Source organism: Lathyrus oleraceus, chromosome 6 (genome assembly GCF_024323335.1).
Source record: "Lathyrus oleraceus cultivar Zhongwan6 chromosome 6, CAAS_Psat_ZW6_1.0, whole genome shotgun sequence".
Lineage (NCBI taxonomy): Eukaryota > Viridiplantae > Streptophyta > Magnoliopsida > Fabales > Fabaceae > Lathyrus > Lathyrus oleraceus.
The window spans coordinates 289,097,039-289,169,127 of NC_066584.1; positions in this window are offsets into that span (position 1 = coordinate 289,097,039).

Below are 72,089 nucleotides of genomic sequence, written 5' to 3' on the forward strand. Positions count from 1 at the left end.
TTGATTATCGTTTCTTAAGGGTGTTTACTCCTAAGTCCTTAGTGTGCAAACCTTTAAACATTCAAATGAACTCATATGTCCATAGTGAATTACATATGAATTTAAGCATTGATTTATCAAGAATAATCCGGTTTCCATAGGGTATCCCTAGTCCTATGTGATATCTACTACAAAATACTTTCAATTAAGCGTTCGTAAATCAAACTCAGTTTTTTCTGAAAGAGAAAGCATTACACACAAATTAAAAGTAAAACAAATATAATAGAAATTGTTGTTATCACAAGGTTCAAACAGAAATCATCAACAAATCCACATCAGGGACACCCCCTATCATTGGGGGGTTTAGCTACTCATAATAAAAAAGAAAAACATCATAACAAGTGTAGACATTATAGATAATGAGATGAAAATAGGTCTTCAATCACTTAGGGTTCATGAAAATCTTGATCCACTATGAAAATCTGAGTTCTCCAACCTTCAAAACGTGTTTCTGCAGTAAAAAATCGTCCAACCTTTGGAAATTTGTGTTACATCCTTCAACACGTGTTTCTGTAGTAAAAAATCGTCCAACCTTTGGAAATTTGTGCTCTCTGGCTAAATAGGTCAATTTGGGCTTTATTTAGATCTGGGTCATGCCATACGCGTATTGCCTTCTCTCATACATGTATGGCCATTTTTTATTCTTCATCATACACATATGGCCCAGGGTATAACATATAGCCTGCCAAGACCCATACATGTAAGGGATTCGCTTGGTCCTAGTGGCGTGAGCTGGGGGGCCTATACGTGTACAGACTACCACATATGCGTATGGGCAGTGAGCTTATTCCCCCCTTTTGTTTTTATGCGTATGGAGTAGGGTGAGGTTAAGTGTCCATACACGTATGAGCTACCTCATACATGTATGGGCAGTAGGTGTGCATTTTTCTCCTTTTTCCTTCTGCTCATGCATTTTGGCCTGGATTTTGCTTTGATCAATTTTTCTAACACAAATAATGACTAATCAATATGTAAAGAAATTATTTTGAAATCCTACATCATAAATATGAAATAACCATAAATTCCAAAGTTTATAATAGTTGTTATTAAGAAATTATAACGGGAAAAGTGATGTGTTGAATCAAGAACATATAGCCCTCTGTGCAGACTAGCTATACCAACCATTTCCTTGTAATGGTTCTACATAATTTTACATAAGGTGGCATCAAAATGTAGGTGATTGTCATTGTTATTGGTCTATTTTGTAAAAGAGATTAAAGTTACATGGAAACTAAGAATATAGAAGATATTTTGTAAGGTCAAAGATGGGGAGATAACAATGCTTCTAGACATTGAGACATAAATTTTTGACCATCAAGAAAATAGAAAGAGATAAAGATTATATTTCTATGGCTTATAAAATATAAAAAATGGAATGAAATATGGTATGTAGTGTTGGGTGAGAATATGGAAGTAGAAAAACGGTCGGGGGTGGGGGTGAATAGACCCTTCTTAAAAATTCAATCGCTTTTTCAAAAACAAAATATCAGAGATTTTCAAAAGTGTGCGTGGAAGGTTTGAAGAAAAAAAATATGAAAATTATACTTTTCGAAACTTGATAACGTTAACACTAAATCAATTCATAAACACCAAATATGGTTTTATGATGATACACATAGGTATTCAATTGATTTAGTTGTATATTCCATGAGATATGTTTATAAAACTATTCAATATCAATAAATTCTAACTTTAATTGTTTATAAGAAAATCGCTACCAATTGAATACACGATAAATTATAATAAAACCTAATGTTACGTGATAAATCGCTACCAATTGAATACATGATAAACTATACTAGAATTGAAATGCCCAAGCATGGAAATCCTATGAAAATTAAATGCAAGATTAAGGGAGAGAGATGACATCGAGACTTATAGTGCTTAGGCGTCCTCCCTCGCTTTTCCTACGTTCACTCTTCAATAGTTTCACATTGGAACCTACATTGCTCCTTTTTATTTTGACAAATATTGCAAGAGTTCATACAATCACCAATCCACAATAATTTTGAGAAAAATAAAATCTCATATCTAGATCTTGACTTGTATACAACATAATTCTAAACTCTTCTTCATAATCTTTACTCGACTAATGCTTCTTAAATCTTCCAATATCACCAATCTTCTCCAAGCCTTTGAGTTTAGAAATCACCCCTTGATTATACAGATTCATTGACCGATGAATTGTATGAAGATTTGAGAAGAACTCCACCTTGTCTATAGCCTTCCACACAGTTACTACCTAGGCAATATGGAGAGAAGAACTTCCTTCTTTTCACTAGAATTTGTCAGCACCATTGGCAACAACCTCAATCTTGCAAGCTACCTGAAAATATTTAACCAATTTTCCAGAACGGTTAGTTTTAAGACGACGTCTCCTTCAATCATTTACACATCTCTCATTATGAAGATCTAAAATCAAACTAAAGTTGAAGATGAAAGAAATTTGTTGCAAGAGTTTTTGAGCTTTCAAAAGTGAGAGTGTGTTGGTTTCACAGAAAATCACAATGTTGATTATGAGATTCACGCAATTGTTGTTGGAAATGATATGACAAAATGAAATTATATGTGCTTGAGATTAAGCATAAAAATTGATGGAAAAATTTAGTTAGATTTAAGTCAAGTTCATTTCATGATTTGAGTCAAGTGAGCAAGTAATGTGAAACAAGATCTCACAATGAAAAAAACCCATTTTCTTGTGATTTGACTGTGATTTGAGTCACACATATTGGTCCTTCTGGGAAATGTTGCATTATGAAAAACAACATAGAGTTTGTTCAAGCTGGTTCTGGTGTAGAAGGGACATATGTTGGACACGATGTTCCAACATGTGGGTTGCAACATCTAGTCTTTGGCAACAGATACATGGTATTATAGTTTGATTTAATTTTTCTATAACCAAGATTCTATCAACCATAAAATATCTACAAGTTATTGAGAGGATTTAAATTGGATAGACTGGTGCAACATGTGGAACACAGTGTTCCAGTATGTGCAGTGCAATATATGGCCTTGTCAGCAGGCCATAATGGATGTTGTTTTGTGTGATTTTTCAGATTGGTTTTCAATTAGATTTGATGCATATTTATTAGCAATGTATGGTTGATTTGTTTGACAACTGGTGTTAAATCACATTTAAATGGAGATTTGAATATGAATTTGAAAATAAATCAAATCTTTATAAGAGTTTTATGGAGCAATCAATGCCGACAAGATTCTTTATTATTCTAGATGAATTTAAATCAGAGATCCATGAAGAAAAATCTCATAATACATTACTATATAAGGAGACTCTATTCTCATGTTTTACTTAAGATTTTTGATCACAAGATTAAGTTCTTTGTGTCTAGGATTTCTGAGTCTTTTCTTATATTCCACGCTAATGCCCTCATAAGGATTAGTGTTGAATCTATTGTTTTACACCACTCCATGTTTTGGTCACTTGGCATAGTTATTGGTTTGTCTTAGTTGAGTTATAAATTCAATAATCAATAGATTTTTTATTAAGATTGCTCATTATGGGTTAGTGATTGAAGAAAGTGAGTGGGTTCTTGTAGTGGTAAATTCATGATCATCAAGCTATGGATAAGCAAGACATCATTAAAACCAGAGTCGCCACCGTGCTTTTATTGTTTCCAAGGGAAAAGCGAAAAGTACGACCAAAACCCAAGAGTAAGAAGTTTTCAAATCAAAACTAATAAAATGTCAGAGATTACAGGTAAGGGGGTTGGTTACTGATAACGCGAAAATACATCAGATATTTGCCTTGATTTACACTCAAAGATCATACCATTTTAATTAATATTCCGATTATTCCGCAAGTATTCGAGTTGTTTTTGCAGGTATTTAAATCTCCAAGCATTAATGAGCAAAATGAAGAAAAGGAATAAAAAGAAGAAGAAACAGATGAGAAAGCACAAGAAAAAGCAGAAAACCAGAATGCAGAAATTATTGATGTGACGACCATCACAAGCTTCATGACGACCGTCACGACCCAGCCTGTGACGACCGTCACAGGCCCATGACGAGCGTCACGCGGCCAGAATTTACGCTTTGAAACAGTCAGTCAGAGGCACCCAAACGTGCCTAAATTCTCTCCAACAGCAAGACTCCCCCGTGGATTCCTCATTCAACCAGTATTCCTTAAATTTCTCAACCGCCAAGACCTACCAAGGCAATATATAAAGGACCAAAGTTGGAAAAATTGGGGACGCCGACATCTACACTTAAGCTCTGCAATTATTTTTTACAGCTTTCTAGCTTTTTAGTTATTTTTCTTTTCAACAACTTTGTTTTTGTTGCCTTAGTTCATTTTCCATTCTTTTTAGAATTTCCTTTTCTCCTTTTCCTTTCCGTTTTCCAGTTAGCAATAGTAGTAGTTTCCTACACTGGGGAACTACTACACTTTATTTGATTTTGTAAGCAATTTGTATTGAAGAAGCAGAATCCTACCGACGTGTGAAGGACTGCTCAAGTACTCCAAGATTCGCCATACTCTATTACTTCAATTGCCAGGTTTTTATTAAATTATTATTATTATTGCCCAGTTATTATTATAATTATGTTTGCCGTTTTGTTAATCTGTTTATGCTCTGTGTTTGCTTTATTTAACATGTCCGGCTAAATTACCGCTATCGGTATGTAGCAATTTAATTAGATGGGATTTAATAATAATCGGTGAAAACTCTTTTTCTCAAACAATCTTTTAAGCTGAAGTTTTTAATTTAAATTTAATTAACTTTATCACAAAAGCGTGAGAAGCTATTTAATATGATTTTGCCACGAGAGTGGGAAATTAACTAAGGTGAGAAGCAACAATCGCGAGAGCGTGAGGCTCGAGCTGGATAGTAAAAATTAGGCATTGAGTTTAAAAACAGCGAGAGCACTTTAAAAATAATTAGAACTTATTCATTTTCAAAAAGTAATTTTAACTTCAAATGGGACAGCGAGAGCGTACATTCTGACTTAAAGCTATAGGCCGAATCAACAATCACAAGAGTGTGAGATAAAGCTTTTTAAATAAATATTTTCTACTGAAAGATATTTGGCATTTAAACTATTCACCGGTGACTTATCGAATCCTTGACAATTAATGTGTTGCATACTGATTCCTTCCATCAATTCTTTCTTAAAACTAAATTTCCCTTAGATTTAATATTCTGCACCCGAACTTCTACTAATCATTCCCTTAGCTAAACATAGTGACGTTAGTAACACTAGTTTGACCATAGGTCCCTGTGGGATCGATATCTTTAAAAACTAAAGCGACTGGACTATGCACTTGCAGTCAAGTACCCGATAAACTATATTTTATATATAGTCACGACAAGCATCAGTTACACAGAGGGAAGGTGTTAGCACCCAAAGTGTCCTAGGTACTCATAGGGAGCCCTTTTTTGTACAAAATGATATTTGCAAACAAATAGAATGGGAGGATGAGAAAAGAATTCATTGATTATATTTTGTGTTTGACAAGACCTTCAGACTTGTGTCTACGTACCAACATAAAAATGAGGGATCAAAACCTCGTAGTTCGTGATATAAATTTCAAAGTGGGTGCATTGCTTTTAATCAAAAATTAAGTTTGAAAGGCACAAGAGCCTAGAAAATGGTTTGAATGGGTTAGTTCTTTTTGGCTTTTGAAAATTTTAAGTCAAGTATAGTTAAGTTTATTTACATGTTTGATTAAGAAAAGAAGTTGAAAAATTCATTGGTATAAGGCCAAAGTTTCTAGTTTGCAAAGGGTCTAAGTTTAGAAAATAACAAGTTCAAACAAAGATTTTTTTTAAAAGGAGGGAGAGATTTTGAAATTAAAGAGATGGGGAGGAGATGAAGAGACTAATCCTAAGCACAAATTTAAAAGTTAAGAGTTGAAAAGATTTGACCGATGGGTAGCAATCCAATAGGCAAGAATTCCATATAGAAACCCCAAATTCCCTTGGATATTAGAACCAAGCAACAAACAATGCATACAATATTAACTTGAAGAGAAAGGCATCAAATAAAGATAGCGCCATCCAAGCTCTAGCCACTCCATGATCCCCTTCAAATTTGTCATGTAACAGATGAATTCCACAAGTCACAGGTTCAAAATAACAGTTTCGCAATGATCATGTTGCAGATGAACTTAGAGGAATCTTCAATGATGTATCAGATGAAGTTCAAATTGCAAGCACTTGGTTACATGATAGTTGGCATTGACGAAGTCCTTTTTGCATAGGGATGTTGCCTAGATTCTAAGTCCAATTGGCCAAGATCAAATCAATAGTCCACATAATAGTTTTTTAGGGTTTTGTTTCTTATAATGTACATTGATGGTCAAAGACCACACAAACAAACAAAATCCACACAAACAAGATATATCCCACAATATGGTCCAAGTGGACAAAGTAAAAAGACATTAATATAAACAATTAGAATGGTATGAATAATGGAAAATGAATAGAGCTTAAAAATTAAAGTGCATTAAAATAAAAGACTTAAAATTAAATGTTAGTTGTTAATGAGTTAGAAGTTAGAATTGTTTTGCTTTTGCTTCTTTTTTTTAAGTCATTCTTTGGAGAACACTCAACCCACTTATCACAAGCATGGATCCTTGAGCCAAGACATCTTCCAAAGGAAGGAAAAAAGGCCAAGTTTCCACACAATACCATGAAAGAGGGGAGACTTACAATCTCACTAACTAGAATGCTATTCCTTTTGTGTCAAAAATTTAGCGCTATGTTAAGCAATCGTAATTGAACTTATGTAGAAGTCACAACTATTTGAGGTCGGGCAATAGAATTTTGGTGTTAATGCATGTTAGAGACATAGTATAATGGACTATGCTCATGAAACATACCACACACAAAAAGAATATGCAAGAGAGGTGGCCTAATCTCATCCATACTCATGTTAATTTTTCAATCAACTAGCTTTAAGACTCTGAGATGTCATAGGTCAAATGAAATGTATGCATAAAGAAGGGGAATTAGATGAAGAGGGAGGGGAATGGATCATAACTCAAATTGGTCAAAGGATGACTTTTACCAAGTTAATATCATTCATTCATTTTGGGAGATGGAATGTACATTCCATCAATCCCCTAAATTCAATGATACTAACCTAGCAAAGTCAAATCATCCTTGACCAAGGCCCAACAACACAAGTCAAACTTACACAAACCATCGCAAGAGGTCAACACAATTATTTGGCATTTATTCAATTTAACAATACTAAAATAATGCATTTTAACTAAATATGGTTTATCAAATTCCTAAAACCTCATCAAAACACCAAATAAATGGCCATGAGATTTATCATAGGTCAAATAAGGTCAAAAGACCTTGGAGAAAAAAATTCAGAATTTTTAGAGACTTAAAAGTATTTTTAAAAAATTAAAAATATTCACAAAATCAATTAAATCATGAAAAATATTAATAATGATCCAAAAAAATAATTTTAATTCAAAATATGAAAGATGAATTTATTTAAATTTTTTTGGTGAAACTCTCATATTTTTGGGATCAATATTAAAATTAATATGAATTAATGAAAATCAAATGAATTAAAACAAAAATCAAAAAATCAAAAAAACGTGAGCCACTTGATCTACCTCATTAAATGAGGTGGCAAATCAAGTTGATGGAAACACGCGTTCCATGGTGGAACTTAGTCAGCGCGCCACACACATGGTAATCAAAACCAACGCCTAAGATTAAAACATTTCAAATCGATCCTGTGGTCTGGAGACGTGCCAACACATCGCCGGAGCCAGAGCTCCGGTCTTCTTCTCCGGTGGACCTCACCGGACTGGTCCACCCTCAACCATCACCAAAAAAAAAAAAAAGAGGACATGATCTGAAAGAAAAAATGGAGTAGAGCATGAATCTGACCCCAATTTCAACTAACTCCAAATATATAAAAAGATATGAGAAGTTGAATTTTGAGGTGTGACAACTGAGTTGCTTCGATTTGACCTAAAAGCAACTCAATCTTCTTGCCTACATTGGTAGGACTTCAGACAACCAAAGAACCATGAGAATTAAGTGAGAATCAAAGAGATGAAGTGTTCTGAAATTTACCTTCAATGCTGTGCAGAAGTGGATCTTGCTTGGTTTAACCTTGATTTGATCACACTTGAGAAGCTTGCAGGAGAGGTTTGGCAATGGTACAAAGCTTTGGATCCTGGAGTTTTTGAATCTCCAAACAGTGAGATTCAAACTCAATTTTAAAGTTGAAAATTCTCAGGTTTTCCTTTGAATGGTGAGGGTTTCAATTGGGGGCAAAGTTGACGCGTAATGTGTGTTTGAATTGAGCTCCAAGGGCCTCTATTTATAGCAATTGGGACTAATATTTACACACTTGAAAAATTGCTAAATTTGGACATTTCATGCACAAGCTTGCATGGGCGTGTACAGGCCCATGAAGCAATCCAATTTGATCCATGTACAATCATTCTGAAGTTCAAATGAGGCTTGGATGTCAAGGCAATGTGAAATGTGATTTTTCGCATTTGATTTCTTCCAATCATGCAGACCTTTTAAAGCCATGCACATCCCTAGCAAACTTTATCCAAAAAGAATGAACTTGGGTTCTTTGGAAAGCTTATATCAAGGGGAAAAACTTTGATGTTGCACACTTTTTCATTTGGAACTTGTATCATGGTGAATTTTGAGGTGGATGTTTGGAAATTTCAACATGTTGAAATTTTTTCTAAGTGTCAAGCCATATATCTCAATATTCCACCTTGCTTAACTTTTTATGTGAGCTTCAAATGAGAAAAGTGTCTTTATAAATGTTGTACCTCTTTCAAATACCTTCACAATGGTCACTAATTTCATGCAATTTGGATTTAGAATGATAGAGTTATGCATTTTTGAAGTTGAGGAAAATCATTTGTTCAAAGGTATAGGTCAAAAATGACCTATAATGTATCCTTATATCACATGCTCATAAAAGTTTAATTAGCTGTCACTCCAAACATCAAAGTTGAAATAGACATCTGTAATTTTATTGTTCAACTTGTAAATTTTTCATCTCATAAAAATTGAGCAAGTTATGGCCTTGGGAAGTTGACTTTCAAATTAGGGTTTAGACAAAATGATCTATAACGTTTCAACATAGAAAATGATTTTCCATGCAAAACTAGCTCTAGGTATCAACATGAAAGTTGTTTGGAATGTCATTTAGAGTAACTTTTATCTTGGAATAATTTTCATATGGTGAAAATTGTAGGAGATAGGGTCTAGGGAGACCCAGTTTTGATCAGATGAATTCATCTGGCCAACCACCACCAACCAACTTGCTAACCTTCAATTATCTTGGATTTCTAGGCTCATGGTAGATCATATATGCATAAGATGATGAATTTTGAAGTGACCCTTAAGAAATTTGATCAATTGGTGAGATAGCTTGTTGGAGAAATTACTCAAGATACCCAGTCAAACTAGGGTTTCCAAGGAGAATCACCTCTAAACTCTTGAAGAAAACTTGATCAATATAACATGTAGATATCATTGGGACTCATATATGATGCTTATAAACATTTGTGGATAAATCCTTGGTTGTGATTTTAGTCATGAGGGTCTCAAACCCTTGATATGGACTTGATAGATCAATAAGGATCATGCCCTTCCTACAAAAAGTTAGGCAGAGGAAAAGACATTTTTTGGTATTTTGGTTAATAAAATGATAATATACAAGTATGATACAATCACATGGTACTTGGTGATCTCTTCCAAAACAAACCCAATGAGAGAGGGGTAAGGAGGATGCCAAGGTATGATCCCAATGCTAATGCATATGATAAAATTGCATGAGGGATCTTAGGATCCAAATTGGGGTCTTACAGCTGCCCCTATTTATGGACATTATAACTGAGGAGGTGAAGGTTAAAGTCTTCGTGTCGACTAAGTAGAATGGGCTTAAATAATAACATATAGAAACAAATTTTTGTCCCTAAGAGACCTCATGATACATATGATATGAATGCTAAAATAAACTCTTTGTGGGGGGAATATTGCCACAAAGGGAAAGAAATCAAAGAGACCGAACATCCGTAGGAGCATAATGCATTCCATAAGGAAAAATCATTGGGGAGGCAGAGACTCTGAGGGAGAAAGAGGTTATGTGTAGGCCAGGCTACGACTTGAAAACTGCTGGGGGACTAAAGGAATTCCATAAAATGGAAAGAATCAGCCGGGGAAATAAAACATCTGCGAGGGATTACAAGTAGATCAGGATCAACTGAAATTTTTGAATCAATGCAGGGAAAAACGGTTTCACTAAGGAAAAGCGCACTCAACTCAACTGGGGAAGAAATAAACTTCAACACAGGAGGAGCATAAATTTATTATCCACTACCTGCTACTGGGTAAGGAGATAATAAAAGTCTGACAGAGAGGACACCCGTCATCGGTTAGGATGAACATATTAAGGATGAATCGCTGGGAACCACTAGGAGGGAATATTCATTACCGGTTACTGGTTAAGAATAACCTTGCTGGGGAAAACTGCAGAAATAGGATTTACAACTACCAGTTACTAGGCAGAAGACCGAAGATGAGAATACCTGTCACCGGTTAAGGTGAACATATCAAGGATAGACTCGAAGGAAAGAAAATCCGTCATCGGTTAAGATGAACATATCAAGGATAGTCTTGCCTGGGAATTGTTAAGGAGGATACCCGTCATCGGTTAAGATGAACATATCAAGGATAAACCAACTGAACAAAAAGTAGGAATTACCTCTATCGAATACTGGATAGAAGACCATCAAAGAGAAAATCTGTCACCGGTTAGGATGAACATATCAAAAATAGACTATGTTGAGGGGAAGAGCAGGATTTACAACTACCGGTTACTGGGTTGAAGACCGCAAAGAGGAGGAAACCCGTCATCGGTTAGGATGAACATATCAAGGATTAACCCTCTAGGGAACAAAATAGGGATTACAACTACCTTTTTATTGGGTAGAATACCAAGGATGAGAAGACTCGTCATCGGTTAGGATGAACATATCAAGGATAAACCCAAGTAAGGGAAGAAAATATCTGTCATCGGTTAGGATGAACATATCAAGGATAGTCTTCCTGGGGAAACGTGAAAACGAATCCGCTGGGGAAAAAAGTTGCTCTTGCCGGGTATCGGGCAAAAGTGAAAAACATGAGAAGAATATTACCAGTTACTGGATAATAGGCTCTCAGGGGACCAAAAGCATCTATCTAGGTAAGATCTAGAAAGAAAAGGTCAATCAAGACTCAACCCAATGAGAATATAGCTCAAGGGGAGTAATTCCATCCAAGTAATCAACTAGGGAGGAAACTAAAATAATGATCATCGACGAGGAAATAACTCAGTGGGGAAGGGAGAAAGGTTAAAATCTTTCTGCTAAAGGGGCTGACACTTATATCATTGAGAGGACAGACACCGAACTTGTATGGGGATGAAGTACCACCATAACAAAGAATAAAAATCTCAGACAATGAATCAACAAATATGATTATACAAAAATATGTAATCATGAAATTATATGAGTGTATATGTATATGTATATGTATATGTATATGTATATGTATATTTAAATGTATATGTATGATGATTATGCTGACAAAACGATCGCAAAGGATACAAAGGTGTCGCAAAAATTTGAATCATCGGTACAATCCTCGGTCAATCCACAACAAAGGGATACAATTGCCGGAGAACAGGGAAATCAACATCCCAAAGGCTCAACATTATCTGGGGAAGGAGCAGAACTGTTGAGGAAAGGAAATATTATCGAATATGCAAGGAATTTTAGGTCAACACCATATCAAATGGGAGACAACCATATAGAGGATAAACACAAGTAGCTACTCAGAAACCAAGAGGAAACTCTGACTGGGAGTGAGTCGGATGGCTACTGGCGTAGAAACCAACGAGAACTACCGGGGAAATCGATCTTACTCTGCTGAAGATCAAAACAGAAAATCAACCCTGCTGAGGAATACACAAACTCTATCGGGGAATGAATCAACCAACTCAGTTGGGAAAAGTTCAGAAGCTCCGCTGGGGATCAAACACTCCGCAGGGGGACTGGATCAACAAACTCGGCTAAGGATACCCGAAGGGTTATCTGCTTGGGGAACCCATAAAGCTCCACACTTAAGACTTGTTGTTTTTCGAAATGCTGTTGATATTGCTTTAAAACTGCCTTTGAAAATTCTTGCTTTTATATGTCTAAGAAAAATGATTTTGATAAAAAAAATTAATTTCAAAAATGATCATAATAAAATTTAAAACTATTGGCTGAAATAAATAAGAGTAGAAACATTTGGATAAAGGCTCAACTTTATTTAATAAAATGGTAGTCTGTAAATGACAAGACTCCATAGATCTTTACATAGTTGAAAATGGTAATTTACGTGGAAAAGGGTTACATTGAATACAATTGACCGTTAATCCTTCTACCATCACTTGATGTCCGCTGTGCTTTTGACCGCTATTGGGGACGATGAATTGATGTTAACCCTTGTGCTCAATAAAGTTTCTCCAAACTGGAAGATCAGCAGAATGCAGTTACTTGCCATAATCCCTAATTTTTACATAAATTTCCCCAAGGCGGGGTACTCAATTTATCGGGATAAATTTTTCTATTTTATGTCTCTAATTTTTGCCTGGATCTCCCTTTCAAGTTTTCAATCCACCAAGACGCTCCTTTTTTTTCCTAAGCCTCCCTTTCGGGTTTTCAACTTAACGAGTTGTTCTTTTCTTTTTTAGGCGAAGTATTTCTTGAATGCATATGCGTTCACAGGATGAGTGAACTCTTCACCATCCATAGTTGTAAGAATCAAAGCACCGCCTGAAAAGACTCTCTTAACAACATATGGGCCTTCGTAATTAGGAGTCCATTTTCCCCTAGAATCTGGTTTGAAAGATAAAATCTTCTTGAGCACAAGGTGACCTTCTCTGAATACACGAGGTCTGACCTTCTTATCAAAAGCTTTCTTCATCCTCTATTGATATAACTGACCGTGACACATGGCCGTCAATCTCTTCTCTTCGATTAAATTCAACTGATCATACATGGTTTGACACCATTCAGCCTCAGTCAACTTGGCTTCCATGAGCACACGCAACGAAGGAATCTCAACATCTACGGGGAGCACTGCTTCCATACTGTATACAAGAGAGAAAGGGGTTACCCTTGTTGAAGTACGGATGGATGTATGATACCCGTGCAAAGAAAATGGGAGCATCTCATGCCAATCTTTATATGTCACAACCATCTTCTGAATAATCTTGATGTTTTTGTTCGCAGCTTCAACAACCCCATTCATCTTGGGTCTGTAGGGAGAAGAATTATGGTGTGAAATCTTGAAGTCTTTGCAAAGAGCTTCCACCATATTATTGTTCAAGTTCGATCCCTAATTAGTAATGATCTTACTTAGCACACCATAATGACTTATAATTTGATTCTTGATAAACCTCACAATAACTTGCTTGGTTACATTCGCATATGATGCCGCTTCAACCCATTTTATGAAGTAGTCAATAGCCACCAAAATGAAACAATGTCCATTCGAAGCTTTGGGCTCAATCATCCCAATCATATCAATTCCCCACATGGAGAAGGGTCATGAGGAGGAAATGACGTTCAATAGTGTCGGAGGAACATGAATCTTATCTGCATATATTTAACACTTGTGGCATTTCATCACAAACTTGAAATAGTCAGATTCCATTGTCAGCCAATAGTAACCTGCTCGCAACATCTTCTTCGCCATTGTGTGTCCATTGGAATGAGTACTAAAGGAACCTTCATGGACTTCTTTCATCAATAGGTTTGCTTCGTGTCTATCCACGCATCTGAGCAAAACCATATCGAAATTTATCTTGTACAATACATCACCATTTAGGTAGAAATTGCCGACTAATCTTCTCAAAGTCTTCTTATCTTTCAAAGATGCCCCAAACGGGTAAATCTTACTTTGGAGGAAACACTTGATGTCGTAATACCACGACTTCTCGTCTTTGACTCCTTCAACAGCAAACACATGAGCTGGTCTATCAAGACGCATCACAGTCAAATTGGGAACCTCATTCCAACGTTGCAAGAGCATCTGCCATCCGGTTTTTATCTCGAGGGATATGATGAAATTCAACCTTGGTAAAGAAAGTTGAAATCCTCCATGCATAATCTCTATACGGTATTAAACCGGGTTGATTTGTCTCCCATTCACCTTTGATCTAATTTACAACCAAAGCGGAATCTCCAAAGACATCTAAGTGCTTGATTCTGAGATCAATGGCCTCTTCAAGCCCCATAATGCGGGCTTCATATTCTGCCATATTATTTGTACATTTGAAAGTCAATCTAGCTGTAAACGAAAAATGCGTGCCTTGAGGAGTAATAATCACTGCCCCAATACCATTACCATATTGATTAACAACTCCATCAAATACCATTCCCCAACAGGAACCAGGTTCTGGTCCTTCTTCAAGCAATGGTTCATCACAATCTTTCATTTTCAAGTACAAGATCTCTTCATCAGGAAAATCATACTGCACTGACTGATAATCTTCAATTGGTTGGTGAGCCAAATGGTCAACCAAGATACTACCTTTGATCACTTTCTGAGATCGATATTCAATATCATACTCTGATAACAACATCTGCCAACGGGCAATCCTCCCAATTAAAGCAGGCTTCTCAAATATATACTTGATTGGATCCATTTTGGATATCAACCAAGTGGTATGATTAAACATATACTGACGCAGACGCTTAGCAGCCCAAGCCAATGCGCAACAAGTCTTCTCTAGAATAGAATACTGAGTCTCACAGTCGGTGAACTTCTTACCGAGGTAGTAAATTATAAATTCTTTCTTTCCAGTCTCATCTTGCTGACCTAGAACACAACCCATACTATCTTCGAGGACAGTCAAATACATGATTAATGGTCTTCCTTCCACAGCCGGAGACAAAATCGGAAGCTCAAGCAGATATTCCTTGATACTGTCAAAAGCTTTCTGGCAGACTTCGGTCCAATCACAAGACTGATCTTTCCGAAGAAGCTTGAATATAGGCGTACATGTGGCAGTCATGTGAGAAATGAATCTGGAAATATAATTCAAGCGGCAGAGAAAACCTCTGACTTGCTTCTCAGTTTTGGGCGCAGGCATCTCTTGTATTGCTTTGACCTTGGCAGGATTAACCTCAATACCCTTCTCACTGATAATAAAGCCCAACAACTTACCAGAACGAACACCAAAATTACACTTATTGGGACTCAAGCGGAGTTTATACTTCCTCAAACGCTGGAATAACTTCAACAAATGTTCAACATGTTCCTCTTCATCAATAGATTTAGCAATCATGTCATCGACATAAACTTCAATCTCCTTATGCATCATATCTTGAAAAAGAGTAGCCATTGCTCTTTGGTAAGTTGCACCAGCATTCTTCAAACCGAAAGGCATCACTCAATAATAGAATATTCCCTAAGGTGTAATGAATATGGTCTTCTCCATATCTTCGGGTGCCATCTTGATTTGATTTTATCTGGAAAATCCATCCATAAGCGAAAAGACTTTGAATTTAGCAGTATTGTCTACCAACATATCAATGTGTGGCAGAGGGAAATCATCTTAAGGACTGACTTTATTCAAATCTCTGTAGTCAAGACACATGCAGACTTTTCCATATTTCTTCGGCACATGCACAATATTAGCCACCTATTACGGATACTCAGCGGTCATAAGGAAACCGACATCAATCTACTTCTACACTTCTTCTTTGATCTTCACTTCCATACCAGGATGCATTCTTCTCAACTTCTGTTTGACTGGCGGGCATTCTGGCTTCAATGGAAATTTATGCTCCACAATCTCAGAATCCAAACCAGGCATGTCATGATAGTGTAAGACCCTAATTTTGACCCTAAGATCCCTCATGGCATCATAACATTGCATTTGCATAGCCTCAAGGATCATAAGCATCTTGGTTCCCTTTGCCTTTGGATGAGACCTCTTGTGAGTGGTTTGAGATCACCAAGCATGCTTGAATTGTATTATTGCTTTTCTCATCTTATTCACTAACCAAAAGCACAAAAATATGCCACTAACATCTTTTGTTTGTAGCTTGAGCAGTCACATGGTCTAAAAGCTTCTAGGAGACCCTATGTGCATTGATATGGCCAAGAGAAGATGAAAGAAAGCATGGATATGGTTCTCAAAGCTCTCATCCATCAAATATGCCTCCCAAGTATCTCAATTCATCATTTTGATCAAAGCAAATCAAAGGGCTTGAGGCTTGTTTCCCAAGGAAACCCTAATTCATCTGTTCATCAACTGTGCCTTGCTCTTGAAGCAACCTCAACCCATGGTAAAAAAAATCAAGGGAAGTTCTCTAATTCATCATTTCTTGCATATTTGAACTTATTTGAGTAACCTCAATCATCAATTCATCAAGATATGAGTTTTGGACTTGAGAAGTTGATCAGTCAATTCATTTGACTATTTTGAAATACACTGAGACCTAACTTTTTATGTGTTTGTCAAATGGAGATGACCCCAAGATAAAAAATGTTATTGAGTACAATATGAGCAACTTTCATATTCATCAAAAATTGATTTGAAGCTTGGAAGGTCATCATCCATTCTAAGACATTATAGGTCATTTTGACTGAAACCCTAATTTTGGGTCAACTTCCCAAGAACATAACTCATTCATTTTTCATGTTTTGGAGGTGGGATCAACTGAATTGGATAGCTTATTGTATCTACTTCAAATGTTATGTTGAGCAAAATTGCAAAATCGTAAAAGAAATACATGTGATAATGCAAAACATTATAGGTCACTTTGGACCAAATGCATTGAAATGTGAAAAAGTCCAACTTCAAGTGCCCATAACTTCTTCATAAAAAATCCAAATGATTCAAAATTTAAGTCCAAATTGATTTCTGTGAAAAGACCTACAACTTTCATTTTAAAGCTTTTGTCATTGGAGCTTGCATCATTGAAACAGAAGGGCTTGAACATTGGCCAATTTTGGAAATTTCACATATGCATATTTTGCACCCTACACTTCAAGCTCAATTTTCATTAATTTCCAAGGTGCAATTGGAGTTTTGATCAACATAGCATTTGTTCCTTATGCAACAAGCTTTCCAACCATTACTCATAAGGTTACATTTCAAGTTTGGACATGGTATTTTCGAAGGCTTGAACATTATGGCACATTTTGGAAAATCATTTAAATTTGCATTGCATGATCCATTAATACACAATCTGCACGTCCAATTTGTACATGATGATGATCAGCTGCCAAAACCAAGTGGAATTGGGCCCTCCATGCGCCTGTACAGGCCCATGCATGGAGGCCCTTTCCATTCATGCAAATTTGAAATCATGCATTCAGCATTGCCTTGCCTATAAATACATTGCATATGAGCTTCATTTCAGCAACCTGAAGGCGCCCTAAATGTTGTGCAATTGAATCCTCACACCCACACCAAAGGTACTCTCTCTTTTATCTTTCAATTTTCAGATCTAGAATTCAGTTTCCTCGACTGTTTTCTTAGATCTAAAGTTCCTTAACCTTCTTCTCCTTCATCCATAGAGTGAACTGCAAGCTTTAGCACCAAGGAATTATGAATCCAAGCTCTGCAAATCAGAGGTTTACTTCTGATTTTAATTTCTTCGAATCAGCTCATATATTGCTTGTTTCTTGCTGTTGTTCTGTGATCTGAAGTCCTCTGCATAGAGGCAACATTCTTGAACATGTAATTTTCAAAATCCAACAAGTTTCAGTTGAACTCCATGAAATTCAACCTCTGATTTCTCTCTCAATAGGAATCTAGAGGGAATTTGGTTGGTACAGGAGTGATGTACATCACTCCACCTTTCGTTTGGTACCTGGATTGCACATTTTGGTTCACATTTATTTCTCTGTAAATTTGGACCTTCGCCGGAGCTAGCCGGAGAAGACGGTGGCGCTGGCCACCGTCCGTTTGCCAGTTTTGATCCAGGCCGTTGATGATGATTCCCAGATTGAATCAGGGCTCTTGGATCTTATGACTTTTTTTTAATGTTTATGTTGCTCAGTTGACCTAGGTCCATGATACGCGCGCATGCCACAACCCTCTAATGCGCCAACTCAATTAATGAGCTTGGATCCAACGCGTGTGGATTTTCCTGATTTTTGTTTCTGATTTTTAATTTCCATTTTATTTCTTTTATTCTATTTCATTTCAAAAATTCATATCTCTCTCATTATTGGTCCAAAAAATGTGAGACCAATTGCATTATTTCTCTTTTAATTTCTACTTTCTAAAAATGATTTTTAATATTTTTTATTTTATCATTTGATATTTTTCATGATTTTTCTCTTTTCTGGTTATTTTTAATTCATTTTAAATAGTTTTTGATATCCAAAAAATACAAAAATATTTTCTCAACCTCTTTGAATGATGATAGATCTATGAAAAATATTCTCATCAATTTATTAATTGATTTGAGATTTATTTGAGATTTTAGTTCAATTAGGTTATTTTTATGCATTTTTAATTGATTTAAAATAGTTTCTGACTTTTAAAAATGTTGAAATTTTTTGTCAAACTTTGTTTGACCTTGTTGAACTTGGGATAATTCACTTGGACTTTTCAAAGTTGATTTGAAGTGAATTTGATGTTTGACCTTTCTTTATTATTTTTATTCAAGTTTATTTTTGAATATTAAAAATGCCAAAAATATTTTATTTGTTTCTTGACTTTTAATCTTCATTTTGCTTCTGTTTTCTATTATTTGACCTTGATCTTCTCTATCTTTGGTCATAGCTTGTTGATTATCTCCTTCCATTTCATTTAATGCATTTTAATTCTTCATCTCTTTCTTCTTCTTCTTCTTTTTTCTTTTTTGATCAATAAGTTAAAGATTGGTGGTTAGAATTGATTAGGGAGGTTTAATCTTCCTTGATTCAAATCTAATTCATCTTGATCATGGATCAAGTGAATGGCTTTGCATTAAGGATAGATTGCTTCCTAAATCATGCAAAGGACCTAAATCAATACAAGATCATTTCTCATCTTCTTTTTGGCATGGCAAGTTGTTGGAGTTTGGTTCACTAATCAAGACCTCTAACTTGTGTTGTTGCCTACATTATTATTGACCGGCCTCAGATAGTTGTGACTTCTACATAAGTCAAATTACGATTGCTTAACATAGCGCTAAATTTGCCTTATGGCACACTAACTACTAACATTAACCATTAACCATTAACATTTAATTCTTGCTCTTTATATTTATGCAATTTACTATTCTTGTACATATTATTCATTTGTTTTTCCCCCTTTGCTCATTTGAGCACATGTTTATGTTAATGCAATTTGCCTTTTGGTCACTTGAGCACATAATTGTGTATACATTATTGTGCTTGTGTTTTGTTTTGATTGTTGTGGACCAAATGCAAAGAAATGGACAAATGGACTTAGTTTCTAGGACTTTCCCTATGCAAATTGGAGTAAAAAGACCTTAATGTTGAAGATGGATTAGAAGGACCAAACCTCTAAACTCACTCTTGTCCATTCTTGATTTGCGTCATAAAACTTTTTGATGTGTGTGCTTTTGTGCTAGGGAATCCTATGTGAGCTCAAATTGAAGAACCATTGCCATGTTCATCCAAAATGAAAGATACAAGAGACATTGGGGATCTTCTAAGGAGCTTGTTTGACTATGTTGATTGCTTGAGCTTATTACTTATTTTGCTTGCATATTCCAAAGGATGGGAGCTACTTGGATCATCAATATGATCTCAAGAGAGGAACTCCATTTGTGGTCTTGTTTCTTATCCCTTACTTTTGTATGATTAGGACTTTAACCATTCTTCTTCTTCCCTCCACTCTAACCCAAGCCAAAACTTTTGTGCAAACATTTAACACTTGTTTTCAAATATTAGAAACCTAAGCCTTATGCTTTTGATTTTCAAACATTCTTTTCATAACACTCATTTTGAATTGAATCTTTAAATCAACTTTTATAAAGACAAAGAGTCAGACAACATACGATCGCAAGTTTCGATGATGACAAAAGACCATCATGCACGTCTACAAACAAATGAAACACATTATCCACCATATCCTTTTCTACGTTTGTCTAAACCTATTATAATGATCAAAAACATATGTGGACAAAGTGTAATCATGACGAAATGCATGAAAATCACAAAACACAGTTTTATGCAGATTTGAAGGCCTTGAGTCGACCATAGGGGTCAGCTCAAAGCTCACGGGTCAGCGCAAAGCTCAGCAGAACTGAGATTGGTCAGCGCATGCTCCTTTGCGTCGACCATAAGGGTCGGCATATAACTCACGGGTCAGCGCAAAAACTCCTTGCGTCGACCAGAAGTCAGCGCATGGCTTAATGAAGTAATCCTGGGTCAGTGCATAGAACCATGGGTCGACCATAGGGGTCGGCGCATCACTCACGGCTCAGCGCACGCCGACCTATGGTCGACCGCTCGTGCGTAAACTCAGTTTTCTGAGTTATTTCCAATGTTTGAAATTCTGTTATTTTTAATTGGTTTTGTCTGTTACTATATATAGAAGTTAAAACACTTTTATTAACCAACATTTGCTAATTGAGTTCAAGTGTTCAAGGAAACAAGAAAGTGTGAAAAAGGTGTCCAAGACTCATCATCTTCATCTTCAACATTTCACAACTCATCATCTGCAAACAATTACTTTTGATGTGGTTCGTGATCGAGCAAAGGTGATAAGGTTCGAAGCTGTGATCGAAGAATCCAGTTCGGGTTGAATCTTGTGGCAGGTTCTTTCTTGAATAAAACCGTTAGGGTTTTGTCCTCCAATACGGGTTTATGTTTGGGGGTTTTTGGACGAATCGTTCTTCAATATTCAGCCGAGCGAAGGTGATTGAGAAGAGGAAAGTCTTCATCAGTCTAGTAGCGGATTCGGTGGCATTGAAGTGAAGGATTCGGGTTCGACTCGTTGTGTTTGAGATCAGCCGGGCCGAGGGTTTGAAGAACGGAAGATTCTTCAACAAAGGGGCTGGAATCGGAGGTCTAGCATCAACGATCGAAGGTCTTGATTCATCTTGAATCAAGGAGCAAGGATAGGAAGCATCGTTCAACACATTGGAAGTTCTGTTGTTTACATGCTTTGCAATCCTTGTATAAACGATTAAATTTCACAGGTGATATCTAATTAATCATCTCAATTCTAGTTTTAGAATTGAGGGCAGACGTACCCCGAAGCGAGGACGGCGGGGGAACTGCCTCATCAAATCTCTGTCTTCTTTAATTTTCTGCATAATCTGTTTTTCAGCTTAAAAAATTAAGTGATTTTAGTTTAAGCAATTTTACCAAACGTTGATATAAGTTGAGTAAGAGATTGAAACTGTTGTTTGAATACAAAGTACAATAGTGTATTGTACTAGATAAATTTAAATTACTTACTCAACTCAAATATCTCTTGGAGTGTATGCACACCAAGTGTTTGTGAATTTGCATAAGCCAAAGTTGTCTTAAGTTTACATCCCGTTTAATTTGGTATTTTGGATCATTGGAACTAGGCTTGCTAGTTAGTGAAATATATCAATTGAGTGTGCCCACGTGTAGTAATTAGTATTTCATTTTATCTCTACTCCATTAGCTTAACGCATATCCGGTTTTCCAATAACGGTTCGTTTTAGACTAAAATTTTCCTCGGCTGCTTCCGCACTTAAAACAATTTTTAAAACCAATTTTCTTTTAAATTGGTAGCGCCGACTCAAGTTTTTAATTGGGATCTATTCAACCCCCCCTTCTAGATCCGTGCCATAGTCTAACAAGTGGTATCAGGAGCTCCGGTTCACTCCGTGCTTCAAAATACAACGTTGATAGAAAATGGCTAACGAACCTAAAGGGGCTTACAATAGAGCTCCCGTTTTCAATGGTGAAAATTATAGTTATTGGAAAGACTGTATGCGGGTGCCCATAAATTCCATAGATAGAAAAATATGGAATGTTATTCTCAATGGTCCAATTCAAATAACCATGACCAATGAGAACAACGAAGTTGTGCCTAAGCCCGAAGCACAATGGACCGATGATGATGAAAAGAAATACAATTATGATTGGAAAGCCAAAAATATTCTAATCTCCTCATTAGGCGTAGATGAATACTATCGTGTATCCCATTGTCCTACTGCTAAGGCTATGTGGGATTCACTACAAATTGCCCATGAGGGGACAAATGATGTTAAATTGGGTAGAATCAATACACTAACACAAGAGTTTGATCTCTTTTTCATGGAGCAAGGGGAAACCATTGCCAACATGCAAAAGAGATTCACTCATCTCATCAATCGATTACATTCACTTGGTAGGCCTGTTTCCAATGATATTGCTACTAATAAGATCTTAAGATGTCTTAACAGGGAATGGCAGCCGAAAGTGACCGCCATAAAAGAGACAAATGATCTTACCACATTGGACTTGACAACATTGTTCGGTAAACTACAAGAGCACGAACAAGTTCTCTTAAGCCTGGAACAACACGAAAAGAAAGACAAGAAAGACAAAGCAAAGGTGAGTGAAAAGAATTCAATAGCTCTAAAGACTTCCTCCTCAAAGTCTCAAGCAAAAGAGCAAAGTGATTATTCATCAAGTGACGAAGAAGAAGAGGACAAGAGTGAAGATATGGGGCTGTTCGTCAAACGCTACAGCCGTTACGTGAGAAAGAACGGCATCCAACATTCCGAGAAGAACTTAGTAAACTTCCGGAAGCAATCTAGGTTCTCCAAAAATGACGACTCAAAAGGAAAAACAACTAGAGGGTCGTGCTATAAGTGTGGAAAGCCGGGTCACTACAAACCGGACTGTCCGATGAACAAAAAGACAAAAGAAAAAGACTCATACAAATCACACAAGAAACCATCAAAGCCAAGGAGAGCATACATTGCTTGGGAAAGCGATAGCGACTCCTCTGATGATGAAAGCTCTAGTGATGAAGATGAAAATGCAAATCTATGTCTTTCTGCTCATCAAAAGAACAAAAAGAAACAGGTACGACATGCTAAATATGAAAAATCCTCTAGTATGTCTCATAATGAATTGCAAACTGCTTTTGATACTTTACACTATGAAGCAAAAGAAGCCTTTAAAAGGCTTGCCTCAAATAAGAAATTTTTTTCTCATTTGGAACATAAAATTCAAGAATCCGAACGGAAACTTGAGGCTCTTAAAGCTTCTATAGTGGAAAGCACAAAAACAAGTTATGAGGACCTTAAAAGTAGAATGATGAACTTTGGGTGTGATACTTGTTACATTTGGCAAGGTGAAGTAAGAAACCTAAAAGCCAAACTTGACAAGGCTCTTGAGCCCAAGATTACTTTTGCTATCAACAAATCTAATTTTCGAGAAAGTATGGTTAATCCATATCAAAAATATAAATATGTTATAAAAGATGAAGATAGCAAAAGCAATCCAAATATAACTTTCTCTTGTCTCTATTGTTGCAAGAAAGGCCATTCCATTGCTAAATGTAGATTTAGGAGGTTTTTAGTTCCTAAAGGCATTTATCAATGGATGCCCAAATGCAACCATTTCGTTCCTCACCACTCAGGACCCAATAAGCAATTGGGTACCTTCTCTTGTTAATTATCTTGTCACAGGTACAATGCCTCGAGACTACCGAGAGAAGATGGTTTCTCGACAGTGGATGCTCAAGGCACATGTCAGGTGATATATCTCTCTTCATTGACTTTGTGGCTAAGAAGAAGGGATATGTAACTTATGGTGATAACAACCGTGGAGCAATACTTGGTAAAGGTAGTGTAGGTAATCCCTCCTCTACTACTATTTCTGATGTGTTACTTGTCGAAGGTCTTAAACACAATCTACTTAGCATCAGTCAATTATGTGACAAAGGATACAATGTATCGTTTTCAAAAGATTGTTGCAAAATTGTACATAATGATGATAAGAAGAGTATGTTTAATGGTCTTCGTGTGAACAATGTCTATATGCTTGACTTAAATGAAGTATCGTTAACAAGTGACAAATGCCTCGTAACAATGAGTGAAGATTCATGGTTATGGCATAGGCGTTTAGCACATGTTAACTTTGACTTACTCAACAAAGTAGTCTCAAAAGATCTAGTCCTAGGTCTCCCCAAAATTAAGTTCACCAAGGATCACCTTTGTGATGCTTGTCAAAAGGGGAAGCAAACGAGGATCTCATTTAAATCCAAAAATATCGTTTCAACAACGAGACCTCTCGAGCTTTTCCATATGGATTTATTTGGGCCATCTAGGATTAAAAGTCTAGGAGGAAACTATTACGGTTTCGTAATAGTGGACGACTTTTCTCGATTTTGTTGGACTATTTTCTTAGTAAGTAAGAGTGACACATTCGCCGCCTTTGAACGATTTGCCAAGCTTTCCCAAAATAAACTAAATACAAACATTGTTGCAATTAGAAGCGATCATGGAGGTGAATTTGAAAATCACTTATTTGAAGAATATTGCGGTAACCATGGTATTGATCATAACTTCTCCGCTCCACGTACTCCTCAACAAAATGGGGTTGTGGAGCGTAAAAATCGAATTTTGGAAGAATTGGGAAGAACAATGATCAATGAAAGTGGCTTACCGAAATATTTTTGGGTTGACGCCATTAGTACGGCTTGTTAAGTTTTGAATAGGGTGCTCATTCGCCCCATTCTAAACAAAACACCGTATGAACTTTTAAAAGGGCGAAAGCCAAATGTTTCTCACTTACATGTCTTTGGTTGCAAATGTTTTGTATTGAACAATGGAAAGGAAAACTTAGGGAAATTCGATTCCAAGGCCGACGAAGGTATCTTCCTCGGATACTCTCAATCTAGCAAAGCATATAGAATATACATGAAGCGATTACTTACTGTAGAAGAGTCTGTACATGTCACTTTTGATGAATCCAATCCGAGAAATGTCGGAAAGGGTAGTGTTTTACATGGTGCAGGTACATCTACTGAAGACATACTCAAAGGTGGCGAGCCGGGGATTGATCAACCCGACATAGTCAAAATTGAGGAGGACAAAGATGTACACCATGAGGAAACCGAGGTAGTTCATCCGCCTTCAAACGATGATCTTCCTCAAGCTTGGAAGTCTTCCAAAGACCATCCAATAGACAACATTCTCGGGGACATATCAAAGGGCGTAACAACTCGATCTAAGCTAAGTAACTTCTGTTATCACTTCGCTTTCGTTTCGCAGATGGAACCTAAAAACCCTAAAGAAGCCCTACTCGATGAACACTGGTTTTTATCAATGCAGGAGGAACTTAATCAGTTCACCAGAAATGAGGTTTGGGACCTTCTCCCTCCTCCGCGAGATCATCGAGTAATCGGCACCCGATGGGTGTTTAGGAACAAGCTGGACGAAAATGGGGTAATAACCCGTAATAAGGCGCGTTTAGTCGCGCAAGGGTATAACCAAGAGGAAGGCATCGACTATGAGGAAACTTATGCGCCGGTTGCCCGACTCGAGGCTATACGCCTCCTCCTTGCTTTCGCTTGTGCGAAAGACTTTAAGTTATTCCAAATGGATGTCAAGAGTGCATTCCTTAACGGTCACATAAATGAAGAGGTTTATGTCGCACAACCTCCGGGTTTCGAATCCCATGAGTATCCTGATCATGTCTATAAACTAAAAAGAGCTTTGTATGGCCTCAAACAAGCTTCTAGAGCTTGGTATGAGAGACTAAGCAAATTCTTACTCGATCAAAAATACTCAAGAGGAAAGGTTGACACAACCCTCTTCATTAAACGTCAAGGAAAGCACTTGATATTAGTGCAAATTTATGTAGATGATATCATATTTGGATCTACTAACATGAGTCTTGTGAGAGAGTTTTCTGACCTTATGCAGGGTGAATTCGAGATGAGTATGATGGGGGAGCTCACATACTTTCTCGGTCTGCAAATCAAACAGCTCAAAGAAGGAACTTTCGTGAGCCAGACAAAGTACTGTTTGGACCTTATCAAGAGATTTGACATGGCAAAAGCAAAGGCCATAGACACCCCCATGCCTACGTGTACAAACTTGAACAAAGATGAAGACGGTAAGGAAGTAGATGTAAAACGGTAAAGAGGTATGATTGGTTCACTCATCTATCTTACTGCTTCTCGTCCCGATATTATGTTTAGCGTATGCATGTGCGCAAGATATCAATCATGTCCCAAGGAATCCCATTTAAAAGCCGTCAAACGAATACTTCGATACCTATCCAGTACTCCGAAGTATGGACTATGGTATTCCAAAGGTAATGATTGTTCATTGGTAGGTTTTTCCGATTCCGACTTTGCCGGTTGCAAATCGGATAGGAAGAGCACCAGTGGCACTTGTCACTTATTTTCAAACTCTTTGGTCAGTTGGCATAGCAAGAAACAGGTTTCTGTTGCTTTGTCAACCGCCGAAGCGGAATACGTTGCCGCCGGTGGTTGCTGTGCCCAAATCCTATGGATTAAGCAACAACTATTGGATTTTAACCTCAAACTTGAACGTATTCCCATTTTTTGTGACAATACAAGTGCCATTAACCTAACCAAGAATCCTGTGCTACATTCTCGCACCAAACATATCGAAATACGACACCACTTTCTTCGTGATCATGTAGAGAAAGGTGACATTGTGTTTGAACATGTCAATACTGAAAATCAACTAGCGGACATTTTCACAAAGCCGCTAGCCACTGAACCTTTCTTTCATATCCGCCGAGAACTTGGCATTCTCGATATTTCGGAACGGGGAATATAATCTGTTGTTTTACCTTATTCCATATAAGACTTTAATCTTGTACCTCTAACCAATCTATGTTGTTGTAAGCACAAGTCTACCGTTCACTAAGTCACTCCGACATTGAGGTGATACTGTTCCTCTCCTTCTCTCTCTGCAAAATCTCATGACTACAATAGTTATATCTCATAATGATGTTGTTTATATATATATATATATATATATATATATATATATATATATATATGATCTCTCTCTTTGGGTGTTTATTGCTGTATGGTGTGTTAATTATGCATCAAACCTGTCATCGCATGTGGAAAATAGTGAAAAATTGGAATTTGGACTGTATGAGTCGACCGCAGCAGGGCTATGGTTGACGCAAGCAAATTAATTTCTGCATTTTCTCAAAAACCAAACAGTATGCGTCGACGCATACAGAGCTATGGTCGACGCATCGCTCGAAAATTTCGTTTTTCTGCAGAAAAATTTAAATCGTTTTTCATGCATTCCCATCCAAAAATCATCATTAATTGTGCATTTACATTCCATCAACTTTCAAACTACCCACTACTTTGTAACTTGCATCTACCTAGTGGCTATTGTTCTTTGATCTTCCATCTTCCCAAAACCCTAACCTTTCCACTATAAATTGTGAGAAACCTTTATCTAGCAGAATCACTCTCAAAACCCTTCTTAAACCTTCTCTCTATACCCAAACACTCCGCTTCAAACTTGCTCAAATGGCTACCACATCACGCAGACCCTCCAGCAAGAGATCCCGAGAATCATCCGCAGCATCTCTACCCATATCTGCTGTATCACTCGTTCCACCCGCTCGCGTCGAAGTCTTCAACAGAGACATAAGCAAAAGAGGCGTTGTGCAACAACATGCGTTCTACAAACTTACCGCTGAACACATGCACCTTCCTGAAGTCCTGGCTCTGCTGCAGCATCAGGGCTTTATCAACTTCTTGGAATGTAATACCAAATACAGTGAAGACCTTGTTCGCGTGTTCTATGCCGGCCTTCATGACAACTTTCGCGGGCACAAGTTCCACTCTAGAATTGGTCCGACAAAGGTACCGCTTAAATCAAATATCTGGTACCAATATTTTGATATGTCTGTTGATGATGATGGAAACCCTCTACCTGAGGTCACTGACTCTCACCACGTAGCTGGCTATGAGTTTAAGAATGCATTGAATAACATGCTGAGACGACCCTATACTGATCAGTTTGTGAACAGTGACGCGTTCCCACGAACTGTCACTGCCGGCAAGCTGAAAGCCGGAGAAAGGATCCTTCAATGGGTTGTCTCACGAATCCTGCGCCCAAAGAAGGGAGGCCTCTCCAGACTCGAACCGGCCGAGGTTCATCTGATTTACATTCTGAAAAATAAGATAAAAATCAACTGGCCATACTACATTGCCAGCAGAATGTTTGGGCTACATGACTCCGGACGAGGAACGGCGCTTGCCTACGGATCCTTCATTCAAGAGGTCCTGACTGCAGCTAACGTTCATCATCCGTCTTTCAAGTACACTTCCATCTCATCTAACAAAGAGTTCAGTACAAAAACCATGTCTATGATGGGATATCTTTGGTGCAATGAGCGGAGGATGTATAAGTTTATTCGGAGAGCAAATATTCCTGCAGATGATGATAGTGATGAAAGCGAAGACCAAGAAGATGAAGAAGAAAATGAAGAAGAAGAAGTCAGGCACGATGTGGATCACAATGGTGGAGATGATGATCCTCCACCCGTTGACACTCAAGACTACTCGGACTCCGCTTGGGCTCAGCAGTCGCATTCAAATGACGAAGATGCTCCACGCTGGGGTGGCTGGGGTGAATGGCAACACAAGGGCTGGTCAACTCAGCGTCAATTTTACCAGCCATATTACCAAGATGAGGAAGAATCTCCTCCGTCCCCTCCACAACAAGCAGACTCTTCAGAACTATTGGATATGATGCATAATATGCAAATAGCTCAACAGTCCTTCATGCAAGCTCAAGATGAGCGCTATGCTCATATCAACGAGCAAATTCAAGCCCAAAATGAGCGTCTCGACGCCTTCTCTACAAGCATGAATGACCGGTTTGCAACCTTTTCGGCTTCATTTGATTTTCAGGAAAAGTCAATCGACGAAAGTCTCAAGCATCTGAACGGTGTCACCGAATACCTTTCATCTCTGGCTGACCCTTACAAAAACCCGGGAATTTGTTATCATCCAGGACACCGCCACTAGGACATAGACATTCACATGCATTATGTAGTTTGATTGTTATTTTGAATGTATTTCTATGTTTTCCTTGTTTTTCTTTATAAATGACTATTGCTCAGAAATGACATTGGTGTGTTATTATTATCTGTTTATGTTATTTCCTGTGAAATTTCCTTGATATCTTGAAAAATCACTCTGTCTCTCTTTTTGATGTTGTCAAAGGGGGAGAAAGGTGCACAAAGCAGGCAGACAAAAATGCCCACAACTAACAGTAGCCTTCTGCAGATAGCCTTAGATTACAAAAGAAAGGGGGAGTGTGGAAAATGTGTCAATATCGCATGCTGTTCGTCATGCTGAATTATACAGGTTGTCATCATCAAAAAGGGGGAGTATGTAAAGACAAAGAGTCAGACAACATACGATCGCAAGTTTCGATGATGACAAAAGACCATCATGCACGTCTACAAACAAATGAAACACATTATCCACCATATCCTTTTCTACGTTTGTCTAAACCTATTATAATGATCAAAAACATATGTGGACAAAGTGTAATCATGACGAAATGCATGAAAATCACAAAACACAATTTTATGCAGATTTGAAGGCCTTGAGTCGACCATAGGGGTCAGCTCAAAGCTCACGGGTCAGCGCAAAGCTCAGCAGAACTGAGATTGGTCAGCGCATGCTCCTTTGCGTCGACCATAAGGGTCGGCATATAACTCACGGGTCAGCGCAAAAACTCCTTGCGTCGACCAGAAGTCAGCGCATGGCTTAATGAAGTAATCCTGGGTCAGCGCATAGAACCATGGGTCGACCATAGGGGTCGGCGCATCACTCACGGCTCAGCGCACGCCGACCTATGGTCGACCGCTCGTGCGTAAACTCAGTTTTCTGAGTTATTTCCAATGTTTGAAATTCTGTTATTTTTAATTGGTTTTGTCTGTTACTATATATAGAAGTTAAAACACTTTTACTAACCAACATTTGCTAATTGAGTTCAAGTGTTCAAGGAAACAAGAAAGTGTGAAAAAGGTGTCCAAGACTCATCATCTTCATCTTCAACATTTCACAACTCATCATCTGCAAACAATTACTTTTGATGTGGTTCGTGATCGAGCAAAGGTGATAAGGTTCGAAGCTGTGATCGAAGAATCCAGTTCGGGTTGAATCTTGTGGCAGGTTCTTTCTTGAATAAAACCGTTAGGGTTTTGTCCTCCAATACGGGTTTGTGTTTGGGGGTTTTTGGACGAATCGTTCTTCAATATTCAGCCGAGCGAAGGTGATTGAGAAGAGGAAAGTCTTCATCAGTCTAGTAGCGGATTCGGTGGCATTGAAGTGAAGGATTCGGGTTCGACTCGTTGTGTTTGAGATCAGCCGGGCCGAGGGTTTGAAGAACGGAAGATTCTTCAACAAAGGGGCTGGAATCGGAGGTCTAGCATCAACGATCGAAGGTCTTGATTCATCTTGAATCAAGGAGCAAGGATAGGAAGCATCGTTCAACACATTGGAAGTTCTGTTGTTTACATGCTTTGCAATCCTTGTATAAACGATTAAATTTCACAGGTGATATCTAATTAATCATCTCAATTCTAGTTTTAGAATTGAGGGCAGACGTACCCCGAAGCGAGGACGGTGGGGGAACTGCCTCATCAAATCTCTGTCTTCTTTAATTTTCTACATAATCTGTTTTTCAGCTTAAAAAATTAAGTGATTTTAGTTTAAGCAATTTTACCAAACGTTGATATAAGTTGAGTAAGAGATTGAAACTGTTGTTTGAATACAAAGTACAATAGTGTATTGTACTAGATAAATTTAAATTACTTACTCAACTCAAATATCTCTTGGAGTGTATGCACACCAAGTGTTTGTGAATTTGCATAAGCCAAAGTTGTCTTAAGTTTACATCCCGTTTAATTTGGTATTTTGGATCATTGGAACTAGGCTTGCTAGTTAGTGAAATATATCAATTGAGTGTGCAAACGTGTAGTAATTAGTATTTCATTTTATCTCTACTCCATTAGCTTAACGCATATCCGGTTTTCCAATAACGGTTCGTTTTAGACTAAAATTTTCCTCGGCTGCTTCCGCACTTAAAACAATTTTTAAAACCAATTTTCTTTTAAATTGGTAGCGCCGACTCAAGTTTTTAATTGGGATCTATTCAACCCCCCCTTCTAGATCCGTGCCATAGTCTAACAACTTTGACCATATTTTGTAAATACTTTTCATTGGTAAATATAACTCATTCAAATGCTTTTGTGGTTTCAATGGCCACTTTCTTAATCAAAACTTTTCATAACCTTTAGCTATTAGGTTTGAGTTGTCCCTGAGGTAGATGTAATACTCACCTATATCCTTAGTGATGGACAATGAGTCTTCCATGCTTATTATAGGGTTAACCCCTCACTAGCATGTTGAAGCTATCCTCACATGGTGGATTTGTGGTTTTAGATTGAGTTTTGTCCCTTGGATAACAAAAGACTATAAGGCTTTTGGACCAATAAATTCCCCAACTCATTTTGAGATTTTTACCCCGAACTACGAGGTTTTGATCCTAATCTTTTTTAAGATGGTACGTAGGCAATGGGTTTATCCATCCAAACACAAAATGTAAATAACTTGTATATTCTTTTCTCATCTCTTCAATCATGTTTGCACAAACAAATTTTCACAAAATACCGACCTTACAACAAATGTGAAAAGGGCTCCCTAGGAGTACCTAGGATGTTTTGGGTGCTTAAAACCTTCCCATTGCATAACCAACCCCCTTACCCCGATCTCTGACATTTTTACTAGTTTTTGATTCGATAAAACTTTTAGGTTTTTCTTCGCTTTCTAACCATTCCTTTGGATAAATAGAAGTGCAGTGGCGACTCGACTTGTATGGCTTACCTTAGATTTAATCAATATCTCTAATGGTAACGAATACTCCGCTACAGAAAAATGGCGACTCTGCTGGGGAAAAAGATTTGCCTAGTGGGTTTTGCCTACTTTTCATATTTGTTGTATTGTTGTATATTTTGTTTTGTGACATTTTTTTGTGCAATTTGGGATTACTGTATTGTATGTAATAATTGAATTGCTTGAATATTAATTCCTTGTATGCTTGGTGATCTTTGTGAGATGAGTTCTATACCCGAACTCGAGTGCACTTAGGATAGGAGAATGGCATAGTCTTGTTGACTTGTGTGGAGTTATTCCTTAGCAAGTTGACTTGCAAGCCCATTCACTTGGTGGAGGTCATGTTGGGATCAATAATGTCACACAAGTAGTTGTGGTTAGACATTACTCTTTCCAATATATACCTTAGAAGCCAAGGACCTTAGTTTACCAAGCCCATCTTGGCCTATTCTTAGGATGTAATGCGAAAGTCATTCAAGTGTAAGATTTGATACGATTGTTACGCGATACTACACTCATAAGAGTCTCTCTTGAGAATATTTTTGGAATACGAGTAGTCGTTTCTCCGATAATATCCGAAAGATGGGATGATGACTATGGGAACCTCTTATAGAACATGCTTGGCAGGTTTAAACCCTAGTACACTCCCTTTGGGTGGGTCTTAACCGAGACTCCATGCTCGTGACTTGCAACAAACCCTTGATTCATGGTTGATCCGTTCTTGTGTATCCTTAATATCAATGGAACTTGGGTGTTGATAAGGTGTACACCATAATCCACCAAAATGGATGATTGATATTAAGGATGACATGATCCATCCCATGACCGTTGTTTGGTGTGCTTTGCTTGATCCTTGAGTGTGATTGTTGCATTCATGCATTCATGCACCCATTTGCATCCATATCATCAATGATGAGAAAATTTTCAAGGAACTTAAGAGGTCTATTTGCAAAATTTTCAGACATGGAAAGACAAAGAAGTACAGTTTTAGACAACCCGACTTGAAAGAGCTAAGGAATTTGACATCCTATGTATTAGATCCCTTGGGTTTCAAGGCTCGTTTTGGGAAGCTTCTATCTATTCTGACTACTCAAGTGGGCGAAGGATTGATGATTGTATTGGTGCAGTTCTATGGTCCCTTGTACCGTTGCTTCACATTTCCGGATTTTCAGCTTTTGGCCACGCTTGAGGAGTATGCCTACCTTGTGGGTATACCTATTCTAGACCAGCTGCCGTTCAGTGGCTTAGAGAGTGTTCCTACTTCTCAAGAGATAGCTGATATGTTGCATATAGATGAATCTCTAGTTGGTGCTCATATGACTACCAAAGGTGGAATTCAAGGTCTCCCTTCTGAGTTCCTCATTGATCAAGCTACTATGTATGGAAAGGCCATGAGTGAGGACACCTTTGAGGCCATATTTGTACTTCTCATCTATGGGCTAGTGTTATTCCCCAACATCGACAAGTTTGTGGATGTGAACGCTATTAGGATTTTCTCTACTCTTAATCCCGTTCCGACTCTGTTGGGTGACACTTACTTTTCTTTACATATGAGGAATGCAAAGGGTGGTGGTACCATTGTGTGTTGTTTGCCTCTGTTGTACAAGTGGTCTATTTCGCACTTGCCACAGACGGTCGCCTTCAAGGAGAACAAAGGATGTCTACGGTGGTCCACGAGACTCATGTCTCTCACCAATGATGATATCTCTTGGTACAACCGTGTATATGATGGTGTGCAGATTATTGACTCTTGTGGTGAATTCTCCAATGTGCCTCTTCTTGGTACATGTGGTGGGATTAACTACAACCCTATTTTGGCACGTCGTCAGCTTGGGTTCCCCCTAAAGGATAAACCTAATAACATTCTATTAGAGGGTGTGTTCTTTCAGGAGGGTAAAGATCCCCAAGGCTTGAAGGGCAGGATGGTTCGCGCTTGGCGCAAGATCCATAGGAAAGGAAGGAAGGAGTTAGGTCCAAAGAATTGTATCGCATTGGAGCCTTATACTTCTTGGGTAAGGAGGAGAGCTTCCAAGTACCTCATTCCTTATGAGTATCCAAGACCTACACCTCTGGTTGTGGCTGGGCCTTCAACCCTCCCTGACCAAGGAGTAGAGGAGTCGAGAGACGAAGACCGTTCGCGTGCTTGGATCCGTGAACGAGAGGAGTTGCTTCAGCAGATCAAGGAGAAGGATGCTTTGATAGAGTTCCTCGAGCACCAGGTTATAGATGATCCTGATGATGCATGGACTTCTCTACTTCCTCAGTCTTCCAAGTTTTGGAAGAGGAAGTACGATCAACTCGCCAAAGAGAAGGCAAACATGGAGGCAGCCTACGAGACGGAGGTGAAGAGGCTTCGTGCATCTTATCTTCCAGTCTCCAGAGCTTTAGATGATTGTTTCTAGGGTTCCATAGGATGTTCATTTTCCTTATCTCTTGTATTGTATTTGGTTACCAAGACTATACTTCTTTGGTGTAAAAATATTTCCAAATGTTATTGATGTGATATTTCCATATGTGATAAATGTTTAACATTTCCAATATTTTGCAAATAGGACTCTAAAGTTCCTCTGATATAAAAATTAAATCATATGCATTGCATGCATCATGTGCATAAGCAGGTTTTGCTCCAGGCTTCTTGTTCTATGGTCTAACTCTGTGTTCTTCATTTATTTTGAAGACAAGCTGACTCACCGATACTACACCCGAGCCAACGCATCAAGACTAATGGATCATTTGGAACAAGAGAACCGTGAGCTTAAGGAGGAAGTAGCCAGATTGACTTCCCTGATGGAGTCATTCATGGATGCCAAGTGTCGCAACCTGAAAAATACAGTGCGCGAAAAAACAACCGGCGAAAGAAAAAGACAGAAGAGTCGCCACCGTGCGTTATTTATCCCAAAGGAGGGAAAGGAAACGCTCGAAGTAAACCTGAAAAAGGAAAGGACAAGACGGGGTCTCGCAACCAAATCTTGGGTTCGGGAGTCGGTTATGCGAAGGGAAGGTATTAGCACCCCTACGCATCCATAGTACTCTACGGGATCCACTTTTGTGGTTTTTGTCTAAAGGGTATGGGTTTACCTAATGTGTTTATTTACTAAAAAGGTTAAGAGAAATGACTCGCGCGGATGTCGCATCCACTGCATACGTATCTCATCTGAATATGAGAATCAGAGTCTTCGTAGCTCGGCTGACCTATGGTTTGGGGGGATGTGTGCTCGCTAAGACATCGCGTCTTATGCCTACGTATCTCATCTGGAATGAGAATCAGAGCAAGCTGTAGTTCGGCTAACTACGGGGTTGTGGATTGGGTTTTGGACGAACGACGTCACTACGCAATCTACCGGATGCTCGACCTTTGGAGACTTACTCGCGTGTAGTAGAAGGAGTAAACGTGTTGCTTTGGGTTTTAGGGTTTGGGATGCTCGAGGGCAAACAGGCAGTCCTTGACGAAGGAACCGTGCTACATGTGGGGATATGAATACAAAACACAAAACATGTATCTCAAAGTAAAATGCCACCAAGGGGCTCAAACATTGCCTCCTATCGAGGTCTTCCAGCTAAGAAAGCGATAAAGTACGAGAAAAGGAAAAAATTACCACACGGATAAAGATCCGAAGTTACAGCAATTAAAGGAATGGGAAACCTAGGGATCCTTCCAAGCTAAACACCATCAAAGAAAGTGAGTCAGTACAGGTAATCGGAATGAAACCTCCAGGAGGTATCCCACAAATAAAGTGGAAAACCATGCAAGTTATCCCTGATGAGAGAGATTGATTAAGATTGAATGGTACGGCCGGATCTGCAAAGTAATACTAGGGTTTGTGTGAGGCGGAGTGAACTTCTCAATTGAGTTCCCTTCAGGGTTTGGAGGCTGCTCTGAGTTCTCTGTCAGGTTTCTCTCCAGGTTTTGTCCAGGGTTTTGTTTCAAGGAAACCCCAGAGTATTTTGCTTCTCTTCCTTTTTCTCTCCAGTGAATCTCCCAGTGTAACTCCTAGTGTGTTTTCCTCTACTGAAACTTTAGTATTTATAGACTGATTTTCGTGGGTAGTGGGCTCAAATGAGGGAGACCCAAGTCCAAAAAAATTTGTTATATTTTATTTATTTATTTAATTAATTATATTTATTTTTAACTTTTTTTTTTCATTTTTTTTTCGTTTTTTTTTTCTTCGTTTTTTTTTTCGTTTTTTCTCGTTTTTTTTTTCAGGAAAAATGAAGGGTAAATTTTGGGGTATTACAGCTGCCCCTATTCAATCAACTGGAGACCCGGAAAGAAGATGGCAGCTGCTTTCGTACTTTCGAGGTATCAAGGGATTGAATACGATAAAAGCCCAAAAATTTGCACTGAAGTGAAGTGAAGTAACAATGTCTGTCAGAATCGGCAAAGTGGTGGTCTTGAAAGAAGAATCCGTCTGGTACGGTGAGAGTCAGTCTGAATACCGAAAAAGAATGTTAACTTGGATACCAAAATAAATGGTAACACAGAAATAACCTTGGCCTGAATGCCACAAGTTGCATCGACCTGAACGTCGGAAACTTCTTCGATCTGAACATCAGAAAACTGGCCTGAATGCCACAAGTTGCATCGACCTGAACGTCGGAAACTTCTTCGATCTGAACATCGGAAAATTGACCTGAATGCCACAAGTTGCATCGACCTAAACGTCAGAAACTTCTTCGATCTGAACATCGGAACACTGGCCTGAATGCCACTTCGGTCTGGATACCGGAAAACTGGCTTGAACGCCACTTCGATCTGAATACCAGAAACTGGCCTGAACGCCACTTCGATCTGAATATCGGAAATTGGCCTGAACGCCACTTCGATCTGAATATCGGAAATTGACATGAACGCCACTTCGGTCTGGATACCGGAAAACTTCATGCCTGTCAACATTGACAGAAATAGGGAATGATAATCAAGGCGACGCATGGGCCAATGACACTTGCTGGGGATAACCAAGGTGGGTCTTGAACAATCTTCAGTCTGAGTACTGGAAACAACTTCTAGCTTATCACTTGGGATACCGAGAATGTTTTATGCTTACATGCGTATGTTTGAATCTTTCAATGGCGTAATGCTCCATGAAAATGGAAATGCTACGCGATTTTGGGAGGATGCAATGCAATATGATTCTACATGCAGGGATGCAAAATGCTGGGTAGAATGCCAAGCTGAGGCAATGGGATTTGTTGGGGAAATGATCACCATCTTCTGGACCCTGGCAAGGCTGTTGGAGATGCACAGCGCAAAGAATTCTGTGGGGAAATGACCCGCCACACGGTGTTCTAGCAATGACGAAATGCCGAGATTCTGACACTGAAAACCTGATGTTGGGGAAAGCGATAGTGGTTCTGGCAACCATGATCTGCGAGAGATGACTCAACAGGGGAAGCAAACACTGATACGGTACCGAGGTTCTGCTTCAAGGAAAGAAACCATGGATCTGGCATTGGGATTATCGATCTGGCCTCGAACTCTAAGGAGCAGCCACTTCTGCTGGGAAGATACAGTCTGGCACTATCAACTCCGCTGGGGATATATAGTCTGGCACTGTCAACTCTACTGGGGAGTGTATGTCCTGAAACAAACGCTTGGGGAAGTACAATGGTGAGAACCTGCTGGGGATTGAAGAATCCAACACTCTGATCAGCTCTGCAGGGATAAGACACCGGATTCGTCTGTTGGTGACTTCACTGGGGAAGATATTCACGATCATCTGCAGGGGATTTTAAGGAAATGCCCCGAGGGTATCTGTTCTGAATAGACGATCCAAAACACTTAAAATTTACAGCAATTTTAAATGTTTATTAAGCATGTACCTGTAAAGCCCTTATGTGTCATGATGCAATGTTTATCAAAAATTCGGACGTCATTTTTGCAAACAAAACAGTAAAATGAAAATGAAAACAGAGATATACTGAATAACATGATTTTATTGATTGAATGGCCTCTGAATAGGCATTTACATCAGGAAGCAATCCCTGGAAAGAGGTAATCGCACAAAAGATAAAAACAGAAATTAATCTAATGGCAATGTGAAATGGATTTCTATTGGGTTCCAATTCTGCTATGACTTGCTCGTCTTCAAGATCCTCCAGATGATCAGCCTTATGAAAAGGTGATTGGACTGTTTCCTACCTTTCGAAAATTTCCAGTCATCGACATGAGATGAGATTCAGAACTAACTCAGAACGCAGTCATTCGCTTAATCCCTAACTTTTGCCTGGATCGCCCTTTTCGGGTTTTCAATCCACCGGGATACCCATTTTTGCCTAAGTTGCCTTTTCAGGTTTTCAACTTACCGGGTGTACGATCTTTTCATTTTAATCCCTAATTTTTGCCCGAACCTTTTCATTTTCTTGGTTCGTCGGGATGCCCATTTTTGCCTGGACTATTCTTTTTACTGTCCAGCGGGTCTATTTTATGCGAAGTATTTTTTAACTGCGTCTGAGTTCATAGGGGAAGTGAAGTTTTCACCATCCATAGTTGCAAGCATTAAGGCCCCACCATCAAAAACCTTGGTGACAATATACGGTCCATCATAGTTAGGAGTCCACTTGCCCCTGTGATCTGTCTGAGGAGGAAGCATCCTTTTCAACACTAAATCTCCGACTTGGAAACAACGAGGACACACTTTCTGATCAAAGGCTCTCTTCATCCGACTCTGATACAACTGCCCATGACAAATGGCTGCCATTCGCTTCTCTTCGATAAGACTCAACTCATTGAACCTTGTCCGAATCCATTCGACTTCGTCTAACTTGACATCCAACAAGACTATTAGAGAAGGAATCTCCACTTCAACAGGTAGGACTGCTTCCATACCATACACCAGGGAGTAAGGGGTTGCCCCGGTCGATGTACGTACTGAAATGCGGTACCCATGCCAGGCGAAAGGTAGCATCTCATGCCAATCTCTGTACGTGACGACCATCTTCTGCACAATCTTCTTTATGTTCTTATTTGCTGCCTCAACAGCGCCGTTCATCTTAGGGCGGTAAGGGGAAGAATTGTGATGCTGAATGTTGAAGTTTTGACAGAACTCCTTCATCATTTTGTTGTTGAGATTAGAACCATTATCAGTAATGATTCTTTCGGGAATCCCATAGCGACAAATGATTTCTTTCTTGATGAAACGGGCAACCACATGTCTGGTGACATTCGCGAACGACGCTGCTTCGACCCACTTGGTGAAATAGTCGATAGCAACAAGGATGAAGCGATGCCCATTGGAAGCAGTCGGCTCAATCTTTCCAATCATGTCAATGCCCCACATAGCAAACGGCCACGGCGAAGTCATCACATTCAGAGGATTTGGCGGCACATGCACCTTATCAGCATAAATCTGGCATTTATGACACTTCCGAGCATATTTGAAGCAATCTGACTCCATGGTCATCCAATAATAACCCTCTCTTAACAATTTCTTAGCCATTGCATGTCCGCCGGCATGAGTACAGAAGGAACCTTCATGAACTTCCTGCATTAACATGTCCGCCTCGTGTCTGTCCACGCATCTGAGCAAAACCATATCGAAGTTCCTCTTATACAGCACATCGTCTTTGTTCAAGAAGAAACTGCCTGCCAATCTTCTCAAAGTCTTTCTATCATTGTTGGATGCCCCTGCAGGGTACTCTTGATTCTTCAGAAAGCACTTGATATCGTGATGCCAAGGCTTGTCATCGACTACCAGTTCAGCAGCAAACACATACGCGGCCCTGTCAAGGCGCATCACATCGATCCTGGGAGCATGGTTCCAGCGAATTACCTTGATCATGGAGGATAGAGTAGCAAGTGCGTCTGCCATCTGGTTCTCATCACGAGGTATATGATACAATTTTACTGTTGTGAAGAAAGTCAACAGTCTTCTCGTGTAGTCTCTGTAGGGGACCAGAGTGGGCTGGAGAGTATTCCAATCACCATTCACTTGATTGATCACCAGAGTTGAATCTCCGAAGATGTCCAAAGTCTTGATTCTCAAATCAATGGCTTGCTCAATACCCAAGATACAGGCCTCGTACTCAGCTTCATTATTTGTGCACTCAAAAGTCAAACGAGTGGTGAAAGGTATGTGGGCACCTTTCGGAGTTGTAATGACAGCACCAATTCCACTTCCTCTAGCATTGACAGCCCCATCAAACAACAAAGTCCACTTTTCGTTTGGATCAGGTCCCTCCTCAACAACTGGCTCTTCACAGTCTTTCATCTTGAGGAACATGATGTCTTCATCAGGGAATTCAAACTTCATCGGCTCATAATCATCAATCGGCTGCTCGGCAAGGTAGTCTGACAGAATACTACCTTTGATGGCCTTCTGTGACGTGTACTGAATATCATACTCTGTTAAAATCATTTGCCAACGAGCGACCCTTCCGGTGAGAGCTGGCTTCTCGAATATGTATTTCACTGGATCCATCTTAGAAATCAACAAGGTAGTATGGTTCAACATATACTGCCTCAGTCGGCGAGCAACCCAGGCCAAAGCACAACAAGTTTTCTCAAGCTGCGAATATTTGACTTCACAGTCGGTAAACTTTTTGCTAAGGTAGTATATGGCATGCTCTTTTCGACCAGACTCGTCATGCTGTCCCAATACACACCCCATCGAGTTCTCAGTCACTGATAGGTACATTATCAGAGGTCTCCCAGGAACTGGAGGTATAAGGATCGGAGGTTTCTGTAGATACTCTTTTATCTTCTCGAAAGCCCTTTGACAATCTTCATTCCACCTGATAGCCTGATCTTTCTTCAGCAATTTGAAAATTGGCTCACACGTGGTTGTTAGGTGAGAGATGAACCTTGCAATGTAGTTCAACCTCCCTAAGAAACTACAGACTTGCTTCTCTGTTCTTGGCTCTGGCATTTCCTGTATCGCTTTTACTTTGTCGGGATCCACCTCAATCCCTTTTCCGCTAACGATAAAACCCAACAATTTTCCCGATCTCACCCCGAAAGTGCACTTGTTCGGGTTAAGTCTCAGTTTGAATTTCCTCAAACGCTCAAACAGTTTCTGCAAACTCACCAAATGTTCTTCTTCTGTCTGAGATTTGGCAATCATATCATCCACATAAACCTCGATTTCATGATGAATCATATCATGGAACAGAGTTACCATAGCTCGTTGATATGTTGCTCCGGCATTTTTCAGACCAAACGACATCACCTTGTAGCAGAAGGTGCCCCATGGGGTTATGAAAGTTGTCTTTTCCATGTCTTCTGGTGCCATCTTGATTTGGTTATAGCCAGAAAAACCATCCATGAAGGAGAATACCGAGAACTGAGCTGTATTATCCACCAAAACGTCGATGTGAGGTAATGGGAAATCATCTTTAGGGCTAGCTCTGTTCAGATCCCGGTAGTCGACACACATCCGTACCTTTCCATCCTTCTTAGGTACTGGGACGATGTTTGCAACCCATGGCAGATAATTGGTGACTGCTAGAAACCCTGCATCCAACTGCTTTTGCACTTCTTCCTTTATCTTGACGGCCATCTCTGGTCTTGTTCTTCTGAGCTTCTGCTTGACCGGAGGACAACCTTCTTTGAGAGGCAAGCGGTGTACCACGATGTTTGTGTCCAGCCCGGGCATGTCCTGATAAGACCAGGCGAAGATGTCAACGTATTCTTGCAGCAATTCAATCAACCCCTTCTTCACATTGTCTTCTAAAGCAGCCCCTATCTTGATTTCTCTCTTGGCGTCCTCGGTGCCGAGATTAATCACTTCAGCAGACTCTTGATGCGGTTGAATGACCCTTTCCTCCTATTTTAATAACCTGGTAAGTTCTTCAGGGAGTTCACAGTCTTCATCACCCTCTTCTTCAGCTTGAAAGATTGGATTTTCAAAGTCGAAACGAGCCGTAGCAGAAACGTTATCAATAGGATCCGGTGATGTGCATCTGCATGAGTGATGGTATGTGCTTATGAGTGTGAAGGAAAAAAGTGGAAACTAAACAAAACATTGCCATTTTTTTATTTTGAAAAACTGCAAAAATAGAAAGACAGGGAACGAAATATTTGAATGCAAAAAGACGTCCTTTATTTATGATAAAAAATGCAAGTGTCACATAGATGGGCCCTACAATGAGTCATTACGCCCTGGGCGGAACGTAAGACTTGGATATGCATGAATAAACAAAGAAAATTACTCTTCAAGAAGCGTAACTTGGATTATCTCTTCAGAAGACCAATTGTTGATGACTTCACCCGGGATCCTCGGACGCACCCAGTTGTCAATGTCACAATCACTATCCCCACCCTCTTCATTGATTGCTGATACCTGGCCATACTGAAAGATGCCAGCACTGGAGAAAGTAATCGGCCCTTGACGAGTCTGAGGCGTTGAAGTACACACGTCCGAAACATCGGAATCAAGTTCAATTACATCATGGATTACAGAATTAGTAGGAACAACATCTGCGAATTCATCAGTAGCATCTTCAAACACTTCTTCCTCAACCCCTTCCACAAACTCTTGGACAGACAAATCTTCAACCTGGAGGATACCTTTGTCGAGCAAGGCCTGGATACCCTGCTGTAGCTTCAAACAACCTCCACTCTGAGTGGCACAATCCAAACAACCCTTCCCACAACCGGGGAAAACATCGGCCTTCAGCAAGCATCCTTTGATATCCAACAATGGAGTCTTCAACTTCAACACATCCTTAATGGACTTGGCTTTTCCCTCTATCATGTTAACGTTCGCACCACCATGCTGGGGCATGGGATTGTTAACGACATTCGGAGCCGGTGCAAGGTCGATGGCCTTTGAATCTATGAGGTCTTGAACTACGTGCTTAAAAGCTTTGCAGTTCTCAATATTGTGGCCAGGTGCCCCAGAGTGGAAGCTACACCTAGCGTTGGCGTCGTAACCCACCGGAAGTCTACCAATAGGAGGAGCCAGAGTGCACAGTTGCACAAGTTATAGTTGTTGAAGACTAGAAAGCAACTGAGCGTACGACATTGGAAGGGTGTCGAAACGTCGGTCCATCATCCTTTGCCTCTGTTGATAAGCGGGTATGTTACCCGGTTGCTGCTGCTGTTGATATTGAGCTGGTTGACGTTGTGGTTGTTGTTGTTGTAGTGGTGCTGCAGCTGGAATGGTCACAGCCGCAACATACGGTTGCTGATGATAATTCTGAAAGTTATTCCTCCGGTTATCCCTGTTCTGATAAGAAGATATGGCATTTGCATCCCCTTCTCTCCTCTTCTGTCCCTGAATGAACGGCTTCTTCACCCCTGATGAGGATCCACCTCCACTCTGGCTCTTATAGGTCTTTAGGTAATTCTCCACCTTTTCTCCAGTAGAGACCACATCAGCAAAGTTGGAAGCATTGCACCCCACCAGACGCTCCAGATAAGGTCCAGGCAGCGTATTCATGAACATGTTAGCCATTTCCTTTTCCAGCATAGGAGGCTGAACACGGGAAGCTGTATCCCTCCAGCGTTGAGCGTATTCCCTGAAGCACTCATTGCTTTTAAGAGACAGATTCTGAAGTTGAGTTCTGTCCGGAGCCATGTCTGCATTATACTGATACTGCTTCACGAAAGCCTTTGCCAAATCCCTCCAGCAACGGATGTGGGCTCTGTCCAGCCTCATATACCATTCCAAGGATCCTCCAGCTAGGCTATCCTGGAAGAAGTACATAAGTAGCTTCTCGTCATCAGAGTATGCAACCATTTTACGGAAATAGGCTTGCACGTGAGTTTTGGGGCAAGAGCTGCCATGGTATTTGTCAAATATCGGGACCTTGAATTTCGGTGGCACTCTCACACCTGGGACCAGCCCCAAGTCAGCAACATCTACTCCTAGAAGATTCTGTGCTTCCACTGCTTTCGACCTCTCTTCCAATCTTCTAAACATGGGGTCCATGCCAAAGTCTTCCTGAAGCAAGGGGAACTGATCATCCTGACCATCCTGAATGGGTTGTTGATCTAGGTTGACATGCGGGATCGGGATAGGCCCCGGTCCATTGGGACCATTAGCCTCTCCAGCTGGAGGATCAGCTAACGTCTCCGGTTGAGTAATAGGGGGATCCCTCTGCACCAACAATCTAAGCTCCTGCTGTCCTTGAGCCACCCCTTGAACCAAATCCATGAATTGATTCATGCGAATCTTCATCTCAGCGAGCTCTGCTTGTAGGCTCTCCATCGCTCTCTGTTGATTTCTTCGGGTACCGTATCGGTGAATGCCTGAGTCAGCTATCCTTCTAGTGGGACACCAAACAATATGAGAACACTGCAGCGGTACCTGTTATGCAAGATATGACAATGAGTATGTAAATGCAATGCCATGTTTATCAAATCCAAAAGGTATTCTACCCTCTTGATTCCAGTCTCACATCAGGCGAATAGTGCAAGAAGACTGAGTCATGGATAAACTTCTGAGATCAAGATGCAACAAAGGGAAACCAACATACAAATGAGTTCCAGGAAAGGGGCCTTAGCCAAAAGTACATCAAAAGAGGATCCCCACAACAAGCCTGTGGATTATCACTACACAGCAACAAAACAAAAAGTAAAGGGAGGAACATAAACCAGGGATCAGCCTCCTGTATACAACCCATAAGGACTGCTCCTCACTTCATCCAGTAATGCCACCGTGTCGGGATGATCTGGAGATTCTGTCAAATGCCGGATAAGCAGATTCCTCTTGTGAATGATCCCATCCAGTTCGTTGATGTGCTCTCTGTAGTAATTCCCATCATCTTCTCCGAATACCTCTTCAAGTCTGGATTTCTTCAAACCTGCCAACACCTTGAGTTCTTCAATCTGTCCTCGAGCCTCATGGAGTTGATCTGTGATGTAGCCATTAGTAGAACGGGCGCACAGAAGCTCATTATTTTTCCCCTTCAGTAAAGTCGTCAATTTCTCTATCTGACCAGTCAGTTCGGCTACTGTCTCTTCCTCCTTTGCCTTCCGAGAAGTTGAAAATGCATCCCATTGCTCCTGCCACCCAGCTAATTTACCATGAGCATCTACTAACTGCTGCTTGACTCGCCTCAACTCAGAATTGGATGATCTCAAGGCTTCGTCTGTCTTCCAAAAGAAGTCCGCCTCCACAGCAAATCTTCTCTCTGCTTCCTTTTGCACTCTGACGACTTCCCCCTTCTGATATTCTGCCTCCTGGAATTGATGCATATAGTCTTGCAACTTCTCACTTAACTCTGAGTTCTTGGTTTGAAGTCCCTCCATGGCACTCTTCAACTTGTCGTACTCCTCTCGGCTCACCATTGTTGACTGCTCAGGAGTAGGTGGATACAAAGGTTCTTCAATAGGGAACGGCAGACCAAACTCTTCGACTCTTCCTTGAAGCCACTCTTCATACCGAGGGTAATTTCTACAATCTCCTTTTCCAAGGACGGTTCTTCCTCTCTTGATCACCTTGAGCCAGGCCTCAGCTGCCTTACGAGATACCGTCAAATTAGGCGAAGAATGGAAAAACAGAGATTCTTCCACATCCTTTTCCAAAGGCGGAGTTCATAAAGCATATCCAAACTGTCTAACTGCTAGAGAAGGATTATAGTTGATTCCTCCTCTTCTTCCTACCAACGGAACATTTGGGAAGATCCCACAACTATGAATAATATCTGCCCGAAGCAAGCTCCGGTCGGACCACCAAGGAATATCTTCAGCTCTCAACCCCATCAATCTCTTCGACCAACTCAACGAGTCCTTGACATTAACGAACACTCCTGATTTGGGTAGGTGAGAACTGAACCACCTATAAAACAAAGGCACACAACAATTCAACAATCCCCCTTTTCTATTCTTATTTCTGTGGTGCACTGAATGAAAGAAATCTCCTAGCAAGGTCGGTACTGGATTTCTCAACACGAAGAGGCGTATTGCGTCCATGTCCACAAATTTGGCGACATTAGGGAACAAGACAATCCCATACACACAAAGAGCCAACACAACATTGAAACCCCTCTGGTTACCGTCTTCCAGCTTCTTCTTTGCTTCTCCCAGTAAGAAACTCAGATGAAAACCACTAACTTCTCCCTTCTGACACATATTAGCCTTCCAGACTGATTCCTCCAAATATGTGGCTGAAGCAACCATGCTGAGATCGGGCAGAAACTCAGAACTGTAGAACAATAACTGTGACCTGATAGGAACTCTGAGAAAACTGGCAATCTCCTCCAGAGTAGGGACCAAGATATAATCCGGGAATGTGAAACACCTCAATGGAGGGTCATAGAACTGTAGCAGTGTGAATAGGGCGTCATGTTGATCTTTGGAAAGAACCGTGATGAAACTTAGAATCAGACCGTAATCCTCTCGGAATCCTTCTAGAGAACCAGGATCCATTAACTGCATCAACTGTTGGATGGGCTCCAGACAGACCACTTGAAACTTGTAGGCGACAAGTCTCTTTCTGCCAATATCCATCTTAAGAGAACCAGAAAAACTCCGACTGGAATCAAGAAGAAGATGTAAACCCCCTTGAAATGGATAAACATGTGTTAAATGATATGAATGCAAATGATGTGATGATGTGAATGCAATGCAGTGGCATGTCAATCAGGATTGCTGTATCTGCTTGAACATCTGTCGGGTTACACTGTCTGAAGAGAAAACCACTGAGGAATATAATACAAGATCAAAGCTCTGCTCCAGAAAACCGGGTTGGTTGGAGGTTAAGGTTTCCTGAATTTAGCCCGCCCCTCACTGGTAGGTTCTAAGAACAGAAGTTCGTCAACTTCAGCCCTTCAGTCGCGAATAATACGTTTACCACTGAAGGTTTGGCATTATTACGGGATAAAAGACCTCCACTGACTCCCCTCAACAGGACATCCTAAAGCAAGTTCCCAGTCTCGGGGTCCTCGGATTGATCAGCGAGAATGCGCCCACCAGAGCTAACATAATCACGTCTCGGAGGAGAGGCCTCGACTGAGTTCTCGGGAAATGGTCACCAGAGTCGACGATTTCTAAAGGAACATCATGTCGTTACGGAACATCCGTAGGACATAATATATCCAAAAGAAACCTCGTCTGGGTGTGGTTCTTCACGAACGACTTAACGTAGCAACATGCCACGCAAGCCTCATGATCATCCACTCTAAAACCTGTGTGTACACTTAAGCCTGGGTAATGGGCTTATCTCTTGTAGAACATCCCATCCCAACAAACAAACAACAGCTCCAACAGATACAGCAGATGAATGCAAGCAAGTAAGTAAATAAATGTACAAAAGCATGAACACCCAATAAACAAGAAATCACAAAAGCTAGGAGGGACTCGCTTAGGGAAGATGGACCAGCAAGAGGTCAACTTCTTAGTGTCGTTCTCTCCCCAACAGAGTCGCCAGCTATCGCAACCTGAAAAATATAGTGCGCAAAAAAACAACCGGCGAAAGAAAAAGACAGAAGAGTCGCCACCATGCGTTATTTATCCCAAAGGAGGGAAAGGAAACGCTCGAAGTAAACCTGAAAAAGGAAAGGACAAGACGGGGTCTCGCAACCAAATCTTGGGTTCGGGAGTCGGTTATGCGAAAGGAAGGTATTAGCACCCCTACGCATCCATAGTACTCTACGGGATCCACTTTTGTGGTTTTTGTCTAAAGGGTATGGGTTTACCTAATGTGTTTATTTACTAAAAAGGTTAAGAGAAATGACTCGCGCGGATGTCGCATCCACTGCATACGTATCTCATCTGAATATGAGAATCAGAGTCTTCGTAGCTCGGCTGACCTATGGGTTGGGGGGATGTGTGCTCGCTAAGACATCGCGTCTTATGCCTACGTATCTCATCTGGAATGAGAATCAGAGCAAGCCGTAGTTCGGCTAACTACGGGGTTGTGGATTGGGTTTTGGACGAACGACGTCACTACGCAATCTACCGGATGCTCGACCTTTGGAGACTTACTCGCCTGTAGTAGAAGGAGTAAACGTGTTGCTTTGGGTTTTAGGGTTTGGGATGCTCGAGGGCAAACAGGCAGTCCTTGACGAAGGAACCGCGCTACATGTGGGGATATGAATACAAAACACAAAACATGTATCTCAAAGTAAAATGCCACCAAGGGGCTCAAACATTGCCTCCTATCGAGGTCTTCCAGCTAAGAAAGCGATAAAGTACGAGAAAAGGAAAAAATTACCACACGGATAAAGATCCGAAGTTACAGCAATTAAAGGAATGGGAAACCCAGGGATCCTTCCAAGCTAAACACCATCAAAGAAAGTGAGTCAGTACAGGTAATCGGAATGAAACCTCCAGGGGGTATCCCACAAATAAAGTGGAAAACCACGCAAGTTATCCCTGATGAGAGAGATTGATTAAGATTGAATGGTACGGCCGGATCTGCAAAGTAATACTAGGGTTTGTGTGAGGCAGAGTGAACTTCTCAGTTGAGTTCCCTTCAGGGTTTGGAGGCTGCTCTGAGTTCTCTGTCAGGTTTCTCTCCAGGTTTTATCCAGGGTTTTTTTTCAAGGAAACCCCAGAGTATTTTGCTTCTCTTCCTTTTTCTCTCCAGTGAATCTCCTAGTGTAACCCCAAGTGTGTTTTCCTCTACTGAAACTTCAGTATTTATAGACTGATTTTCGTGGGTAGTGGGCTCAAATGAGGGAGACCCAAGTCCAAAAAAATTTGTTATATTTTATTTATTTATTTATTTAATTTTATTTATTTATTTATTTTTAACTTTTTTTTTCCAGGAAAAATGAAGGGTAAATTTTGGGGTATTACACCCAGGGGCAGTCATCTCCGACACCTTCAACTCCTCCCCAGAAGACAGTCATCTCCGAGATTGTCTCTTCAACTGTGCCTGCGGCCAACACCCACTTTGCACCAACAGCCATGTCATCCGGGTTTCCGAGGGGGATGCCTCCCAATTTCATGTCTGAGGGTCCTACACCCACTTTTGCTTCTCTATCGGTATCTAGCCCAGTCCTTGCTGTTCCTCCTCCTGTCGTGCATACTATGCCCAGAGTAGACGACACCATCTACCATTCTGAGCCGTCTGAGGGCCCAGATGTCTATGAAAAGATGGACTCTATAAACGATCAATTTCTTGAGCTCCGCAAGGAATTGAAAACTCTTCGAGGAAAAGACCTTTTCGACAAGTCTGCTGCTGAACTCTGCTTGGTCCCTAATGTGAAAATCCCTGTAAAGTTCAAGGTTCCCGACTTTGAAAAGTACAAGGGAAATACTTGCCCTCTCAGCCACCTGGTCATGTATGCCAGTAAAATGTCGACTCAGACCGACAATGACCAACTACTCATTCACTACTTCCAGGACAGTTTGTCTGGTGCTGCCCTAAGATGGTACATGGGCTTGGACAGTGCGAACATCCGATCCTTCAACGACCTTGGCAAGGTCTTCGTCAAGAAATACAAGTACAACGTGGATATGGCTCCCGATAGGGATCAATTGAGAGCCATGTCCCAGAAGGTCAAGGAAACCTTCAAAGAATACGCCTAGAGGTGGCGAGAGGTAGCAGCACAGATTGTGCCCCCGCTGGAATAGAAAGAGATGACCAAGATCTTTCTGAAGACCTTGAGTTCTTTTTATTATGAGCGGATGATTGCCAGTGCTCCTTCTAACTTCACCGAGATGGTCAATATGGGGATGCGTCTGGAAGAGGGAGTCAGGGAAGGGCGCCTGACAAGAGAAGAAGGCTCTTCTGCCAAACGGTATGGGACATTTGGAAAGAAGAAAGATGGTGAGGCACATGCTGTGACCTCCCATGTCAAACCAAGAAGACCCTCAGTGAGGAGGAAGACAATGCGTCCTGCTGGTAACCAGCACCAGGTGGCTCACATAGCACCTGTTTTCAGAGACAATCAACAATATCAGCATCACAACAATAATATGCAACAACCACATGCGCAGTATCAACAACAACAACACCGTCCTCAACAGCAGGCCTACCAGCCTCGAAACAGTAATCAAGCCAGTATAAGTTATAAGAGGAAGAGGGTCACCTTCGATCCTATTCCTATGACATATGCAGAATTATATCCCTCTTTGATAGAGAGGAAATTAATTACTCCATGAGACCCATCGGCTATACCTACCAACCCTCAGTGGTGGTATAAGCCCGAATTACACTGTGTTTATCATTCCGGTGCTCCCGGACATGACGTGGAAAATTGCTACCCACTGAAGACCAAGGTTCAAGACCTTATGAGATGTGGTATTCTGTGTTTCGAGGACGTAGGTCCTAATGTAAAGAAGAACCCATTTCCCGAGCATGGGAAATCTATCAACATGGTCCAGGGTTGCCCTGGTAAATACAAAGTCAAATATGTCAGCCATATTCGACAATCTCTGTCGAGATGCATAGACTGCTGTGTGAGTACAGTCATTACAAGCACGACCACGACAGATGCCGAGTTTGTTCTGTCAATCAAAGAGGATGTCGCCAAGTGCGCAAAGATGTTTAAGAAATGCCGGATGAAGGAGTCATTGAGATACTTCAAAACAGAAATGTAGATGAAGATGCTGATGAAGTTAATGTAATTTCTCCAGTATTTCGGATCCCTGAGCCTGTTATCATCAAGTATGATGGTAGCAAGCAAAAGGCTTCTCCTGCTTTGACCATTAAACCAGCTGGCCCTGTGCCATATTCTTCTGAGAAGGCGGTTCCCTATCGCTACAATGCTGTAGCATTGGAAGATGGGAAAGAGGTGCCCCTACCCTCTTCATCTTTTGTTAATATTTCCGACGTCAACGGTTTAACCCGTAGTGGTCGTATCTTCTCGACTCCGCCAAAACCTTAAGCTGATGTTCAAAGAACTGATACTGCTGATTATGCTGAATGCCCGGTTGGGATTGCTGTGAATGCTCTGAATCCGGCACTTGTTGCCAAACCTACCTCTACGTTGAGAACTCCTGTCTCTGTTGGCCAAAATGGAAATACAAAAGAAGACTGTGATGAGATGCTGAGGCTCATCAAGAGAAGTGAGTACAACGTGGTAGATCAGCTTCTACAGACGCCATCCAAGATCTTTGTACTATCCTTACTGATGAATTCAGAACCACACCGAGAAGCTCTGCAGAAGGTGTTGGATGTGGCGTATGTGGATCATGACGTCACAATAGAACAATTTGATAGTATTATTGCAAACATCACCGCTTATAACAATTTAAGTTTCTGTGATGCTGATCTCCCCGAGGAGGGAAGAGACCACAACTTGGCATTACACATATCCATGAGCTGCAAAGATGATGCCATGTCCAATGTGCTGGTGGACACTGGGTCATCATTGAATGTGTTGCCAAAGTCCACTCTTGCAAAATTGTCATATCAGGGGCCTCCCATGAGGCAGAGTGGAGTGGTGGTGAAAGCTTTCGATGGGTCCCGTAAAACTGTGATTGGAGAGGTTGAACTCCCAGTCAAAATTGGACCAAGTGATTTCCTGATCACCTTTCAGGTCATGGACATTCACCCATCGTATAGTTGTCTCTTGGGCAAACCATGGATTCACGAGGCAGGCGCCGTGACATCCACCCTACACCAGAAATTGAATTTTGTAAAAAATAAGAAGCTAGTGGTGGTAGGGGGAGAAAAGGCTCTCCTGGTTAGCCATTTGTCTTCCTTCTCTTATATAGATGCTGAGGATGAAGTTGGAACGCCATTCCAAGCTTTATCTATTGCTGAGCCTATTAAGAAGGGAGCTTCTTCATTTGCGTCCTATAAAGATTCTAAGTTGGCCATTGAGCATGGTGCAATTGCTGGATTGGGGCAAATGATTAAGCTGGAAGACAACAAATCCCGGGCTGGCATAGGGTATTCTTCTGGTGTCTTCAACAAGCAAGGGTTGTTCAAGAGTGGTAGATTCATCCACACTAGTCAAGATGAAGAGGCTGCTGCCATTTTGGAAGAGGAGGCAGAGGATTCTGGCAACTTCGTCATCCCTGGAGGGGTCTGCAATAATTGGGTCGCTGTTGATATTCCGACAGTTAACCATAAGTCAAAGTAATGTTCATTGTGTTTAAAAACCCTTCTCCCATGCCAAAAGGAGAAGTGATGACCTTGTTGGCGCATAAATACAATGATATTTTCATTCAATAAATTCATGTTAAATGTTTGTTTTTCCAATTATTTTCCCTTTTCGCTTTTGCATGAAATTGGTGATCATATAAAACCTTTAAAATAGAATAAAATCAATCTTTTCATCTGCATAATGATTTTCCTTGTTTGAATTCTAAAATCTCTTTATATCCATGAAATTCTGGTATAGTCAGAGTACAGATGTTCTACACGAAGTCATGACATCTGATCCAACACTGTTACTAAAAACAGCAAGACAGTTATAACAATTACACTCTAGTACTCAGGTGCACTCAGCCACAGATGTCAAGACATCTGCTAATATACCACCATGGGAAGAAGAACATCCAATTTTGTCCATCTAGTGCAAACACACAGTAGGGATCAAACATACCCCTTATGATTATTGGTCCTGCCCAGTTCTAAGCATGATGTCTCAACATTGTTTTGAACATCATCTGTCACAACATTACAGATGGATAAACTGTAACAGACTAACCAGTCTATCAGTAACAGCAGTCAATAATGAATGTCATAACATTCTATTTTGCAATCAGACTGCAGGCTATGTGTCAAGTCTGTTATTCCCTTCATGAAAAAACTAGAAACAGACTGGATTATAACAGACAAAATATAGTGTGCAGAAGGTAAAAACACCAGTAATTGTTAACCCAGTTTGGTACAACATTACCTACTCTGGGGGCATACCAAGCCAGGAAGAAGATCCGTTATTAGCAGTATTAATTCAGAGTTAAACTCCCCCGTTTACAACTCCTCACTTAATCCCTACCCAATGCAATCTATACCTAGGCACTCCTAGATAGAAACCTCCAGTTTCCATTCCTATCATTACAAGTACCATGTAATGTTTAAACAACTTGAACTTGCTTCACAGCTTCGTTCAAGAACATAACCACTCTTGCCTACAGGCTTTGAGTTACAAATAATCTCATGCTTTCAAGCACTGAGAAACACTTGGTAACCTTCCCACAGGTTGGGAGGATTACCTCATACACACACCTCTAATTTTTACATTGTTTGAGGCTTCCAAAACCTAGGTTACAATCTCGTATTTATAACCTAACCACCCAACTGGATTTGGGCCTTCAAAAATCGCAGCAAATCTTCTTCTTTGCTGTTACAGAGCTGGCAGAAATCTTCTGCTCCAATCAAGGTCTTCAATCAATCTTTTATTTCCTAAAAGATCTCTCTATTTGGAAACTGTATATTTACCAAATATCTTCACCAAATCTTCTGATTGAATCTTCAAGATCTTCACATAGGAGATAGGATATTCACCAGATTTCCTAATTAATCACAAACCAAACCAGAATTAACTGATTCAGTTTGATACACATGTGAGATGTCACAGTCCCGATGTCGTGACATCTTACATGACATGTTGGTCCAGATGTTGAATTTCTTCAACCCAACATATTAAAACAACAGAGGTGAGTACATTATTTGTTTTACAAAATTAATGCCAATCTTAAGGTACTAACAATCTCCCCCTTTGGCAAATTTTAGCTAAAACAAATAACCCAATATGGGTCTGCACTTCCTCTTTGTCCTTGACAACCCCAATGCCACCACCACTGTTGGTGTACATGAGGAAGAAGATGTACAAGGATCAGCTCCACCACAACCCTTCCCCTCAACAGTAGAGCTTCCTGAAGAATATGTAATGCTGAGTACATAGCCAATGTAACTCAGATTACAAGACACAACTGTCTTCTTAACTCAGATCACAAGACACAACTGATGAACCGAGTTAGTGATTTTTGTGTCTGAATCCATCTTCTCCTTGCTACCAGATATTGCTTGCTTCTGGTGCATCCTCAGGACAATATTTCTCTCCCCCCTTTTAGCTAAACATTTATATATAACACCTTCACAAAACCAAATCCAGGAGCAGTATGCCCAGATTTTAACAAACCCCATGGTTTAGAGGGAAAGGAATGTCGCTCTTGTGAGAAGAGGAGTGTTGAAACATCCTTTAAATAGGCCAGACCATGCTTAGGAATTAACGGTAGGAGTAAATGCTTGGTCAAGATTCATAAATATTTGCTGAGAAACAGTCAGAGAATCACCACCAATATCCCAGACAATCTTTGAATACCTTTTACAGCTCTTGACTGTTTCCAGAAACAGCAGTTCCAAGACTATTCCATAAATGCTGTCAGACACGTTACAAGATATGTCTTAACATTTGATACTGGTTTTGTCTGCATTCTCCATATACTCTCCCTGTCACCATTCCCTAAGACCACTTTCTCACCTCTAGTGGTAGCTTGACACCTAGCACCACACATCCATATTTCCTTAAATAACTTCCAGCAGGAACATAGGATATCTTATGTTAAGACATCACATATGACATCTTGTGAACACTCTGTCCTTTTTGTTCACAAGGCAAACTATCAGCAGTTAAACAACTCAACAGTAGTTTAATCAGCAGCAGAAGCAAAACAATTACTAGCTATGGCTACTAGTAATACACACATGCACATGGGTACTTCTCCTCCCCCTAAAACTGTGCAACAATCAACAGAATTACTAGTTATGGATGCAACTAGTAAGACACACAAATGCACAATGCACCAGGGTACTTCTTCTCCCCCTAAATCTGTGCATTCACCAAAAATCTGTGCATTCACCAAAAACAGCTACTGTAACTCCAGCACCTGTACCAGTCAGAATGTCACACTGACATCTGCTTCAACATCAGCACCTGTGCACCTCTTCCATTTTTCCTTATGACTGAAGATTCAGAAGGAAATAACAATATTGTCCAAGGCAATGTCATGACATCAGGTCAGACATTCTTCTGCTCACTCAGCCTTGACACACGCCCCATCATCTCACTAACTAACAAGGTTCCATACCTTGTTTTCTGAGAACACATAGACCACAAGCTTGATGATTACTTGCAGTGCAAGGACAGAACTCCCTCTATCATGAACAACCAACTCTCCTCTTGAAACTTGGAGATGAACATATCCAACACCCCAAGGTTGGACCTTCACAAACTTCCTGATTCAAAGAGAACCCAGACAACTTGATGAATGGAAAACATAAGACGCATCTTCATGTCTTCAAGAGCACGCTCCCTGTTCAACCATCTTGGCTGAACACATCCACACTATGTGACAATCTCTCTTCTAACCAGAACAGAAAACAACATAACACCATCTGATATTCTTCAGATATTACTGAATCACAAGCTTGATCCACAAGAAACCAGACACAACCCTAGCTCTCTCTCTAAATTTCGCTCAGTCTTGGTTGTGCTTTCAAACAGGTTTTCTAAGTCCCCTTTTATAGAGGCATTGGACATCTTGAAAACCCTCAATATATTTTCCAATCAAATCTTTATAACAGCTGTAAAGATCATCCTGGAAAATAAACAAATCTGGTTGATATCCATGATAGATTGCGCCAGCTAGCCATATCTTCAATCAACCAATGATTGCCACCAATTGTGCAATCACAAAACACCAGACATTCATACTGAATGTTCTGTGTACAGGATGTCATGACATCGGGTCTGACATCTGGAAAAATCCTGCATAATCCAGTTTCCTTTTATAGCAGGTACAGCCATATCAGTTACCATGACAATGAGAATGTCAACTGACACAATCCTGCAGCATATGTCTTCCATATAAGCTCTAGTAGGTACAACCAATATCAGAAGCCTTGTCTTTGTATGTGGCATTCTGAAATAATCCTGCTTGCATATCTTCTTTAACTCTAGCAACAAGCTCCAAGAGATGACTAGAAAACACCTCCTTTTGTCTTTAACTTACTACTTTTCTGCTCAAAAGTAACTTGTCTCAGACTATCTTCAAGAATAATCAGTTGCCATATGTAGATTATCTTGAATCTTCGAACTCACTTCAGAGATAGACCAATTGCCACTGGTTGATTACCTCCTTCATGAATCCTCATATGAAAAAGTCAAATGCCATTCTTTTGACCTCTCCACGTTTATCAGACTTCTCCCAAAGATATTCTAACCTTACAAGTGAGACTATACCTTCAAGCTTCTTGAAGTATCCAATCTACAACCCAGTAGACCCTTCTATCTCAAGTTGATGTGCCACTTCACCAACTAAGATTCTGATGTTGAACCAAATGTCATAACCTTGTGTTTTGACATCTAGCTGTTGAATTCAGCTCCTTCTTCTGCCACTTGAAAGAACTTCCTCCCTTCACAGAACAAGAGTTCAATGTTCTCATAGACTTGATTGTGGAACCAAGTTTGAGTAAACATCTTCCATCCTGCAGGTTTGCAGTTAAGTCATCCAAGCTCACACCTTGATGAATCCCTGCTTCTTCTCCAAAGACCTCAGACACTCTGATGTATGAGTCTTCAGAAGGACCAGTTAGGAATTGTCCCTTCAGCTATACCAAGGATTCCACTTCCTCAAGCAAAGCTGTTTCCATGATGTCAAGAATGCTGCCACTTATTCTTAACTCCACAGTGTGCATTAGCCAATGCACTTCCTTACCTAGATCAGAAGTAAACTGATCCAAGTAACCACCATCAGGACTATGATGTTTTCTTCTTCTTGTACACGTCAAGGCTGAACATGTTTCTTGCCAGGAAACCTTTTCAGAGATCATATGCTTTTGCTGCCACCAAAGTGATAGATCATAAACCAATGTACTATTCTTCCTGTGAATCTGCACAGGATCTTGAAGATGAGATGTTCCAACATCTTTTAAAAACATCATTTATCTTGAGCTCCAAGGATAATCAATTAAATACTTGTAGTTGGCACAAGTAGACATTGATCTTAAATCCTTTCCCAATATTCCTTTCAGATACCTCCACCATAAGGATACTTTGAAAGTACTCTTCTAGTGTCAACATCTTCTTCTTGCAAGCACCTCAACAGATTTGAAAGTCTTCCCTGATTAAATTCACCCTTAGGAATGAGAGAGATGAATTCTTCCTTGCAAATGTGTCACACAACTACCAGAACCCATGTGACATAGGTCAACAGCCAACCAGACCCTAGGCTGACCAATACGTGAGGAGGTTAACCAAAACTCCCCCTCAAATTAACAAATATGGAAACTTCACACCAATATCCATGCATTGTTCCCAACTGTCTCACCATGACATACATCACCCTTATTGGTGGCAACTAACTCTCTGAGTTAAACCTCTACATACTCCAATCACACCAATCAGACTCCAGCTGACCATAAGTACTGGTGAAAGACAACAACACTCGTCAAGAGTAGGTATGCATTGCAAGAGCATACTACCTCAACCAATCTCTGAATCTTCATATTCTCACTCCTTGACAGAACTGCCACTTCTGAGCGTGGTGTTTGAATTACAAGATTCATGGTCCTAATCCTCCTAAATGATATAGCAATCAGGTTGCCCCATTATTGACTTCTAACATCCAGGGGACATGTCTTCCAACACAACATAGTACTTCCAGGAGCAACTATCCAAGACAGACAGCATGAGGTTGCACAATGTCACATTTCAACCAGCTCCACTTCTAGATATCAAACTTCTAAAAGTGAACTTCTTGAGCATACTCATAGTTGACCATACCCTTGTCAACTTAGCTCCCACAGATGTCTCCTCTTCCAGGTCAGGAGTAGGTTCCAAACACAAGTATCCCTTTGTTTGACACCCAAAAACATATGCTCTTCAACCAGTAGCTGCATACTTGTTGAACAACATGTTCTAACATCGCCTAGAACATTAGTTCCACCTCCTTGGAACAAATCCTCCTTGAAAGTCTTCAAGGTCTTCATATACACTACCCAAGAGAGTAAAAGAATCAGTGATCAGGTGATTCTTACCATCCTGAAGTGAGAACGTCATCATGAATGGACTTGAGGAGACTCAAGTATCTTTGACATCTTCAGTAGATTATGATGAAATCTTGAACACAGCCGCCTTTCATCCACATGAGGGGAAACTTCATCAGAGTTTGAATTTTTCCAGGTATTATGCAGCGGAAATCATAATACAACTCAACCTATGACCACACACTTCACCAGATCAACCTCCAAGAATATACCAAGTTTGAATATGTTTCAATACTAGCACAGCTGTTCCACACAAAGGCCAATTGCCAACCTCCAGAGACAGGTACACATAGTTCCTGTCATGAATAGTCCAACCACCTACTTCAAGGGACCATTCAGGGGAATCACAGAACCTTCAACAGGTTCCAACAACAGTGATGACATAACTCCTTGCAAGATACCAGAAAGTATCACCCATGGATCTCATCCAGAAACAGAACAGGATGCCTGCTCTGATACCAATTGAAATTCTGGTATAGTCAGAGTAAAGATGTTCTATACGAAGTCATGACATCTGATCCAACACTGTTACTAAAAACAGCAAGACAGTTATAACAATTACACTCCAGTACTCAGGTGCACTCAGCCACAGATGTCAAGACATCTCCTAATATACCACCATGGGAAGAAGAACATCCAATTTTGTCCATCTAGTGAAAACACTCAGTAGGGATCAAACATAGCCCTTATGATTATTGGTCCTGCCCAGTTCTAAGCATGATGTCTCAACATTGTTTTGAACATCATCTGTCACAACATTACAGATGGATAAACTGTAACAGACTAACCAGTCTATCACTAACAGCAGTTAATAATGAATGTCATAACATTCTGTTTTGCAATCAGACTGCAGGCTATGTGTCAAGTCTGTTATTCCCTTCATGAACAGACTAGAAACAGACTGGATTATAACAAACAAAATATAGTGTGCAGAAGGTAAAAACACCAGTAATTGTTAACCCAGTTCGGTACAACATTACCTACTCTGGGGGCATACCAAGCCAGGAAAAAGATCCATTATTAGCAGTATTAATTCAGAGTTAAACTCCCCCGTTTACAACTCCTCACTTAATCCCTACCCAATGCAATCTATACCTAGGCACTCCTAGATAGAAACCTCCAGTTTCCATTCCTATCATTACAAGTACCATGTAATGTTTAAACAACTTGAACTTGCTTCACAACTTCGTTCAAGAACATAACCACTCTTGCCTACAGGCTTTGAGTTACAAATAATCTCATGCTTTCAAGCACTGAGAAACACTTGGTAACCTTCCCACAGGTTGGGAGGTTTACCTCATACACACACCTCTAATTTTTACATTGTTTGAGGCTTCCAAAACCTAGGTTACAATCTCCTATTTATAACCTAACCACCCAACTGGATTTGGGCCTTCAAAAATCGCAGCAAATCTTCTTCTTTGCTGTTACAGAGCTGGCAGAAATCTTCTGCTCCAATCAAGGTCTTCAATCAATCTTTTATTTCCTAAAAGATCTCTCTATTTGGAAACTGTATATTTACCAAATATCTTCACCAAATCTTCTGATTGAATCTTCAAGATCTTCACATAGAAGATAGGATATTCACCAGATCTCCTAATTAATCACAAACCAAACCAGAATTAACTGATTCAGTTTGATACACATGTGAGATGTCACAGTCCCGATGTCGTGACATCTTACATGACATGTTGGTCCAGATATTGAATTTCTTCAACCCAACATATTAAAACAACAGAGGTGAGTACATTATTTGTTTTACAAAATTAATGCCAATCTTAAGGTACTAACAATCCAAAATTATTATGCAGGTTGATCAAACCCATTGAACATAATGATCCAACACCATCTCCCAACTTTGAGTTCCCTGTATTTGAAGCTGAAGAAGATGATGTTGAAGAGTTTCCTGACGAGATTACCCGTCTACTTGAGCATGAAGAGAAGATCATTCAGCCGCATCTTGAGAATCTGGAAACAGTCAACTTGGGGTCTGAAGATTGTGTTAGAGAAGTAAAGATTAGGGCACTCCTAGAAGAATCTGTTAGGAAGGGGTTGATTGAGTTGCTACGAGAATATGTCGACGTCTTTGCCTGGTCGTATGAAGACATGCCTGGTCTAGATACATATATCGTGCAACATTTCATGCCTTTGAAGCCTGAGTGCGTGCCTGTAAAGCAGAAGCTCAGAAGAACTCATCCTAATATGGTAGTGAAGATCAAAGAAGAAGTTCAGAAGCAAATTGATGCGGGGTTTCTGGTGACTTCTACATATCCTCAATGGGTGGCCAATATTGTGCCTGTGCCTAAGAAAGATAGAAAAGTCCGAATGTGTGTGGACTATAGAGACTTGAATAAAGCTAGTCCGAAAGATGATTTCCCTCTACCACATATTGATATGTTGGTAGATAATACAACTCAATTCAATGTCTTCTCGTTTATGGACGGATTTTCCGGATATAATCAAATTAAGATGGCACCCGAGGATATGGAGAAGACAACATTCATCACACCTTAGGGAACATTCTGTTATTGAGTGATGCCCTTCGGTTTGAAGAATGCCGGAGCCACGTACCACTACCTTATTTCATGATATGATGCACAAGGAGATCGAGGTATATGTTGATGATATGATCGCAAAGTCAAGAACGAAAGTTGAACATGTAGAGCACTTGTTGAAGCTTTTTCAGCGTTTGAGGAAGTATAAGCTTCGTCTAAATCCTAACAAGTGTACATTTGGAGTCTGTTCCGGCAAGTTATTGGGTTTTATTGTCAGCGAAAGAGGTATTGAGGTTTATCCTGCAAAGGTCAAAGCAATACAAGAGATGTCTGCGCCCAAAACTGAGAAGCAAGTCCGAGGTTTTCTTGGCCGCTTGAATTATATTTCCAGATTCATATCCCACATGACTGCCACATGTGCGCCAATATTCAAGCTCCTCCGGAAAGATCAATTTCATGAGTGGACCAAGGATTGCCAAAAGGTCTTTGACAGTATTAAAGAGTATTTGTCTGAGCCTCCGATTCTGTCTTTGCCGGTGGAAGGGAGACCGTTGATTATGTATCTGACGGTTCTTGAAGACTCAATGGGTTGTGTCCTTGGTCAGCAAGACGAATCGGGGAAGAAAGAATATGCTATCTACTACCTGAGTAAGAAGTTCACTGATGGTGAGTCTCGATACTCGATGCTTGAGAAAACATGTTGCACTTTGGCTTGGGCTGCTAAGCGCTTACGCCAGTATATGTTGAATCATACGACTTGGTTAATATCCAAAATGGATCCAATCAAGTATATCTTTGAGAAGCCTGCTTTAACAGGGAGGATTGCCCATTGGCAGATGTTGTTGTCTGAGTATGAAATTAAGTATCGAGCTCAGAAGGTGATAAAAGGTAGTATCTTGGCTGACCACTTGGCACATCAACCAATTGAGGATTATCAGTCAGTTCAGTATGACTTCCCAGATGAGGAGATTCTGTATTTGAAAATGAAAGATTGTGATGAGCCTACGCTCGATGAAGGGCCAGAGCCTGGTTCCCGATGGAGCATGGTGTTTGATGGCACTGTAAATCAATATGGAAATGGTATTGGGGCAGTGATTATTACTCCTCAGGGCACACATTTTCCTTTTACAGCAAGGCTAACTTTCAAATGCACGAATAATATGGCGGAATACGAGGCCTGTATTATGGGATTGGAAGAATGTATTGATCTTAGGATCAAACATCTTGATGTTTATGGTGATTCGGCCCTCGTTGTTAATCAGATTAAGGGTGAATGGGAGATGAATCATCCTGGCCTCATCCCATATAGAGACTATGCGAGGAGGATTTTGACATTCTTTACTAAGGTTGACTTCCACCATATTCCTCGAGATGAGAATCGGATGGCAGATGCGCTTGCTGCGCTTGCTTTGATGATCGTGGTTAGACTTTGGAATGAAGTTCCCAATATCACTGTGATGCGCTTGGACAGACCAACTCATGTATTTGCAATAGAAGAGGTGCAAGATGATAAGCCTTGGTATTATGATATCAAGTATTTTCTTCAGAGTCAGATTTACCCGCTTGGGGCATCTGTGAAAGATAGAAAGACTTTGAGAAGATTATCAAGCAGTTTCTACCTCAATGGCGATGTGCTTTATAAGAGGAATTTTGACATGGCTCTGCTCAGATGCGTGGATAGACACGAAGCAGACCTGTTAATGACTGAGGTCCATGAGGGTTCATTTGGTACTCATTCCAACGGACATGCTATGGCTAGAAAGATGTTGAGAGCAGGCTACTATTGGCTGACAATGAAGTTTGACTGCTGCAAATATGTGAAGAAATGCCATAAGTGTCAGATTTATGCGGATAAGATTCATATTCCCCCGACACTTCTGAATGTGATTTCATCACAATGGCCTTTCTCCATGTGGGGAATTGACATGATTGGCATGATAAAACCAAAAGCGTCTAATGGTCACAGATTTATTCTCGTAGCAATTGATTACTTCACCAAATGGGTCGAAGCGGCATCGTATGCAAATGTGACCAGGCATGTGGTTGTGAAGTTTATCAAGAATCAACTCATATGTCGTTATGGTGTGCCAGATAAGTTCATTACTGACAATGAATCTAACTTGAACAACAAGATGATGAAAGAGCTGTGTAGCGAGTTCAAGATTGCGCACCATAATTCTTCTCCTTATAGACCCAAGATGAATGGGGCTGTTGAAGCTGCTAATAAGAATATCAAGAAGATTATCCAGAAGATGGTTGTTACGTACAAAGACTTGCATGAGATGCTGCCATTTTCTTTGCATGGTTATCGTACATTTGTCCGCACTTCAACAGGGGCAACCCCTTTCTCTCTTCTTTATGGCATGGAGGCTGTGTTCCCAGTAGAGGTGGAGATCCCATCAATGAGAGTCTTGATGGAAGCCAAGTTGACTGATGCTGAATGGGTTCAGAGTCGTTATGACCAACTGAATTTGATTGAAGAGAAGAGATTAACTGCCATGTGCCATGGTCAGTTATATCAGCAAAGGATGAAGAAATCCTTTGATAAGAAGGTCAAGCCTCGTATGTTCCGAGAAGGTGACCTTGTGCTCAAGAAAGTTTTGTCTTTCGCGCCCGATTCAAAGGGCAAGTGGACTCCAAACTATGAAGGTCCATATGTTGTTAAGAAAGCCTTTTCAGGCGGCGCCTTGATACTTACAACTATGGATGGGGAGGATTTCACTCGTCCTGTGAATTCAGATGCAGTCAAGAAATACTTCACTTAAAAATAAAAACAGAATAGCTCGCTAAGTTGAAAACCCGAAAGGGCGGCTTAGGCAAAAATGAGTGTCTCGGTGGATAGAAAACCCGAAAGGGTGATCCAGGCAAAAGTTAGAGACATGAAAAAAAATGAATATATATCCCGCTAGATTGAGTACCTCACCCTGGGGCAATCTAGGAAAAAATTAGGGATTTGGCAAGTAACTGCATCCTGACAAGACTTTGTTCTACAAACTGTTAGCTGTCAGAGATTCTTGTTCAGTCATCATCAACTGAAGCTTCAAATACATCGGATTCAGAGTTGGTGGAGAAATGGTCATTATGTTCAATGTAGCCCTTTTCCAATATATATCACCAATTTCAAATTTGTAAAGATCCATGCAGTCTTGCCATTTGCAGACTACCATTCCATCAAATAAATTTGAGCCTTTATCCAATTATTTGCACTCTTATTTGTTCCTATTCAACAAATGTTTTGCATGTTTTAATTGAGAAATATCATTGTTTTAAATAAATAAATTTTTCATAATTTGTTTTTAAACAAAGTGAACATTCACAATGATAAAAGAATACTTGGGATGTCTTTAGTGCTCTCCCAAGGATGGTATGATTCCCAACAGGGTAAGACATTTGTTCATATTCCTGGCATGACGGTATCCTTTTCCTTCAGAACATTTGTAGTTTTTCCTCCCGAGCAGAGTGGTTGATGAAGAAGTTTATCTGCCTTCAGCGGAGTTATGATCCTTCCTCCTCAGCAAATGTGATTTCGGCATAGTAATGACTCTGGAGACTTCTGATTGGTGGTTGTTCCCCATAGAGTTCCATAATCCCCTCTGATAATTTCCCCAGTAGAGTTGCTTCCGCGGTATAGTTTATCGGTATGATGATCTTGTCCCCGGCTGGAATGACTGATGCTCTTTCCCCCGCAAAGATCTGTATTTCCTGGTATCTCTGGTCCCCATCAGATGGGATGTTCCACAGTAGACCTGGCTTTCTCTCTCGAGTTGTAGTACCGGATGTTTGTCCATCGATCTTTGGACCTGTTTGTGTTTGATATGTCTGTTTGTCGGCATTCATCATACATAAACCACACATATATGCATATAATTTTAACATTCAGATATTCATGTTGCATTCTTTGCCGTATATGTTTGTTTGTTATCTCCTGCTAGTTGGTAATATATTTCCCAAGCAGATGTTTGTCATCGCGCCTCTCTAGTTTGATCCTAGATCGGCTTCTTGAGTTTTCCCTGCGCTTCCCCTGAGGTTTAAATGAATGATTGCTCAGTAACCAGTAATTATTCATCTTTTCCCCCAGCTGAGTCTATGGTTTTCTACCTTTATACCGGTATTTGTAAACCCTATTTTATCCCTTTGCAGAGTTAACCTTTTTGTTCATCCTAACCGATGACGGTTACTCTTCCGTGGTTTTCTACCCAGCATTGGTAGAAGTAATCCTCTCTTTGACGGTTATCTTTATTCAATATTCGATATTTATATTCCCTCTTTTGAGTATATCTCCCAGTAACCGGTGATATATCTCCCGGATCATTGCCTTTGTCAATGTATCCCCAGCGAGTCATCTTTCATTTGCCGATTGTCGTTAATGATTGCTTCTCCCTTTGTTTTGGTCATCATTTTTATACCTAGTATTTGGTATCCCGATGCCCTTTTCTTTCGGTCGATTTATCCTTCATTAACCCAGTAACTGGTTGTGGATAATCTTCCATGCGAGTATATTATCTACGTACTGACGGTAATAGATAATATATCTCATGCGCTCTTTGGTCGAAGTCTTTTGTTCTTCCCCAGTCGAGTAAGATTCGTATCCCCTGTTTGCGGAGTCGAATGCCCATCCTGAAATCGAGTTTGCCTTTTAGCCCTCTTTTGGATGATGAGTGTCTTGGAAATATTCCCCAATTTACGCCTTGGTTGGTCACCTATTATATACCTAGTAACCGGTATCCCTGGTGTTCCTTCCCTTCTGCTCCCTATTATGACTTTTGTCCCCTGTGGAGTCAGATTTCCTGAGTCGAGATATACCTTTTTAGGTTCTCCTTAGATGACTTTGGATGTTTGATATCTCTCACCCTTATACCGGTCTTAGATATTCATTCTCCCTGAGCGTGTCGTTCTCTCACCCTTATACCGGTGTTTCGATCATATGTCTCCTTGAGCTTATTACCCAGTAATCGGTAATACCTCATCCTGTTGTTTCCTCAGAGGAGTCTTGTTTGGACATTCCTCAGTGGAGTCCCTTAGCGGATTTTCCCCATCTGAGTCCGGATTTTCATCCGAAGTATCCTTTGTGGATAGTTCCGCTGTATTGGCATATTCCCCAATACAAGCATCTTTGAGTCAGCTAGAGTCCTTCCATTGATTTATTTCCATGGAATCCCTCTCGTGTCTCTCAGCAAATCTCAAGCCGTGACCTGCTCACACATTTTATTCCCTTCCTTATCCCCATTAGAGTCCCAGAGTCTCTGTCCCATGGAGTGAATCACTCATATGGATTGTCAGTTTCTCCAGATTTCTTTTCTTCTCTGTGGACACATATCCCCACATAGTATTACCTTTTGCATACATAAATTTGCATCATGAGGTCTCTTAGGGACCAAAATTCGTCTCTTTGTTATTATTTAAGCCCATTCTACCTCGTCGAGACGAAGATTTTAACCTTCACTTATCCAGCTAGAATGACCTTAAATAAGGGCATCTGTAAGACCCTAATTTTGACCCTAAGATCCCTCATGGCATCATAACATTGCATTTGCATAACCTCAAGGATCATAAGCATCTTGGTTCCCTTTGCCTTTGGGTGGGACCTCTTGTGAGTGGTTTGAGATCACCAAGCATGCTTGAATTGTATTATTGCTTTTCTCATCTTATTCACTAACCAAAAGCACAAAAATATGTCACTAACATCTTTTGTTTGTAGCTTGAGCAGTCACAAGGTCTAAAAGCTTCTAGGAGACCCTATGTGCATTGATATGGCCAAGAGAAGATGAAAGCAAGCATGGCTATGGTTCTCAAAGCTCTCATCCATCAAATATGCCTCCCAAGTATCCCAATTCATCATTTTGATCAAAGCAAATCAAAGAGCTTGAGGCTTGTTTCCCAAGGAAACCCTAATTCATCTGTTCATCAACTGTGCCTTGCTTTTGAAGCAACCTCAACGCATGGTCAAAAACAATCAAGGTAAGTTCTCTAATTCATAATTTCATGCATATTTGAACTTATTTGAGTGTCCTCAATCATCAATTCATCAAGATATGAGTTTTGGACTTGAGAAGTTGATCAGTCAATTCATCTCACTATTTTGAAATACACTGAGACCTAACTTTTTATGTGTTTGGCAAATGGAGATGACCCTAAGAGAAACAATGTTCTTAAGGACAATATGAACAACTTCCATGTTCATCCAAAATTTATTTTAAGCTTGGAAGGCCATCATCCATTCCAAGACATTATAGGTCATTTTGACTGAAACCCTAATTTCGGGTCAACTTCCCAAGAACATAACTCATTAATTTTTCATGATTTGGAGGTGGTATTAAATGCATTGGAAATATTATTGTGTCTACTTAAAATGTTATGTTGAGAAAAATCACAAAATCTTAAAAGAAATACATGTGATAATGCAAAACATTATAGGTCACTTTGGACCAAATGCATTGAAATGTGAAAAAGTCCAACTTCAAGTGCCCATAACTTCTTCATCAAAAATCCAAATGATGCAAAATTTAAGTCCAAATTTATTTCCTTGAAAATATCTAAAACTTTCATGTTGAAGATTTTGTCATTTGGAGCTTGCATCATTGAAACAGAAGGGCTTGAACATTAGCCAATTTTGGAAATTTCACATATGCATATTTTGCACCCTACACTTCAAGCTCAATTTTCATTAATTTCCAAGGCCCAATTGGAGTTTTGATCAACATAGCATTTGTTCCTTATGCAACAAGCTTTCCAACCATTACTCATAAGGTTACATTTCAAGTTTGGACATGGTATTTTCGAAGGCTTGAACATTATGCCACATTTTGGAAAATCATTTAAATTTGCATTGCATGATCCATTAATACACAATCTGCACGTCCAATTTGTACATGATGATGATCAACTTCCAAAACCAAGTGGAATTGGGCCCTCCATGCGCCTGTACAGGCCCATGCATGGAGGCCCTTTCCATTCATGCAAATTTGAAATCATGCATTCAGCATTGCCTTGCCTATAAATACATTGCATATGAGCTTCATTTCAGCAACCTGAAGGCGCCCTAAATGCTGTGCAATTGAATCCTCACACCCACACCAAAGGAACTTTCTCTTTTATCTTTCAATTTTTAGATCTAGAATTCAGTTTCCTCGACTGTTTTCTTAGATCTAAAGTTCCTTAACCTTCTTCTCCTTCATCAATAGAGTGAACTGTAAGCTTTAGTACCAAGGAATTGTGAATCCAAGCTCTGCAAATCAGAGGTTTACTTCTGATTTTAATTTCTTCGAATCAGCTCATATATTGCTTGTTTCTTGTTGTTGTTGTGTGATCTGAAGTCCTTTGCATAGAGGCAACATTCTTGAGCATTTAATTTTCAAAATCCAACATTCTTGAGCATTCTTGAGCATATTCTTGTTGTTGTTGTCTGATATTTTTCATGAATTTTCTATTTTCTGGTTATTTTTAATTCATTTTAAATAGTTTTTGATATCCAAAAAATACAAAAATATTTTCTCACCCTCTTTGAATGATGATAGATCTATGAAAAATATTCTCATCAATTTATTAATTGATTTGAGATTTATTTGAGATTTTAGTTCAATTAGGTTATTTTTATGCATTTTTAATTGATTTAAAATAGTTTCTGACTTTTAAAAATGCTGAAATTTTTTGTTAAACTTTGTTTGACCTTGTTGAACTTTGGATAATTCACTTGGACTTTTCAAAGTTGATTTGAAGTGAATTTGATGTTTGACCTTTCTTTATTATTTTTATTCAAGTTTATTTTTGAATATTAAAAATGCCAAAAATATTTTATTTATTTCTTGACTTCTAATCTTCATTTTTCTTATGTTTTCTATTATTTGACCTTGATCTTCTCTATCTTTGATCATAGCTTGTTGATTATCTCCTTCCATTTCATTTAATGCATTTTAATTCTTCATCTCTTTCTTCTTTTTCTTCTTTTTTCTTTTTTGATCAATGAGTTAAAGATTGGTGGTTAGCATTGATTAGGGAGGTTTAATCTTCCTTGATTCAAATCTAATTCATCTTGATCATGGATCAAGTGAATGGCTTTACATTAAGGATAAATTGCTTCCTAAATCATGCAAAGGACCTAAATCAATACAAGATCATTTCTCATCTTCTTTTTGGCATGGCAAGTTGTTGGAGTTTGGTTCACTAATCAAGACCTCTAACTTGTGTTGTTGCCTACATTATTATTGACCGGCCTCAGATAGTTGTGACTTCTACATAAGTCCAATTACGATTGCTTAACATAGTGCTAAATTTGCCTTATGACACACTAACTACTAACATTAACCATTAACCATTAACATTTAATTCTTGCTCTTTATATTTATGCAATTTACTATTCTTGTACATATTATTCATTTGCTTTTCCCCCTTTGCTCATTTGAGCACATGTTTATGTTAATGCAATTTGCCTTTTGCTCACTTGAGCACATAATTGTGTATACATTATTGTGCTTGTGTTTTGTTTTGATTATTGTGGACCAAATGCAAAGAAATGGACAAATGGACTTAGTTTCTAGGACTTTCCCTATGCAAATTGGAGTAAATGGACCTTAATGTTGAAGATGGATTAGAAGGACCAAACCTCTAAACTCACTCTTGTCCATTCTTGATTTGCTTCATAAAACTTTTTGATGTGTGTGCTTTTGTGCTAGGGAATCCTATGTGAGCTCAAATTGAAGAACCATTGCCATGTTCATCCAAAATGAAAGATACAAGAGACATTGGGGATCTTCTAAGGAGCTTGTTTGACTATGTTGATTGCTTGAGCTTATTACTTATTTTGCTTGCATATTCCAAAGGATGGGAGCTACTTGGATCATCAATATGATCTCAAGAGAGGAACTCCATTTGTGGTCTTGTTTCTTATCCCTTATCATTTGTATGATTAGGACTTTAGCCATTCTTCTTCTTCCCTCCACTCTAACCCAAGCCAAAACTTTTGTGCAAACATTTAACACTTGTTTTCAAACATTAGAAACCTAAGCCTTATGCTTTTGATTTTCAAACTTTCTTTTCATAACACTCATTTTGAATTGAATCTTTAAATCAACTTTGACCATATTTTGTAAATACTTTTCATTGGTAAATATAACTCATTCAAATGCTTTTGTGGTTTCAATGGCCACTTTCTTAATCAAAACTTTTCATAACCTTTAGCTATTAGGTTTGAGTTATCCTTGAGATAGATGTAATACTCACCAATATCCTTAGTGATGGACAATGAGTCTTCCATGCTTATTATAGGGTTAACCCCTCACTAGCATGTTGAAGCTATCCTCACATGGTGGATTTGTGGTTTTAGATTGAGTTTTCTCCCTTGGATAACAAAAGACCTTAAGGCTTTTGGACCAATCAATTCACCAACTCATTTTGAGATTTTTACCCCGAACTACGAGGTTTTGATCCTAATCTTTTTTAAGATGGTACGTAGGCAATGGGTTTATCCATCCAAACAAAAAATGTAAATAACTTGTATATTCTTTTCTCATCTCTTCAATCATGTTTGCACAAACAAATTTTCACAAAATACCGACCTTACAACAAATGTGAAAAGGGCTCCCTAGGAGTACGTGGGATGTTTTGGGTGCTTAAAACCTTCCCATTGCATAACCAACCCCCTTACCCCGATCTCTGACATTTTTACTAGTTTTTGATTCGATAAAACTTTTAGGTTTTTTTTCGCTTTCTAACCATTCCTTTGGATAAATGGAAGTGCGTTGGCGACTCGACTTGTATGGTTTACCTTAGATTTAATCAATATCTCTAATGGTAACGAATACCCCGCTACAGATATGACCAAGCAAACACATCTGAATACTCTCGAAGAAGATCAATCAACCCCTTCTTAACATATGGACACAGTCGAGACCCAATCTTGACTTCCTTCACATCATCCTCGGAACCCAAGTTGACTAACACAATATGCTCTTCGAATGGATGAATGGTCTTTTCATCATGCTCAAGAAGACGAGATAATTCATCACTCACTTCTTCATCACTTTCCTCCTTGGCCTCAAACACAGGGAATTCAAAATTTGGAGAAGGAGAATGATCATTGTATTCAATGGGGTTAGAAACCAACCTGCATAATGATTTGATATTTTTATTTTAGAGAAATGAATTTGTGACCAAATATTATGCAGATGGACAATTATATTATTTATTTATGTTTTTTGTGATTACCATTTTCAGAATAAAGCAAAAAGTAAAAACAAAACATCATAGATGTGGATGAATAATATTAATTTTATTGATGATCAATTTCAAAATGCCCAAATAATGTTCAATTCTCCCTTAGGCATAGGAGAAGGATTTTTTTTAAAACATATAAAAACAATTACTTAGATTGATACAAAATAACAGGAATATCAACAGCAGTCCAATTGTTGCAAGCCTTTCCATGCGTCACAAAATTGGTGCAGTCTTCCTCTTCGTCATCCTCTAGCACAATAGCTAAGTGTTGTTCATTTCCATGAATGAACCCTCCTCTATGGAATCTAAGTTGCATATCCTCAGACCTTGCAGTTGATGAACCTCGCTGAAAGCCCATACCAGTCCTACCTTTGTTATCGGAGACCTCTACTATACGCCCCCACTGATCAACATTGCCTTCTTCAACAATCTTCCTTGCATCCTTCAATGAGGATATAGGTGCCCTAACTCTCTTTTCAGCAGCAATAGATAAGGCTTGGAACGGAGTTCCAACCTCATCCTCAACTTCAACGTAGGAGAAAGATGACAGGTGGCTAACCAACAACGCCTTTCCCCCGCCAACGATAACAAGCTTCCCATTCTTCATAAACTTGAGCTTCTGATGCAATGTGGAGGTAACAACTCCCGCCTCATGGATCCATGGCCTTCCCAACAGACAATTGTAGGCCGGGTGTATATCCATTACTTGAAAAGTAATATAAAAATCACTCGAACCTATCTTTACTAGAAGGTCCACTTCACCAATAACTATTTTACGTGAACCGTCAAAAGCTTTCACGATTACACCGCTATACCTCATGGGCACTCCTTGATATGATAGCTTTGAAAGAGTTGACTTTGGCAGTACGTTCAACGAAGACCCAGTGTCAACTAATACATTGGACAAAGCATCATCTTTGCAATTCATAGAGATATGCAAAGCCAAGTTATGATTCCTACCCTCCATAGGGAGTTCTTCATCACAAAACTGAGATTATTGCAGGAAGTGATGTTATCCACAATCTGATCGAATTTATCCTTCGTAACATCATGTTCCATAAACGCTTGCTCCAGAACTCTTTGCAGTTCTTCCCTGTGCGATTCTGAATTCATAAGCAGAGACAATACTAAAATATTTAAGGGGGTTTGGAGCAGCTGCTCCACCATATTAAACTCATTCTTCTTGATCAGATGAAGTACCTCATCATCATCACTAGCCTTCAAATTGCTAGATTCACCAGACTGACCTTTTGAAGCACTAACCAGATCTACAGTAGGCACTTCCACTTTCTTACTGACAATTGATTCTTCTTTATCTTTTGGGAACACCGACCCAAACACACAACCACTTCGGGTCACCTTGGTAACATCAGAAATGCTCACTACAGAGCTGGTCGTAGGAAACGGGACCTCTTGGCCATCCTTCATCATTGTTGCATTGTATTGATACAGAACAACTTTATCGGATGAATACGGGACTGGACCCGCTAACCGTATGACCAATGGCGATACCGATCTATTGCTGATGTTGTTACTGTTACTGTTATCATATTGAATCACCACTCTCTCGGTATTCTTGAAAACAGGCACTATGGCATTCACATCGTCATCTACATGACGAGATTGAAAAATTTGAATC